General features: G+C 46.7%; 1 protein-coding gene and 1 long non-coding RNA gene across 2 annotated transcripts; one reads left to right on the top strand and one right to left on the bottom strand.

Moving 5' to 3' along the window:
- Positions 1-22,383: 22,383 nt before the first annotated feature.
- Positions 22,384-23,057, bottom strand: LOC135383095 (uncharacterized). Its single transcript, XR_010419657.1, has 3 exons — positions 22,872-23,057; positions 22,672-22,785; positions 22,384-22,597 (listed from the first exon to the last, which is right to left on the bottom strand). It is a non-coding gene; the product is annotated as an uncharacterized LOC135383095 (long non-coding RNA).
- An 18,570-nt stretch (positions 23,058-41,627) lies between these two features.
- On the top strand, positions 41,628-56,299 carry LOC135383094 (uncharacterized). The gene is made up of 5 exons (XM_064612720.1): positions 41,628-41,882; positions 41,947-42,150; positions 50,878-51,066; positions 54,346-54,484; positions 54,540-56,299. The coding sequence occupies exons 1-5, from the start codon at positions 41,678-41,680 to the stop codon at positions 55,951-55,953; spliced, it is 2,151 nt and encodes a 716-aa protein (XP_064468790.1). The 5' UTR covers positions 41,628-41,677; the 3' UTR covers positions 55,954-56,299.
- Positions 56,300-58,347: the final 2,048 nt, after the last annotated feature.

Below are 58,347 nucleotides of genomic sequence, written 5' to 3'. Positions count from 1 at the left end.
AAGGCACATCATTTCAGCTGTTCCTGTAGACGATGTAAACTATGTATCGGATATGCTTTCGTAAGTGCCATGCATTGCCGTTGTTTTGTGCTTTTACCTCTCTTTGGAGGTATTATGAGCGATAGGGAGATCGCAAGACGCAATGCAGTGAGACTGTTACTAACCGCCCTCTGTGCAAACGGTATGTTACATATTTTAATGACTCCTTACATATTGACATGCTGTTGTAGCAATGTGTTTTGAGATGGTCTTCCTTGCAGGTTCAAGTTCGTACGAAGCGGCAAGCAATGGATCGAGTCGTCGCGAGCTAGTGTGGTACTATGGACATTACTGTCTAGTTATTGTCTAGCCCTTGATAAGCGCCTGTACCATTATTGTCTTGTCCATTATTGTTTTGCTTGTCCCGGGTCCCTCAGTCTCGTTGTCTTGGACATCCTACAAGTTTATAAGAAGGCGGCCGTTGCAGGGCACACTCGCATTGCAGTGGATCCCTGGACATGTGGGCATCAGCGGTAATGAAGAAGCAGACAGATCCGCCTTCAGCGCCCATCAGCACGCATCTTTTTCTCCGATAATGTCGTCTCCGAGCGACCAAAGGCACCTCCTTTAGTCACTCACCTGTCCCAAGATGCAGGCTCAATGGCAACACGACATAGCCCACTCCCTCGTCTCTCTCAAAATTCCTCCGCGACTACCGCGCCCCTTTACTGCACTCTTCCACTGCATGAGACTCAGCGTTGCCTTTACACCTGCCTTTAAGCACCGTGTCGGCTCCATCCTCGTCTTCCCTCTGCCCCACTTGTGGAGTGCACGGCGACCTCTGCCACGTCATCCTGGCTTGTGGGTAATATCACCACGAGCGTGCACTGATGGAGGTTTCTATGCAACGTATTGACAAACGGCTGTTCAACCTCGCGAAGATCCTCGGACCGTAGTCGAACGCTGCCCACCAGATGCAAGGCCTTCGTCTTCTTGAGGAGTACTTGTGTTCCACCGGTCTGGTGACGGATCTCTGAAAATGCTACCCTTCATCATCCCCCTATCCGTTCCCAATGTGCAATAGGGCAGTGTACCGCCTCAGCGACGGTGAATCGCCCACCCCATCATCATCCAATGTATGCGTGTGTGTGTTGTCGCAGTGCTGCGCAAACGTAAAATGCATACGGTAGTCACTTTTGCAGTGCTGTAATAGCTTTACTTCAAATAAAGTTTTGTCAAAATGTGCTTCATGTGTGAGCTACTGCGTGTCACGTTCACACGCACAGCACACATTTCTGAAACAGTACACATACACACAAAAAATCTTTAGGTGCGGTCTATGTATAGGCTAATGAATGTGTAATCCTAGACAAAATATAGCTATTACAGGGCTACAAGCCGCCTCAGTTTAGTATATAAAACTCTAAAGTTAGGCTAGGGCAAGAGATTGGATGTCTAGGGTTGGACGTCTAGGTGGCGTAACGTTAGCTATGCTAGAGGAAGGATAGAGGAACTCCCCTAGACGTTAAGGCTATCGGGAGACGTCTACTAGACATGCCGCTTGTCTCAATTTAGACGTTCATTAGACATTTACTATCCCACCTTTCGCTACATGGGATGGTAAGATTTCCCTCTCCTTTCCTCCGGAGATGCTTCTCATTCACTGAGCAAGAGTAACATTGCATAACCAGGCGCAACCGCGGCCCACTCGTCGCCTGTGCCTTGGCCTTCACAGCCTGTTTCGTCATTTTTGGTATCCTTACTCGCCGAGCCCGCCCATTCGCCCGCCATCTTGGTCTTTTGTTCGACGCTTCTGTACTGCACTTCTGACTTTGCATAATGCCTGGCACAAACTGGATTGAGCTCGATGACGCAATAATGGCTTGCCTCATCTCGAAGTTACTTCAGACTGAGCTCACACGTCGCAACCTGGACACCACTGGCTCCAAAGACGAACTCGTTCAGTGCCTCACCACGTGTCTTTGAAGAAGAACGTAACGCCATGCCCGCCTCAGAGCAAGGCCCTCCACAGGCCTCCATAGATCCTGCTACCTTACGGCAACTTACTGCGTCGATCAACAACCTCTGTGTGCTTTTGCAGCAATCCACAGTTGTTGCACCGCTTCACCTGAAAACGAGTACTACTTCGTCATATTTATCGGTACCAAGCTCGTTATGCACTCAAGTGAAGCACAACGAGACCTCTCATGCGTCAATCGTGGAACACATAGAACATTTTACCCACTGCAGCCTTCGCAGCCCACGCAACCCATCTTACTGCCCCTTCGCCTCCTGTATTGCAGCCGCACCAAGTTCAGCACGCACCGCCCATTCACGTCACTACATACAATGACAGATGTGGCATCCAGCCGACCCCTCTTTGAGGAATGTAATAAACAAAATGTTCGCCTCTGGATTGAAGATATCCAAAGAAACCAGAAGCTCGCTTCATGGTCCCTTCAAACCAGACGCCTCGTCGCCGCCTAAACTTCGAGGAACTGCCAAAAACTGACATCTGACACCTGAAGGAACTACCCCACATGGGAAAAATGGAGCTAAGCGTTCCTCGACACTTTTGCGGATGACTTGTCCCTGATTCAATGGCAGCAGCAGGTTATTGCCAAAGTACAATCCAGATTCCAGACACTTCGTGAGTATGCATAGGCTAAACTACGCACCATTGACAAATGCCCGCAACTATATCAGACGCCTACAAGGTTGAATACCTCTTACGAGGCATATTGTACCAGTCTACAGCCGCAAGCATTGCAGCGCAACGTCCTTCATCTGCCGCCACTTTCCTTGAGATCTGCACAGATCTGGACCGCACATTCCAGCATTCACAAACGCCATCTTCACCCAGGTATTGCCCCATTCCAGAAGACCACCATCGCAGTCAAGGTCCTTCCAACACACGTTCTATGCCCCATATTGGTAGAACAACCAAGCCCAAACTTGCAACTTCGACAGAGGGCCGTGGAAACCCGAACTTTCAGACTCCCCATCGTGCCAGCACCCTGCAATATCGCCCTCGCATAGTAGACTTGCCTGCAGACCAGCGAGAAGCGAAGTACCAAGCTATTTCGGCACAGTGTGGCGCCCCAGCCTTTCGAAGCGGTCAAGACATCTCACTAGCTACTTGTTACGAACGTGAAGGACTCGGACACTTAGCATCCAAGTGCCCCACACGCGCCAAACAGCCGCACTCCTTTCAAGCTCCATCGCAAGTTACCAGGCCTGAGTAGTCACATTCAGTTGCTCTGCCCACATGGGCGCTCAGCTGTCACACAGCCAACAGTCCGAAGTAGAGTCAGTTTTGGAAGAGCATCACCTTTTCTTTACCCATCATGAAGATGACATAGGTCACTACACAGTTCCCCAGCACCGCGTTGATCTCCTGCCACGTACTATACTTATAGCTGTAGTCCTTAGCAACATGCCCCAGATGACAGAAAAGTTCTCGATAAGCAGACAAAGAAATAACTCGCACAGTCTGAGCAGTACTTGTATGATCTTCAACGTCAAGACCCCTGAACGCCTCAGCTTCCTCGAGCAAGCCTCTGAAGACTAATCACAAGCCCCTTTTACTGTTGCCAATGGGCTTCTTTACCACCATACCCTTTCAGGACAATTGACCTTAAGAGGGGATACTCAAGCTTTGACACACTCTTCTAAAAAAACTAGAAGACTTATGCAGAAATTTGCCTGGAGCGGCAAAGCAAAAATCTTTCTAGAACATTTTAACATCAGGATCTTCCGCATCCGATTATCTGTTCTCCCGATATATTATAAAACATGAAGGCAGGTAACGCGCTACTTGATTGATGTATTTTGCGCCTCCCTGTGGCGCCACATCACGGGCTAAAGGGGTAAAAAGAATCCCTCCGCCACGCAGCATCGTAAATCTAACACCCTATATCCTAGATTGCCTTTCCTGACAGGTTCTCTTCCCACTGTTGAAGTCCTTGAAACAGCTCTTTTTGGGAGATTAGGTAAGGGAACGACAAAAGCGTCTGCTGTTTGGGATAGTTGGAGATAGTGTGTGTGTCGCATTCTGCCAATCGGTTCTCTGTCTTGGTTTTTTCCGACCTGATCGGTATGACAATGCACGTTTTCCGGCAGGCAGGCCTGCAGCCATGTCGTGTCATCCTTGCATAATGTAAAAACCCCGAGACTAGGGAACACGAAGGGACAGAAACAAACATCCTTGAAAGAACTGATGTTCTGAGGCTGGAACAACATAGAAGGGACAAATACATACAAAGCCTCAACTGAGAGGCTTTGAAGAGCCCTGGACCGGCAATCCAGATGATGTGGGTTCGAGTCCTACAGCTAGCTAACCTTTTCAGCAGTCTTGGGTAGTAACTAAGTTTCTTTTAACTTGTAACTGTAACTAGTTACAGTAACTAGTTACATTTCCAGAGAAGTAGCTTTTAACTGTAACTAGTTACTATTTATGTGAAAGTAACTGCAAAATGTAACTAGTTACTCGAATAAATGTCGTTCCTTTTTATTTCTTTACTCTACCTTCCCCTACTTCCCCCTAACAGTGTCTTCCTTCCTTTTCTCGGTAATCGGTATGTGCCCCCTGCCTTGGGACCTTGACCAAGCAGGGAATTCCAGCTTTGCGAACAGAAATTAGTTGAAGTTAGTGACTCTCAACGGACGGAGTGAGTCATATGTGAGTAATAGTGTCACTGCCCTAGTATGCCTTCTGTGGATATGGACAAGGGAATGATTATGCACAAATAGAAACTTTCCGGTCAGCTCACTTGTGCTCCGACCAGTGCAATGGCTAATCCTGCTGCGGCTGCTGCTACCGTAAGGTTCCGTGGCCGCTCTATGAAGCAACCTTCGAGTTCTTATCATGGAAGGACGAGAATAATAAAGTGCAAGCTATGGAATAAGACGTACTCGGCAAACAGGACGTCAACTTCAAACCTGAAAAAGCATCTTGAGGCGTGTTCCTTGTTCTAGTGTATGTCTCTCTCTCTCTACACGCTAAGAAACGCGTACGTGCCACCGTGCTCTTCTTTTTCACAGCGATGCGCCAGGTCGCATGCACATGTCGTATTTTTCCGTGTGGGATAACCGCGTATTAACTTATACTGCTTCTGGTTAAGTGCAAGACAACTTTTATTGCACTTCAGTAAATATAAATAAATGTATGTTTTTAACAATTGTATCACCCTCTCATGGTCATTTTTATAAAAAGTAACTGTAATGTAACTAAGTTACTTTATCTCAGTAACTGTAACTAGTTACTCGACCAAGAAAGTAACTATAACTGTAACTTAGTTACAATTTTTGGCAGATAAACTGTAACTGTAACTCAGTTACTTTTTAGAAGTAACTTTACTTCATCTTTCATCGTAAACAGCCTTGTTTGTTTTCTGTGCACAGTGGCCGCTAATTTTTCGGTGAAGGGACCATGGATCCATGGAAGCTTCGGGCGTATAGGCGACGCGCAGAGCGCAAAGCTCGTAGATCTGGCATCCTCGAGGATATTCAAGAGGCCCGTCGTGCCGCAAAGCTTGTCTCCAAGGCCTTAGCGGCGCTGGATCGGCAGCGATGGAGGAAATTTTGTGCAACGCTGACGCCGTTTGTCAGTCCTGTAAAAGTGTGGCGTGTGCTGCGGTCCCTCAAGGATGCACCTCCCTCGCGTAACCCATTGGGCGCCCTTGCTTTGGCGCAGCACAAAAGCGAAAAAGACGTTGCTCTCTCCTTTTGCCACCTTATAACAGCTGGGTCACAAGCAATGTCGACTACGGCGTTCCGGTGCTACGCATCTTCTATAACTGCGCAAGTTGCCGATGCCGCTCCAGTCAGTGATCCCGCTATGGATATGGACTTCTCGCTGGCTGAACTTATGAACGCCCTTCATCTCTCTCGAGCCCGGTCTTCTCCTGGTCCGGACGACATATCATATCTGGCGCTCCGTAACTTGGATGAGCAGTCACGGGGGTGTCTTCTGTCAGCTTTGAATGCATCCTGGAGGGAAGGTAAATTGCCCGAAGCCTGGAAACGCGCACGCGTCGTCCCCTTGCTGAAACCAGGCAAGATCCCTTCACAATTGTCCTCATTTAGGCCGGTAAGCCTAACCAGTTGTGTCGGGAAGCTGTTGGAGCGCATGATACTTCACAGACTTCAATGGTGGCTCGAAAAGAGATCTTTTTTTCCCAAAGAAATGTCGGGTTTCCGTCAGTACCGCTCAGCGCTGGATTCCATCATCGACTTAGTGTCCGCAGCACAGGAAGCAATGGTCCGCAAAAGGATAATGGTGGCTGTATTCCTCGATGTGAAACGGGCGTATGATACCGTCAGTCGCATTTTCATCCTATACATGCTTACTTGTGCTTCTTTGCCATTAAGGGCCATGCGTTGGATCACGGATTTCCTTCGCGATAGGTCCCTGTTTATCCGCACAACTGAGGGAGATACTGCGCCTGTTCCATCAGACTACGGGGTGCCACAGGGAAGTGTGCTTAGCCCGCTTCTCTTCAACGTAGTTATGGCCGGTCTTAAGGACTGCATAGGGAGGAAAGTATATTTCTCTCTTTATGCTGACGACATCTGCATCTGGACTACCGGAAAATCTCGCCCCGCCATTCAGCGGCGACTGCAGTCAACCCTTAACTCCATACACCAATACCTGTTGACGGCAGGCTTAGATATCTCGTGGGAGAAGACAGACGTCATCGCCTTCACGCGAAGGAACATGCTTCCATATCGTCTTTCTGTGGCTGGACAGCAGCTCCAGTACTCCACCTCATGTAAGTTCTTGGGTGTAACGCTGGACTCCCGACTCTCGTGGAGAAGACATATAGCGGGCCTAGAGGCGAAACTCTCCAAAGGGATCGCCCTAATGCGACACATTGCTGGCCTTAGGTGGGGCTGCGATGCGCGATCTCTTTTGGCCATTCATCGAGCCTTGGTGCGTGGTCCGCTCCTATACAGCCTTCCAGTATTACACGGGATTTCGCCATCCTCCGAGTCCAAGCTTCAGTGTCTTTTGGCACGTAGCCTTCGTGTGTGCCTGGGCGTGCCAAGAACAACGGATACTTGTTTAGTCATGGCAGAAGCGAGAGAGACTCCGCTTGCTATCCAGCGCTTTAATGAGACGAGCCGTCACTATCTCCGTTTGTTGGCTCATCACCGGCACCACCCTTTACTGCTGAAGCTTTCCCGTCGCAGGAATAACAAGTTCAGGCCCTGCATTCAACAGCTAAAGCCTCACCTGCCACGTTTTCAAGTTGAACCCCAGGCGCGTCCAACACCACCTTGGACCCTCCCTCTGCCATCTGCTTCACTATCCGTTCCCGGGCTGCAGAGAAAGGATGATGTCGCTGCAGGTGTGTCCAAGGCGCTCACACTGGATATGATGAGCGAGCTGTATGCAGGCTTTACTCCTGTTTTTACGGATGGCTCGTCCACAAAATCCAGCTCTGCATGCGCCTATATTATTCCGTCCGAAGACATGACTGGTATCTTCCGTCTCTCGCATCTGACGTCGTCAACATGTGCTGAGCTACATGCTTTGCTCTTTGCCATGCGCAAGATCCTGCAGTGTTCATCTCGGCCATGGGTCTTCTACACAGACTCGAAAGCTGCTATCCAATGCCTCGCAACAATGGGCATTCGAGGTCCTCTCGCGTCCATTGTTGCTGACGTGCTTGAAACTTACAAGGAGCTGCTAGACCTGGGCCACTGCGTAGTATTACAGTGGGTACCTGGTCATGTCGGCGTACCCGGCAATGAAGAGGCCGACCGGGCGGCCCTGCGGGGTCATCATATAGCTTCAGCCCACTCTATCATCTTGCCCAAAGGTGATCGTCAGGCCCTCGTCCGTGCTCTCTCTGCAGACAAGACAAGATCACAGTGGCTGCATGACATTACACCCTACTCTCTGCTCCACGCAGTGGATCCTTCTCTTTCACTGTCGCTTCCTCATCGCCTTCCGCGACACTACGCATCCCTGCTTCACCGCATGCGGCTGAATGTTGCATTTACACCAGTTATGAGGCAGCGTCTTGGCCGTGCGCCCTCGGACCTTTGTGCAGCATGCAGTGTGCGTGCAGACCTGCACCACCTACTTATGGACTGCCCGGACTACCAGCGGGAGCGTGCGATATTGCAGCACGAACTGCATGCGATCGATCATCGCCCCTTTACCATAGGCAAGGTGCTGGGCCCATGGTCCAGTCCAGCTCATACACGCCAAGGTCTGCGTCACCTCTGGGACTTCTTGTCATCAACAGGCCTCTCCACCCTGCTTTGATTACCGGACCCCTTATCATAATCATCATCATCTCTCATCACGTACAAGTGGCACTGGGGCAGCGCCCAGCCTGCTGGCCGGCATCAGCCCCATCTCATCATCGTATCTCTATTTGTGTGTGTGTGTGTCCTACGTTTATATGGTGCTGTCTGTGTAGGCATAGAAGTTTTTAAATGCACTGAACATGAAAATCGGCACAGCTTTTGTTATTAGGTGGTCAGGTAAGAGGTTTAGGAAAAAATGATCCCGAAAAACAAAAAATGCAACCGGAAAAATTATCAACTGGAAGAAATGTCCACAGAAAACAAAAATGTCCCCTGAGGGACATCCACTTTTGACACGCGTGGGCTTTTTCACCTTGGACGTCGACTTTTTACTACAGTGTGAATAAACACAGGAGGGGGTGGGATATGAAGATGTATTAAAGAAAAAAAAACGAAAAAAAGAAAGGTCAACCGAAGCGAGTAGTCGTATATTCTATTCGAATTCTGAATCAAATATGCAATTCAAGGTTCCGGGACATTTGATCGAATGTAGTTTGGTCGAAAGCCGTTTGATCGAACGAGGGACATTTGGTCGAAAGCCATTTGATCGAACGCCGTTTGATCGAAACGGCAGCGGCCGTGTGATCGATTTTTTATTGGTTCACTTGAAGTGTTGATGAAACAAAAAACTAGGGCACTGTTGTTTGTAATGTTTGTGTGTTCTTGTAGTGGGGGCATGAAGATGACAAAGCCAGAAGTCAATCCACGGAAAAGTCAGTTTTAATGAACCTCAGACTAAAATTAATCCGTAGCGTAGGCAATGTTTGATCTAAGCTGCGACGTCAGAAGGAAAAACGCGCCCAGCACACTTTATCATCACTCCTTCATGCGTTCCCAAACCATTTTATCCTATACCCTAGTGCTGTACATGGAGGAGAATGACAACCTCTAGCATGGAAAGCGACGGACGACACAGAACGTCTAGGTAAATTGTAGCAAGATAAGATAAGTCGATAAGGAAATTCAAAGATTACGTCCGTTTCATGCCGAATAATTATTTCGCATATGGTGGATACCATGTGTATGGGTATAGGAGAAAATGGAAAAAAATGTTATTCAACTATTCTGGTGACCGTTTCATGCTCGACGCGTAAGCCATAAAGCAATTTATCGTTTCTTTTAGATGTCCGTTTCTCGCTGTTCACTCAACTCCAGAACAAAGGAGATATGTCAAACCACTTACCTATTTTCAATCGTGGCATCTGACGGTTTCGGTAAGTCTCGATTCAATTCCATTAGTGCCCCTGCAAATTAATTTTTATCGGAATGAAGTTTACCAGGGTGCAGGCAATCGCTTATCGGACAAGAGCTCACAGAACGATATCGCTCACACTTTTACCAACTGCGATTCTCTTTACTGCCTGGCTTTTTTTTTGGAAGCCTATAAAAAGACCAAAAAACATAACGCCGAACTATCATAAGGCCGAACTGTCAGAAGGCCGAAAAATCATAAGGCCGAAAGTAAAAAGGCCGCAAATCAGAACACCTAACCGAACGTCAAAATAAAAAGGCCAAAGAGACAGAAGACCTAGTGTGAGCACCCCAGTGAATGACCACTGAAGGGGAGTTGTTCTTTTAATAAAAAAAAAAAAAAATTGTGACGGTTGTATTACAAATCATATAATTTTAATGCATAGCATTTGGTTAGACTGGATCCAGGACAATTGCTCACCGGACAATTGCTCACCACAGAACCGCTGAAGCTGGACAATTACTCACCGCCTCTTTCACCGCACTTATATGTAATTTTATTTCGCGTTTTTATCTGATGTGCTTTTATTTATCGTTTATGGTGCCATATACTTGACTCTTTTTATGTTAGCTTGAACTTGGGTGGACCTCGAAATAAAGTGATCGAAATCCCCATTGCAAAATAAACTACTGTAAATAAATGTTATCTGTCTATACAATACACAGTCGCACAAATGCACAAACTGCCAACAGCGGACATAGCGGTGCAAACACTGAACTTCGACCAACCTAATAATAAACTAACCACCGTGCTGTTCAGTCGTCTCCGCCCTGCTAAGCCTAACGGGCGCTAAAATATGGCTTTCGTTCGCTAAACTGACTTGGACGGATATAGAAAATTCGTGAATTTTAGTTGTTAAATAATGATGTGATTTTAAATCTTCCCCGTCTTGTGTCTTGGAAGGTCCTGGTGACGCAGGCATGAGCGTACCGAGAGGGGGACAAGGTCACTTGTGAAAATTGCGCACTCTTTATTCATAGGTCATGATGTTTTCTCAGAGTCATCAGTGCGATTGCCACTCTGCGCCTTCTTGAATATTCGCATTCTCCACGTCGCCAATTGCTCTAAAAACGCACTGTTTCTCACAATCTAAGACGTTTTCAACTTGATTGTTCGATTTCCGGCGCCTTCTTCAATATTCGCATTCTCCACGTCGCCAATCGCTCTAAAAACGCACTGTTTCTCACGATCTAAGACGTTTTCAGCTTGATTTTTCGATTTCCGGCGCCTTCTTGAATATTCGCATTCTCCACGCCGCCAATCGCTCTAAAACGCACTGTTCCTCACGATCTAAGACGTTTTCAGCTTGATTTTGCGATTTCCGGCGCCTTCTTGAATATTCGCATTCTCCACGCCGCCAATCGCTCTAAAACGCACTGTTTCTCACGATCTAAGACGTTTTCAGCTTGATTTTTCGATTTCCGGCGCCTTCTTCAATATTCGCATTCTCCACGTCGCCAATCGCTCTAAAAACGCACTGTTTCTCACGATCTAAGACGTTTTCAGCTTGATTTTTCGATTTCCGGCGCCTTCTTGAATATTCGCATTCTCCACGCCGCCAATCGCTCTAAAACGCACTGTTTCTCACGATCTAAGACGTTTTCAGCTTGATTTTTCGATTTCCGGCGCCTTCTTGAATATTCGCATTCTCCACGCCGCCAATCGCTCTAAAAACGCACTGTTTCTCACGATCTAAGACGTTTTCAGCTTGATTTTTCGATTTCCGGCGCCTTCTTCAATATTCGCATTCTCCACGTCGCCAATCGCTCTAAAAACGCACTGTTTCTCACGATCTAAGACGTTTTCAGCTTGATTTTTCGATTTCCGGCGCCTTCTTGAATATTCGCATTCTCCACGCCGCCAATCGCTCTAAAACGCACTGTTCCTCACGATCTAAGACGTTTTCAGCTTGATTTTTCGATTTCCGGCGCCTTCTTGAATATTCGCATTCTCCACGCCGCCAATCGCTCTAAAACGCACTGTTCCTCACGATGTAAGACGTTTTCAGCTTGATTTTGCGATTTCCGGCACCTTCTTGAATATTCGCATTCTCCACGCCGCCAATCGCTCTAAAACGCACTGTTTCTCACGATCTAAGACGTTTTCAGCTTGATTTTTTGATTTCCGGCGCCTTCTTCAATATTCGCATTCTCCACGTCGCCAATCGCTCTAAAAACGCAGTGTTTCTCACGATCTAAGGCGTTTTCAGCTTGATTTTTCGATTTCCGGCGCCTTCTTGAATATTCGCATTCTCCACGCCGCCAATCGCTCTAAAACGCACTGTTTCTCACGATCTAAGACGTTTTCAGCTTGATTTTTTGATTTCCGGCGCCTTCTTCAATATTCGCATTCTCCACGTCGCCAATCGCTCTAAAAACGCACTGTTTCTCACGATCTAAGACGTTTTCAGCTTGATTTTTCGATTTCCGGCGCCTTCTTGAATATTCGCATTCTCCACGCCGCCAATCGCTCTAAAACGCACTGTTTCTCACGATCTAAGACGTTTTCAGCTTGATTTTTCGATTTCCGGCGCCTTCTTGAATATTCGCATTCTCCACGCCGCCAATCGCTCTAAAAACGCACTGTTTCTCACGATCTAAGACGTTTTCAGCTTGATTTTTCGATTTCCGGCGCCTTCTTCAATATTCGCATTCTCCACGTCGCCAATCGCTCTAAAAACGCACTGTTTCTCACGATCTAAGACGTTTTCAGCTTGATTTTTCGATTTCCGGCGCCTTCTTGAATATTCGCATTCTCCACGCCGCCAATCGCTCTAAAACGCACTGTTCCTCACGATCTAAGACGTTTTCAGCTTGATTTTTCGATTTCCGGCGCCTTCTTGAATATTCGCATTCTCCACGCCGCCAATCGCTCTAAAACGCACTGTTCCTCACGATGTAAGACGTTTTCAGCTTGATTTTGCGATTTCCGGCACCTTCTTGAATATTCGCATTCTCCACGCCGCCAATCGCTCTAAAACGCACTGTTTCTCACGATCTAAGACGTTTTCAGCTTGATTTTTTGATTTCCGGCGCCTTCTTCAATATTCGCATTCTCCACGTCGCCAATCGCTCTAAAAACGCAGTGTTTCTCACGATCTAAGGCGTTTTCAGCTTGATTTTTCGATTTCCGGCGCCTTCTTGAATATTCGCATTCTCCACGCCGCCAATCGCTCTAAAACGCACTGTTCCTCACGATCTAAGACGTTTTCAGCTTGATTTTGCGATTTCCGGCGCCTTCTTGAATATTCGCATTCTCCACGTCGCCAATCGCTCTAAAACGCACTGTTTCTCACGATCTAAGACGTTTTCAGCTTGATTTTTCGATTTCCGGCGCCTTCTTCAATATTCGCATTCTCCACGTCGCCAATCGCTCTAAAAACGCACTGTTTCTCACGATCTAAGACGTTTTCAGCTTGATTTTTCGATTTCCGGCGCCTTCTTGAATATTCGCATTCTCCACGCCGCCAATCGCTCTAAAACGCACTGTTCCTCACGATCTAAGACGTTTTCAGCTTGATTTTTCGATTTCCGGCGCAATCTTGAATATTCGCATTCTCCACGCCGCCAATCGCTCTAAAACGCACTGTTCCTCACGATCTAAGACGTTTTCAGCTTGATTTTGCGATTTCCGGCGCCTTCTTGAATATTCGCATTCTCCACGTCGCAATGAACCTATGAACCTGTGACCTGTGAACCAATATGAACCTGTGAACACCCTCACAGACCGTAGCGTCCGTCTTCAGGGAAGGAGTTGACGTGGTCGCACGCTTTGCCTCCTGGAAGCACTTTGCTGCCCCCCCCCCCTTGGGAAATAATCCCCTAGGAACGCCCCATAGACGCAGGTCCTGACAAACACGCTTCAGGTGTGCCTTCAAGTGGAAGACCTCTCGCCTCACCCTCTTCACTGGTGGATTTCCTAGATATATTTCAAGCAACTTACACAGCTAAAAAAGAAGTTCAGCTAACATAAAAAAAAGTCAAGCTTCATAAACGCGAAATAAAATAACAATATAAGTGTGGTGAACGAGGCGGTGAGAAATTGTCCCGCCTCAGCAGTTTTTGGTGAGCAATTGTCCGGTGCGCAAGTGGTCCGGTGAGCAACTGTCCGGTGAGCAGATAAAAAAGAAAACCAAAAGTAACAATCTATAACCTACGAAAAGACCACGAAAAGAAAGCGCCTAGTATAGGTGAATGCCAGTGAATGACTTGTATCACCCACTACTTTTCCTTTTTGTTTTCCCACAAGTTATCGAAAGTACGTTATTAACGCGAAGTTCGGTGAAATTAATTATTTGCTGTAGTAATTCCCAACAAGTTTATCCTAGAGAGAAACTGTTGTTCTGAGGCTGGAACAACATAGAAGGGACAGATACAGACAAAGCCTCAAACTGCCTAAGAAATCAACGATGAAAGATGAAAGTCACTGAAAAGGTTAGCCAGCTGTAGGGATCGAACCCACATCTTCTGGATTACCGGTAATCCAGAAGATGTGGGTTCGATCCGTACAACTGGCTAACCTTTTCAGTAGGAAGGGAGTTGCCTCAGGACAGAAGCCGCCGATATTTCGAACAGAGACTGTTCTTCTTCTGGGCACCGTCCTCATCATTGGCATGGTATTTAAAGGGACGGTCTCGTACACCCTGGCCCATCCACAAAGCGTACCATTCGATTCCTCATTGCTGAAAACGTAATACTGTGAATTCGCTCGTCCAGAATCGTCACGGTTATTAAATAAACGAATTAAGTTGATAAGAACAGCGCCAGCACATTGCGATTTCTGTTGGCAACAGCGATATCCGCTACGATGGCAGACCGCTTATTGGATGAACAAATCGTCTGCTCTCGCGCCTTTTTGCAGCGGTGAGAGCAGACGACTTCCAAAAGGTGCTCGAGGATCACGGCGAGTGGCAATAAATTTGCTGCATGTGGGCTGGTCAAACGAAAGACGCGTATTGTAAAATGTGGCCGAACAACAATGTCAATACGTCTCGCATCTTCATTTCAAGCGGGAGTTTACGTGGATGACTCCACCTAATAAAGGCAGTTGACGCTTATTTACTAACTTGTCTCGTATCGTTCGGTATTTTGAGCACTTCTAGTTCGTCTTACCTGCGAAAAGAATATTCCGTATGGAAGTGGTGGAAACGTAACCCGGGTGTATAACAACTCTTTTGTCGACGACAATGTGACGAAAGTGGATATAGAAAAGCACCTGTTGGGAGTCACATACTCGAAGCATCTTCAACAAAAGGTCTGATTGTCACACGCGTGCGTGTACTCCGCACGTTTCATTCACGATGCATATGAGGTAAGAGACGTTCTGCGAGCACGATATGTACGGGACGGCGCCGGACGCAGCTCAAACTAAAAGATGTCGACCGTCACGCAGTCAACTGTTAGCGGCAACGGTGTCCAAAGAACTGGATACGCGCAGTATTGAAATGTAGGTATTACTTTGTTGATAATGGCCAAAAGTGATGTGTACAGAAATTGTCGGCACCGCACGAAACGGCAGTCCCGCGTACCTCGGTAGTATTGCGAGAAGGAAGTGCTTGATCCAGCAGGCTACATCAGTTTGTTTTGCATATAGCCTCTCTAAGGTATTATCGCCAGTATATCGCCAAACTATGCTCAATAATATTGTCTTGTACCCCTTCAGTAGCTGACATTAACTGATGAGAGTGGCACTCCTTCCTGTGCCAGAATCAACACCTATTAATGGGTCACAAATATAACAACTCCAATTCCCAGGCTTCACAGCTCTATTTAATTTTTCCCAGCACATTGCTGATGTGAGAAAAGTATTGCATAATATAAATATGTAAGTTATATCCACAAGTCAGTGTTGTGATTATATGATGTTCAAGCAGCAAAAGACAAGACAACCTTGTTGACAGGACAGGACGACAGGTTGCTCAGAGCTTGCTGCTTGAACATCATTATGACTACCCGATACCAACAACCCAATTTTAACACAATTGGTCAGTGCTGTGGACGTACATTACAATAAGGGACAATAAAAGATGACTACATAAACACTCAACTTCCGCAACCTTTATATTCAACGTGCTGGACATGTTAGTCTGCAACCCCTGATATCGAATCAAAATGTGAGCCAGTATGGGCTCATGAACACACCGGTGCAACATGAGCAAAAACAAGACTGACGACATGTCGACAAGTTGCAAACCGCTGTTCCATCTTACAAATTTGTCATGCACGTCTAGGTATTTTTCATATTTTTTTAAACATTTACACATCTTTCATATTCAACGTGCTGGACATCCTAGTGTGCAACCCCTGACACAATCAAAATCTGAGCCAGTATGGGCTCATGAACACACCGGTGTAACATCAGCCACAATAAGCCAGACGACATGTAAACATGTTGCAAACCGCTGTTCCATCTTACAAATTTGTCATGGACATCTAGGTATTTTTGAAAGTTTTTAAACATTTCCACGTCTTTTATATTCAACGTGCTGGACCTCTTAGTGTGCAACCCCTGACACAATCAAAATCTGAGCCATTATGGGCTCATGAACACACCGGTGTAGCATGAGCAAAAATAAAACTGACGAATGTAAACATGTTGCAAACCGCTGTTCCATCTTACAAATTTGTCATGGACGTCTAGGTATTTTTGATATTTTTGAAAGTTTTTAAACATTTCCACATCTTTTATATTCAACATGCTGGACATCTTAGTGTGCAACCCCCGACACAATCAAAATCTGAGCCAGTATAGGCTCATGAACACACCGGTGTAGCATGAGCAAAAATAAGACTGACGACATGTAAACATGTTGCAAACCGCTGTTCCATCTTACAAATTTGTCATGGACGTCTAGGTATTTTTGAAAGTTTTTAAACCTTTCCAAATCTTTTATATTCAACGTGCTGGACATCTTAGTGTGCAACCCCTGACACAATCAAAATCTGCCATTATAGGCTCATGAACACACCGGTGTAGCATGAGCAAAAATAAGACTGACGACATGTAAACATGTTGCAAACCGCTGTTCCATCTTACAAATTTGTCATGGACGTCTATGTATTTTTGATATTTTTGAAAGTTTTTAAACATTTCCACATCTTTTATATTCAACGTGCTGGACATCTTAGTGTGCAACCCCTGACACAATCAAAATCTGAGCCAGTATGGGCTCATGAACACACCGGTGTAACATGAGCAACAATAAGCCAGACGACATGTAAACATGTTGCAAACCGCTGTTCCATCTTACAAATTTGTCATGGACGTCTAGGTATATTTGATATTTTTGAAAGTTTTTAAACATTTCCACATCTTTTATATTCAACGTGCTGGACATCTTAGAGTGCAACCCCGACACAATCAAAATCTGAGCCAGTATGGGCTCATGAACACACCGGTGTAGCATGAGCAAAAATAAGACTGACGACATGTCGACAAGTTGCAAACCGCTGTCCCATCTTACAAATTTGTCATGCACGTCTAGGTATTTTTCATACTTTTTAAACATTTCCACATCTTTTATATTCAACGTGCTGGACATCTTAGTGCGCAACTCCTGACACAATCAAAATCTGAGCCAGTATGGGCTCATGAACACACCGGTGTAACATGAGCAACAATAAGCCAGACGACATGTAAACATGTTGCAAACCGCTGTTCCATCTTACAAATTTGTCATGGACGTCTAGGTATATTTGATATTTTTGAAAGTTTTTAAACATTTCCACATCTTTTATATTCAACGTGCTGGACATCTTAGAGTGCAACCCCGACACAATCAAAATCTGAGCCAGTATGGGCTCATGAACACACCGGTGTAGCATGAGCAAAAATAAGACTGACGACATGTCGACAAGTTGCAAACCGCTGTCCCATCTTACAAATTTGTCATGCACGTCTAGGTATTTTTCATACTTTTTAAACATTTCCACATCTTTTATATTCAACGTGCTGGACATCTTAGTGTGCAACCCCTGACACAATCAAAATCTGAGCCAGTATGGTGTCGCGGTTAGGAATGCTCTATTGGGAACTAGTCTGCTCCGAACCCTACTGGCTCCACACGACACAGGCAGGAAATCCTAAGCATCCACAGCCGGAAGGGGAGCCGAAGCTCCACACAACACATGCGGGAAAAACTTAGCCTCCACAGCCGGAAGGGGAGTTTACCTCTTTCGCGACTTCCACAGCCGAGGGAAGATACAAGTCCTCACACAAGGCGGGAAGCGGTGCTAGAGAGGCAGAGTGACAAGAGGCCGAGACAGTTTCCAGAGATCCAACAAATGACCCCCGGCAGTGGCCCAGGACGCTGCTTATATAGGTCCAGAGCATGGTCCGGTACCACTGCGGAGGCTACACTTTATTCAACTAAATATATACAAAACAAACACTTGGGGAGTGAGTGCGCGCCGCAAGGTGGTTTCGCGTTACAGTTACGAAAGGAGGAGAAAGTCGTTGGCGGGAAAGGCGAAAGTTGAACAAAGAGTTAGGCAATAATATTGGCAAACAGTTATATAGTAAGCCATGATAGTGGAATTGTCTGAATATGTGGTTATTGGAATTGTACTTTTAAAAAGGTGCTCAAAAATACCACACAAGTATAAGTATAAATTTAGTATGGCGCGACATCTTCCCCGTACAAAGAAAGAGTGTCCCCACTCTTAGCAGATTGAGTACAAATCAATATTCTACACTGTAAGCATTCTTCACAGGTAATAATAACAATAAAGCGACAGGTACACTTCAAGCACGACAATATAACTCACGTCCCATACTCAATAATACAAAAAGTCTGGGCGCTCAGTGCGTCGCGCGTGACGTCGAGGTCGGCAATCTGCGTTCCCAATTGGGCGCGCTTGCGGAAGGCTAGTCACATGTCGGGAATCCGCTTCGTCGTCCGACGCGTCGTTAGCGCTGAAGAACTCGTCATCCACCGATTCATCCTCACTGCCGCTTACATTGCCGTGGTTGGAACCTTCGTTTTCCTCCGGACCTTCATTGCCTTCTGATTCTTCCCGTAATTCCCACGTCGGGTAATACGGCTTCAGACGAGAAACATTAACAATGTCAGTTCTCCTACCGGTTCTGTTCTCAATTTCCCAGTCGTTCTCGGCTGTTTGCCGGACGAGGCGGAATGGACCATGATAGCAATGAAGGAGCTTTGTTGTCCGTTTCTTTGACCTCGGCGGTGACCAAACATAGACGAAGTCTCCAGGCTGGAAGTTTTGGCCCCGTCTACGTTGGTCGTAGCGCTCCTTGTTCTTCTCTTGTGCGTTTCTCTCTCTTTCAGCGACGATTTCCCGTGCAAGCTGGAGCCGCTGTTGTATGATTTCCGGATCTTGAGAGGAAGGCTCATTGTAACGGTTCTGCAGGGCCACGTCAATAGGAAATGCAGGCTCGTATCCGTGCAGGAGGAAGAATGGCGTGTGCCCTGTCGTCTCCTGCTGTGACGAGTTATAGGCGAACAACACATAGGGAAGAAACTCATCCCAGTCCTGATGGTTGGACGACACATACATGCTTATCATATCGACAAGCGTCTTGTTGAATCTTTCACAGAGTCCATTTGTTTGCGGATGGTAGGCCGTCGTGGTCGCGTGATTTGTCTTCAGCAGCGCGAGTATTCCTTTCATCATCGTAGCCACGAAGTGCTGCCCACGGTCCGTGATTAATTTATCCGGGGCGCCATGTCTCAGCACGATGTTCTCGATGAACCCTTTTGCCGCCTCAGATGCAGTGGCTGCCGGCGTAGCAACGGCTTCCGCAAACTTAGAGTGGTAATCCGTCATCACAAGGATGTAACGGTTACCGTTCCTAGACTTCGTAAAGGGGCCCAGGAAATCCATTCCAACCTGCTGAAAGGGGCGTGAAACAGGAGGAATGGGTTGTAAGAACCCCGCTGGCTTGAGAGGAGGAGCCTTCCGTGTCTGGCAGTCCTTGCATCCCATGACGTACTTCGTAACGTCGGAAAACATCTTCGGCCAGAAAAATCTGCTTCGTACCTTTTCCCAGGTGCGCTTGATACCCAAATGCGCTGTTGTTATATCATCATGGCAAGCTCGAAGTATTTCGGGACGTAGGCACCCTGGAACAACGAGCACGAACCTTGTTTCTTCTTCATTCTTTGCTCTACGGTATAGTACACCGTCGATCATCCGGAATGCCCTGGCTGTTCTTTTTACCCTCCGATCAACCGGGTCATCCGGGTCTTCCAAATGTCGAATTATTCTGGCCAAGAATGGATCTCCTCTCTGCTGCTCCGCAATGTTCCCTGCTCCTTCAAGAATTCAATATCACGCTACGCCATCGAGCAGGTCGAAAGAATAACAACGCCGATGCCTTATCCCGCCTTCCTTATGATCCAGCACCGGAAAGTGATGAATCTGTCCTACCGCTTCTGGTCACAGATCAAGGGAACTGGCAGGTCTCGCTGAGCTGAGCTCAGTTGTTCCTCTCGCATTCTTTTATGGCATTGTCGGTAAATGTGACCCCGTCTGTGACAATAGTCACACACGGGCCTGCCATCGTCGCTTCGCCCTCTTCCTGCCGGGGGCCACCGCGCTTGGGTGCGACGAAGATGGACCTCCATGGCAGCCAGTCGCTTTTCGAGGGAGCGCAGGGATGCCCCAAGGTCATCTTGTGGTTGCGGGCGTTGATGGTTTGAGCCGCTTGGTGCGGATTCCACGAAGGCGCTGTGGAGCAGTGTGGGATGGGGAACGGTGGCTGGTGGTGGCGACGACCCTGCGTTGACTGTCGCTTGAGCGAGGCCGAGCTGCTGCAACCCCTGTGGAAAATGCGTCGCTGAGAGAGACATGATGTTTGCTTGGCTGATGCGTTGCAAAGTGTGCAGAAAATCGGCGCACGTCGATGGATTGACGAGGAGCATTTGCTGCATATCTTCTGGGCGCAGTCCCCCTTCATGAGGTGCCGCAGTTTGCACGCCTCAGTCATTCGTGGGTCCACCCGAGCACAGAGCTGAAGCACGTCGTAGAAATACTGCTCCGGTGTCTCCAGTGGACGGTGTGTGCGGCCGCACAGGTGTAAGTGGAATAATTCCGTCGTTTGCCGCCCACCGAAGTTCTGCGTGAGTTCGTGTTTCCACTGTTCCCAGGTGAGCTGTGCTCCCGTTAGCATCTTGGTGGTATACCACTTCCGTGCGTCGCCGTCGAGTGCGAGGTATAGGCACTTAACTTTTGCTTCGTGATCCCACCCGTTGATCCCCGCAACGTGTTCGTACCAGGTCAGCCACTCGGATACGCTCTCATCGGGACCTCCTTTAAAGGTGGGTGCTCCCACGGCCGGTCGTGCTGATGGGGTTGCCATTATATTGGGCGCGTGTTTACTTTTCTTGCTGGGCATGAGTTTTGATTAGTTCTTCTGCGAGTTCGAATAGGCGGTTGAAATGATGATCTATTTTGTTCCGGCGTTCTTCTTCGGATGTTTTGGATGGGAGACGAATCGGTTGTGCGGGTTTTGGGCGTGTTGCTTGCAAAAGGCGGCGACGGCGGTTACGTTTTTGACTCGCCGTTAAAGCGTGAACACTGACCGCGTTTTGGGGAGTCGCTCTCATGGTAGATTAGGGATAATTGCCCCGCACCTCCACCACTTTTGTCGCGGTTAGGAATGCTCTATTGGGAACTAGTCTGCTCCGAACCCTACTGGCTCCACACGACACAGGCGGGAAATCCTAAGCATCCACAGCCGGAAGGGGAGCCGAAGCTCCACACAACACATGCGGGAAAAACTTAGCCTCCACAGCCGGAAGGGGAGTTTACCTCTTTCGCGACTTCCACAGCCGAGGGAAGATACAAGTCCTCACACAAGGCGGGAAGCGGTGCTAGAGAGGCAGAGTGACAAGAGGCCGAGACAGTTTCCAGAGATCCAACAAATGACCCCCGGCAGTGGCCCAGGACGCTGCTTATATAGGTCCAGAGCATGGTCCGGTACCACAGCGGAGGCTACACTTTATTCAACTAAATATATACAAAACAAACACTTGGGGAGTGAGTGCGCGCCGGAAGGTGGTTTCGCGTTACAGTTACGAAAGGAGGAGAAAGTCGTTGGCGGGAAAGGCGAAAGTTGAACAAAGAGTTAGGCAATAATATTGGCAAACAGTTATATAGTAAGTCATGATAGTGGAATTGTCTGAATATGTGGTTATTGGAATTGTACTTTTAAAAAGGTGCTCAAAAATACCACACAAGTATAAGTATAAATTTAGTATGGCGCGACAATGGGCTCATGAACACACCGGTGTAACATGAGCAACAATAAGCCAGACGACATGTAAACATGTTGCAAACCGCTGTTCCATCCTACAAATTTGTCATGGACGTCTAGGTATTTTTGATATTTTTGAAAGTTTTTAAACATTTCCACATCTTTTATATTCAACGTGCTGGACATCTTAGTGTGCAACCCCTGACACAATCAAAATCTGAGCCAGTATGGGCTCATGAACACACCGGTGTAGCATGAGCAAAAATAAGACTGACGACATGTAAACATGTTGCAAACCGCTGTTCCATCTAACAAATATGTCATGGACGTCTAGGTATTTTTGATATTTTTGAAAGTTTTTAAACATTTCCAAATCTTTTATATTCAACGTGCTGGACATCTTAGTGTGCAACCCCTGACACAATCAAAATCTGAGCCAGTATGGGCTCATGAACACACCACCATAACATTAGCAAAAATAAGGCTGTTCCATCTTGCACATTCGTAATTCACGTCTAGGTATTTTTGATACGAAATATTATAATCATCAATGATGATAAGGGCTTATTCGATGCAGTCTTTGATGCCGATATGTTGGATGGTCCTGAAAAGGGCTTTTTTTTTTCATAGGCCAGGGGTAATTGAAGACGTTGACATAGATCAGCTTATCCTTGATTTTGTCATTTGCTCCAGGTGTAATGACATGAATGGAAAGCCTTCACTTATCACGTTGACAACCTCCTGCCGCTTGCGGGAATGGATAGAGAGAGCAGCTTTCTTCAGCAGTCTATCCAAGTTCTGATACATATGACGAAATGCCCAAATCTGAAATTTTGCATAACGTACTATGAAACACACATTTTTATATGCAAATAAAAAGCTGCGCAACAAAAACAAACCTTACAACACCTTTCAGGAGAATACAACACCATGTGTACGTGACGGATCGAAACAGGTTCCGGATTGTGCGCACAACACATGCTGGTATTGGCGAGCAGTGGCTACACACACACCTGCAATGTTTGTACAATTTAAAATGGTGTCACGATCAGGCGGAACATATATACGCTAAAAGTGCGCTTTTATGGATGAGTCTTACCCGTCAATCGATTCCGGATCATCCACTACTTTCACTGGCTAACCACGTTGTTGTGGCAAAGGGTCAGTAGCTAAAGGTTCGTCGACGTCCCCGGTTCTTCAATCGATCGGCGCCGATGAGCTCATCTTCACCGCTTAGTGACAGGGACCCGTCACTATCGCTAAATTTGCTATCAGACATTACGACGTCGCGCGTGACAACTTCCAAGCGCGAAGCGCATACACCTCCGACTGTATTGTGCATTGCGCTTCGGTCTCCCAATGGGCGACCTGCCACCATAAATACCATAACCACGTCACATGTGACGTTGCATGAGAGGGAGTTGAATCCAGCTGCGACTTCCGTCGTCTGCTGTCACGGCATATTCCTTCAAATTTCTCGAAAACCACTTCGTTGTTCTGGTTGAAACTTCGCGACTGTGTTTGTGTAGCACTCTTGAATATAATTTCAGCTAAGTTTCGGAATCGCTCGATCTGTACGAGACCGTCCCTTTAAAGGGTTAGGTGTGACGTGTTTAAAGATTCATGCGAATTGTGGGTCAACATCCCGGAGGGAAGAAAGGTTCCGTACGGGCTTCTACGGCCGGAGTGAATGGCTGCTTTGTTAGAGTGTGGAGGGGATTATGTGAACGTAGTGATCTAGGCTACAGACCGGTTACAGAAAATGGAAGGTTCACGAACACGTGGACGAAACGGGACAACAGGCAAGAATTGGCAAGCATAGCGAAAGATAACGAGGTTAGTGGTTACGTGGGGAAAATTCCAGAACCAGCAAAGGTTTTCTTTAGATATTTGTAATACAAAGTTGTGGCAGGCAATAATGAAAGTAGAAAGCAGTGGCCATGCAGAACAGATGATAATGGAGGTAGAAGGGAAAAGCATATTTTATTTGTGAAGAGTTTCTAGGGTGCCTTGTGATTTGTTGATACCGGACGGGTGAAGAGCGTTGAACTTGTATATGAGATAAGACTCCCTATCACGTCTGTCACGTGTGGATCTAAACCCGGTTTCTAGAATATATAGTTTAATGTTGTCAAAATTGTGACCAGGAACGTTAAAGTGTTCGGCGACTGCTTTGGGGAGTTTGTTGGACGTGTCGGTTCTGTGTCAGGTAAGGCGGTTGTTCATTTGTTGGCCGGTTTCACCAATGTATTGCATAGAGCAGTCGCCGCATTCAATGCAGTATATGACATTGGAGCTTGTGCATGTGAATGCGTGGTTAACGGGATGGGTGTAATTGCTCGCAGTGCTTTTGATGGAGTTAGCGTGTTGAACGTGCTTGCATGTTTTGCAGCGCGGGAGCTTGCAGGGTCGTGTTCCCGTGTACGGGGTGCTCGTTTTGCTGATTTTGGCAGTGACCAAGGAGTCTGCCAGGTTTTTTGCGCGTCGGTATATCACCTGTATGGGATTTGTGAATATATTTCTAAGTCGGTCACTGCTTTGGAGGAGGGGCTCGTGCTTCTGTAGAATGGCTTTGATGTTTGGAAGTGCGTTGGAATATCTTGTGATGAAGCTTATTTGGCACGTGTCAGGATTTTTTCGGTTTTCCAGAACCTCGTCTCGATCGAGTGTGAGTGGCTTGCGACGGAATTCGGTTAGGAGGGAGTCTGGATAGTCCCTTTGGGCAAGTGTACTGCAGAGTTCGTCAAGCTTCTCAGCGTAATCTGTGTCGTTTGAACAAATTCTGCCTAGTCTTACACTCTGCCCATTAGGAATTCCAACCTTACAGTGACGCGGGTGGTGACTTTTGAAGTGAAGGTATTGTTGTTTGTCAGTTGGCTTTTTGTACAGGGTTGTGATGAGGTTGCCGTTGTCTAGCGATATTGTAGTGTCGAGGAAGTTAATTAAGTGAGTCGACTGTTGTGATGTGAACTTTATGTAGATCACTACGTTCACATGATCCCCTCCACACTCTAACAAAGCAGCCATTCACTCCGGCCAGAGAAGCCCGTACGGAACCTTTCTTCCCTCCGGGCTGTTGACCCACAATTCGCATGAACCTTTAAAAACGTCACACCTAACCCTTTAAATACCATGCCAATGATGAGGACGGTGCCCAGAAGAAGAACAGTCTCTGTTCGAAATATCGGCGGCTTCTGTCCTGAGGCAACTCCCTTCCTACATTTTACGGTTCGCTGGATTTCTACCCATCTACGTTCGCTACTGACGATCCGATGGCCTCAGGAGGTAAGCAACCCGTCCTCTCTTTCTCACATGTCGCATTCCTAGGGGATAGCTGTTACAAGTACATACACGAACACATCCCACACGGAGAACACGGACCTCACATACACTTTTCAAGCGGCGCAAGAATACGAGACATCATGACACATGTAACCGCCGCCCCACCGAACATCACGCACTTCATACTCCACGTAGGGACCAACGACATCGCAAGGTCGACAGCACAACATGTCATCCAGGAATTCGAAGCACTAGTTTCCTTCATCACAAACAACAGACCAGGCGCTGAAATAGTACTGACAACGATACTTCCCCGAAGACAGAACAAACACCGAGCATACATTACCAGGACACATGGCTACACGAGTTCGACAGGAAGGCGCACGCTGTTAAAAACCACCTCATCCACATGCGTCAGGTACACACCAACGTTATGGTTATCACACATGCAGCTTTCGAATACCACGCTGAAGCACATCTCGCTCGGGACGGCATCCACCCAAACCACGCAGGCGTACGAGCTATGGCACACAACATCAAACACCTAATGGTCCATAGATGCCGTCCTGCACTGACAAACGCTCAAACACAACATCCTCAACCAGCTTACACTCTACGTGCCAGCACCCCAAACACGCCAGAACACACGATGGCATCAAAGGGGACCACAACGACCACTGCACCCACGCATACACACGCGGCAAACGACAACACTCCAAACACAACCCGCACACACACAAAGTTCACGCAAACTGTGACACGGAAAACCACAAACACGCAAACACAGACAGATGACATCGAGGAACACAGCGAGTCTCCACAGCCACTGACCCCACAGCCACCGACCCCACAGACACGACGCACGCGCACATCATGCAGAAAACACCGTTGACTATCTAATCACCAGTCTACCATGCAGTCAACGAACTTTCTACGAACGCGAAAACTCATGGAGAAACGTAGTCGATACCTACATCATCTACGGATCTACACCCACCACCTGGCTCACAACACAGTACCTAAAGGCCTCACCCCGAAAACAGTTCCTGCATTAGGAAAACTGACACCTGAACTAGAGCTAGAGTGGGCATCAGTCCTTAACAACACAGCCCGTACGTTTCTAGAAATATTAAAGAAACAGTGCCACGCGCAACTCGCTACTATGCAGGCCCATATGAACAATATCGGTCTCACCGACGCGGAGGCAAACACTCTCGAACTACACATTCAACAACTCAACCGCGAGCTAGCTAACAAGGAACACTCAAAACTCGGAAAACCTAATTCCAACAACGACACGGATACCGGACCCACTAACACGACACATGCAGGAGCCGAACAAATCATTTCCAGCACCACAACCACAACTCCCCGCAACATCGCTGAGCCACCCCGAGAAAACGGTGACGCAAGCACCGTAATAGATATATCACGCTCACTAACCAGCGACGAACTACAAGTCCTCTCTAAGGGGTTAACATTCTGCCCTACACTCAATTATGTTAATGAATACGAAATCCACAAAGATATATCAGACTTTGCGAGACGGCTACGCCTTAGAGAATTCTTCGCTCATACAACACAAGAAAACAACAACGACCTCCGACTACCATCAACCTGGACACCAAATCACGGCCGAGAACCCGCATTAGACCTGTACATTAAACAAGTAAGCAACGACATCCTTCGCGGTATTTCCCAAAGCTCGCGTTGTCACAACCTCACTAAAACACAGCGTGACATCATCAAAGCGCTAGCTGACAGAGATGATATCATTATCAAGCCCGCAGATAAGGGTGGGAGTATGGTCATCTTGCCCACAGATAAATATATTTCTGAAGCCCATAGGCAACTCAACAATACGCAACACTACCTCAAACTGGACCATGACCCAACAAAGGAGTACACGGCGCTAATAACCCATACCATACAGGACCTCCACGAACGAAAGCTCATCACACGTGATGACCTCAGATATCTCACCCCATCAAACACAGGCGCAGGTCGTTTCTATTTACTGCCCAAAATCCACAAGGTACACGCCAACGAGCTCTATACGGCTGACATCCCCGGCAGGCCAATTGTATCTAATAACAACACACCAACAGAAAGACTCTCGAAATTCCTGGACCACTATTTAAACCATATTCCGACAACACGGCCATCGCATGTACAAGACACGCCCCACCTCCTCAGAATAATCAGAGATATAAACAACACTCGTACATTTGGTAGGGACACAATACTAGCCACGCTGGATGTGACATCACTGTATACTAACATCCCACACAACGACGGAATCACAGCCCTCTGCAATACCCTTTCTACAACAAACACCAGAAAAGACACGGAAACCATACTCGCTCTAATGGACTTGGTCCTTAAGGCTACGGTCTCACGGTAGCCATCTTGAATTTACTTACGGACTTGCTACGGCGGGGCGCCACCGTCGCGGTTTCCGTGGATGACCCCGTTAGGGAGAACCGCGCGCGATTCTCCCGACTGGACCCTTTGACCTTGAGTCTCTTCTGTATGCCACCGTACCCGGTGTTTATACGTGTATAGAAGGGAGCATTGTCTCGTAAAAGCCTTTTGAAACTGTCGTGCAAGACGGCGAGTTGATTTTTGGTGCTTTCGTGGTTTGAGTAGCACGGGGGTAGCTGCCGCGCGCGTAGCGTGTGACGAAGTCTGTGCAAAATATAATATTTTTGAGATATAAAAAAATATATATCTCAAACGCAAAATGGTCAAACAACCGTCATAAAAAATGGACGCAAATACTAAATAATTGCAGTCAGCTGTGAAGAGTCTGTTCACGTGCCGATCGGTAGCAGTTTTATCTCAATACAGCTTACAGAAACAGGATTTCTTGAAATGAATTATGAAATTACCACTTCTGTTGAAACTAGAAGTTCAACTCACAGTACGCACACAAAATGATAAGAATCAAAGGAATGGCATAACCGAAGTAAAATAGGCTATGTAACCTGTCCGTATTCCGCATAGTAGCGGCCGTGACTAGTAGGTGAAGATAACTTTTTTTTTTTTTTCTATTTGGCTGCGATTCGTGTTATCGCTTTGTGAGATGACGAGAGGTGTGATGTGTAAAGAGGGAAATAAAATGCGGGGGGAAAGCAACAAAATTGACAGGCGAAAATATATTTCAATATATCTAGCGGTATCACATCTCGGGAGGCCCATGACTGTACAGTTTGTCAATTTAGTAGACGCATCAATTCGATTTGGAATTCGAACATTGAATTCCATATTTGATTAGGAAATGGAATAGGATATACGATTACTCACTTCGGTGCTCAAAAACCCAAACATTCACACCGTCCTATGTATGGTGCTGCCTGCGGTATCATCTCATATGGCCCAAGTGTGCATAAGGCCCAAGTGACCAGAACGCCCAAATGTTCATAAAACCCGAAAAAAATTTGGGCCTTTTGAGCATTTGGGTCAAATGAGAAGGGCAGGGTAAGGTGTCCAGAAGGCCAAAATATTCATATGGCCCGAAAACCAGGAAGGAAGACTAGGAGTGACATAGATACTGTATTTTCTTTGCACATATGCGCAATTAAATGCTGAATGCGACAGAGGAGAAAAAGGTAACTGAACTAAAAATATTAATAAAAGTACTGAAATGAAGAAACAAATTTTCAGGCAAATAAGATATAAATGTGACAAAAAGTAAAATACAAATAAATATTGAATCCTTACAGCGTTCAATATTTCGCTCGGTACAGATTGGTAAGCTCTGTGCCTAATATATTTATTGAACAACTGATTCGTTTGCCGCATTAAAAGCTTTTGAACTTTCGCTTGAATACTGCTATGACGCACAATATGTAGCGCTTTTTCTGCGAAGGTACCCAAGCCGGGCACGGCAGTAGCGTTATGGTGGCTAGATGAAAGTAGCGTAGCCAGAAAAAAAATATTTCTGGAGGGGTTCAGGAGGAAATTTGCATAGAAGAGAAGGGTTTACTCCTCGTTTCTCTCTTCCAGATGCACTACCAAAGGTACGATTTCGGGAGGGGTCTGAACGTCGCAAACCACGCCTACGCATGGGACCGTTTTTTCCGCTCTAACCCATCGGTGCATTTTTTTCAGAGACCATTTGTACCGTCACCAAATTTTCCGGGGCCATTTTTTCGGGGCCGTTCGACCAAATGGCGCTCTATCAAATAGGCGGACACCTTCGAATTGATTCTGTAACTGAACTCTTTGGAGACTACATTTCACAAGGCGGAAGAAGCGCATTGTTTGTGTTCACGTGAGATGCGCGCTGCAGAAGGAGCATATTCCACTGAGTGACCGAGTTCAATCCTCCAAAATGGGCACTGCTTGATGAACATAATAAATCTCAGTCCCGAGCAAAATACCAAGCCGTAGCGATTCTCGGCAAAGTGTGGAATTCCTGCGCAGTCACACCTGAAAAGCAATTTTACAGAAAAATATTTCTCGCATATAACTCGCACTGATAAAAGTACCGCATTTTTCTGTGTACAAGCTCCGTTATATATAAAAAAAAGTTCTCTGAAGAAGTCCTGCGCAGGATGATGACGCGCATATGATGACATTAGATGACGCGCGGGACTTCTTCAGAGAACTTCTTTCAATGTATAACGGCGCTTATACACTGAAAAATACGGTCGAAAAAATACACTGTTAGTCTTCCTTTCTGGTTTTCGGGCCATATGACCATTTGGGCCTTCTGGGCGTTAGGGCCTTCTGGACACATTATCCTGTCCTGCTCATTTGACCCAAATGCGCAAAAGGTCCAATTTTTTTTCGGGTCTTATGAACATTTGGACGTTTTGGTCACTTGGGCCTTATGCACACTCGGGCCATATGAGATATAACCGCTGCCTGCAGCGTCCATGCCATGTGACGTACACTGTGCAAAAAATGAATTCCTCTCAAATGCAAGATGACGAAACAATCATAATAAAAAAGACATTGTAGTCAACAGCTTTTTGCTGTGAAGTTGCTTGTTTATGTGTTTTCACCTTTATTTCTATTATTTCAGCTTGAAATAATTTATAAAATTACCCTATGGAACCGAGCAGTCACGGAAATGGCATACTGGCATACACTGCGCACGGAAACTGACCAGCATCAATGCCCGTAATACGGAAATGGCATAAACGAAGCAAAAATAGGGAAATTGCGCGTTTTACTCTGAGACCCGTCTGTATTCCGCACGGCAGCCGCGGTGACAGTACCACAATGGGCAGTGCTGTAGTCGCTAATCGCTATACATGATTTTCATTAGCTGAGGAGCGGATGTGCTACGTTTCTAACCACTAGCGGAAAAGTAATTTCCGCCACAAAGCTTGGCAGCGGATTCGATGCTGCTATCAGCTACTTTGTCGCTATTTCAGTGGGAAAAATGGAAAGAAGTATACCGTATCTCAGGGCGTTCCACTTGGACAAGGCGGAGCCGTGTCTTTAGCCCCACAATCCAACATGATCGGGTGATATGGTGACATTTTTCAATTTCTGCGCCAACCTATTCTGTCTAGAATCCTGGTTTCAGGGCTGGTATCGACGATTTTCGTGCTCATTGCTCCTGATTATAGCAACATGTAGTCAAAATGGGTACGTGTTCGCCACAACGCGAATACATAATTAGTAATTAGGAAGAGTGATATATCACACTATCGTTTAGAAATGAGTAGCGCCGCTTGTAATTGTGCTACTTTTTAGAGGAGTAGCGGGTAGCAGTTGTCCGCCACCTAAATTTGGTACTGGGCGCAGTGATTGCTTTATGTGATGGTAAGACGTGTGTCCTTTCTCAGAGTCAAGTCGCTGATTTCGCTACTTTAGTTCAGTCTTTTCCGCCGCGTTAGTTTGCAGTGAAGTGATTGAAGTGATCGTCCTTCTTGCGAGCGAACAGAGGATCCTTCATGTAAACTACAGAGTTCAGTTCAAGAAATTGGTTGAGTGATCCCGCCATTCCAGTGCGAATATATTTGCTTTGAGTGTATTTCTCGATGCTGTTTGATCATCCTTGCTCCGGCGTGACCTGGTTATATCGTACACAACGACGTCGCGACGGGCACTGTTCTGATCACGTGGGCGGTAACGACGAAAGTAACGCGTTCCATCTTTATCTGGTAACGTACCACATTTCGAGTCCAGTTATTCGTAAAGGTAGAAAATTTCTCACACAATACAGGAATAATTTCAACAGAAAAGTAAGGGGGCCTAAAATAGGACTGAGAAAATACCTATCAAACCTGCACCCCGCGGGGGACGTAATTGTCAGGGTAGAACAACAACAACACACACCAAAAATAATAATAGTAAACGCTCTTCTTTGCTATCTAAATTTAGCTCGAACAGTAATCCGGAAGCACGAACAGAAACACGAAATATGCAGGAAAGATGACAGCAACGAAATATGTTGCTTTTGCGAGAGAGTGATTTTCTAGGTAGTCTGATTACAATCCTGGGTGATCGAATACACGACGAAATGGTGCGCATAACGTGACAAAGGCCGAACTTCGACCAAGAGCATCTGCTCCACCATTCCAGTGTGAATGCTCAGTGGTGTTTGCTTGCAGTGTGTGGGTAACTGGCTGATCTAAGCCAAACTGGCTCCATGCGGTTGGTCCGGCGCTCTTAACTCCTGACTTCAACACATATGAATAAAGAAATCACATGAGGACAACGTGCCCACACGTGCCAATGTGCAGCCCTGCAGTACTACAAAAGGACGATTGGCGACCAGCATAATGGAGAATAATGCAACTCCTCTGCACGAAATTCAGCCAAACGGACACAATATAACCGTACGATCAACAAAAATACACGCGGCAGGAACCTGCGTATACGGAATCACGCACGGGGCCAACGTTTCGTAAGTCAGGGAGGTCAGAGAACAGAGAACCGCTACGTGATCACGTGATCAGCACATAGGAACCCGTGCCATCTCTCGGCAACCTCTTGCAACGCGAAGCTGCCGCTGGTTTCAAACGCGTACGGCAGGTGGCGCTTGTCACCATATTTTCTGCATTTCTGTGTGCGATTTTGAACCACGCTAGTTTATTTATTATTCTTTCATTTGCGATAAAACTTTGGACATCACTCCTGCTGATAATTACCTGCCCGCTGATCATATTTTCAGCCGAGAATAAGTACAGAATAGCTTTTTATGGCAAGTGTAAAAGTAGCGTTTTTTTCTTAAATTTGATAGGCAATAATCAATTAATGACGCTTTACGCGAGAAAAAAAGTTCTTGACTATCCTTTGTATACTGTGCAACGTCACTTTGAAAAAAGATTGACAGCGCTATCTCTTTTCGTGTTCGCATCATCCTTGATTGAAAAACACCAAAAATGGAAGATATGGTCATCCTTCTCGCTTTATAACGCCACAGCTGATCATCACATAAAAAAACGAGTTCTTGGCTTAGCTTGCCCAAAGAACAAGCTTTCCAACGGTACCAACATAATTCACGTAAGTTGCCGAGAAGCCGTGTAACCTTTGAGTGAAAATGACACTTTTCGGGTGATGAGTGGGACCGTAGCCTTAAACTGAACTACTTCGAGTTCAATGGCGAATACTACCTACAAGTACACGGTACAAGTATGGGCACACCTGTTGCACCCAAATACGCAAATACCTTCATGGGGTTCTTAGAAAACGAAGATCTCAGCGCCCTCTCATTAAAACCCACGGTGTACCTTCGACACATCGATGATATACTGACAATATGGGAACACGGGGAACATGAATCTCAAAAGTTCATAGATCTACTGAACACCGCGCATAGCAACATAAAGTTCACATCACAACAGTCAACTCACTTAATTAACTTCCTCGACACTACAATATCGCTAGACAACGGCAACCTCATCACAACCCTGTACCAAAAGCCAACTGACAAACAACAATACCTTCACTTCAAGAGTCACCACTGGCGTCACTGTAAGGTTGGAATTCCTAATGGGCAGAGTGTAAGACTACGCAGAATTTGTTCAAACGACACAGATTACGCTGAGAAGCTTGACGAACTCTGCAGTACACTTGCCCAAAGAGACTATCCAGATTCCCTCCTAACCGAATTCCGTCGCAAGGCACTCACACTCGATCGAGACGAGGTTCTGGAAAACCGAAAAAATCCTGACGCGTGCCAAATAAGCTTCATCACAAGATATTCCAACGCACTTCCAAACATCAAAGCCATTCTACAGAAGCACGAGCCCCTCCTCCAAAGCAGTGACCGACTTAGCAATATATTCACAAATCCCATACAGGTGATATACCGACGCGCAAAAAACCTGGCAGACTCCTTGGTCACTGCCAAAATCAGCAAAACGAGCACCCCGTACACGGGAACACGACCCTGCAAGCTCCCGCGCTGCAAAACATGCAAGCACGTTCAACACGCTAACTCCATCAAAAGCACTGCGAGCAATTACACCCACCCCGTTAACCACGCATTCACATGCACAAGCTCCAATGTCATATACTGTATTGAATGCGGCGACTGCTCTATGCAATACATTGGTGAAACCGGCCAACAAATGAACAACCGCCTTACCGGACACAGAACCGACACGTCCAACAAACTTCCCAAAGCAGTCGCCGAACACTTTAACGTTCCTGGTCACAATTTTGACAACATTAAACTATATATTCTAGAAACCGGGTTTAGATCCACACGTGACAGACGTGATAGGGAGTCTTATCTCATATACAAGTTCAACGCTCTTCACCCGTCCGGTATCAACAAATCATAAGGCACTCTAGAAACACTTCACAAATAAAATATGCTTTTCCCTTCTACCTCCATTATCATCTGTTCTGCATGGCCACTGCTTTCTACTTTCATTATTGCCTGCCACAACTTTGTATTACAAATATTAAAAAAAAACCCTTTGCTGGTTCTGGAATTTTCCCCACGTAACCACTAACCTCCTTACCTTTCGCTATGCTTGCCAATTCTTGCCTGTTGTCCCCTTTCGTCCACGTGTTCGTGAACCTTCCATTTTTCTGTAAGCGGTCTGTAGCCTAGATCACTACGTTCACATAATCCCCTCCACACTCTAACAAAGCAGCCATTCACTCCGGCCGTAGAAGCCCGTACGGAACCTTTCTTCCCTCCGGGCTGTTGACCCACAATTCGCATGAACCTTTAAACACGTCACACCTAACCCTTTAAATACCATGCCAATGATGAGGACGGTGCCCAGAAGAAGAACAGTCTCTGTTCGAAATATCGGCGGCTTCTGTCCTGAGGCAACTCCCTTCCTACATTCTACCGGTTCGCTGGATTTCTACTAACCTTTTCAGTGACTTTCATCTTTCATCACAAGTTTATTGTACTTAATACTATATGTAGAGCAAATTTTTTTAGCGCAGTTGGAATAACAGTTCTCTATCTTGGATTCCTTATTTTTCGGCCTTTCGATAATTCGGTTTTCTGACTTTTCGGCCTTATGATTGTTCGATATTTTTATCTTTCGGCCATTGGAGTCTCGGTCTTTTGATAATTCGGCTTTGTGAGTTTCGGCCTTATGATTGCCACCCCTTTTTTTCTGAGGGGGAGGGGGGGATCCATATATTCTAGGACCATTTATTCCGACACCCATATGCCAGACATCAAATAGGGAGGAGGTGTGACATTGTAGTAGAAGTTGTAAACAAAAATGTTTTGTCGCCTATTTGTGTCCTCCTGCCTGATTATGACCGTTTCCAATAAAGGAGAAGTAATAAATGGTATGAGACTCGTAAACATCAAGCGTAGGCTCGTTTGTGAACGTGTTTTGTAGATTGGAGAAATTTTATATGGTTAATATAATCAATCAATCAATCAATCAATGCACCACACTTTTTCTCTGAATACACAGCAGTTGGCTTTGCGAAAGCCCTCTGTCTGCAAAATGTTTTACTGTTAGAATTCTCAGCCAAAGAAACATCAGCTGGTCAATATAATTATATAGAAATGAGCGCGGCGAACGAAACGTAACACTGTGTCGGAAGACTCCGACATGGAAAGCTAAGATAACATCAACCCCAAAAGTCAGTAGATGCAGTCCACAAAGAGACAATGAAGAAGAATTCGCTTTGGTCGGACCTGCCTTTTTTCCTTTAGCTCAGTTGACATTGGCAACCCACACATGACGGGAGATTCCTGCACCTCAATAGTCAAGGAGGTCAACATTGTTTATGGAACTACACAATCCCGCGGAGGAGTAACTTGTAACAGGGGTATTGGTTAGAGCTTTCACCTTGCTGAGACCCGGATGTTTGTGTGCATCCCCTCTGCATTCCCCTCTTAATATCCCCAGCCTCAATGCGTCCTGCCATTCTTCACGCCATGCATGACTCAGCGGGACACTTCGCTATTCTATGAAAAAAGCTTAAGTTTGTTACTGGTGACCCAACATGCAACTCCCAGTGCATGACTAAGATTTGCCATGTCAGTGGCCACATCACTTGATGACTATGAACTCTTATGACTTTTTCAGCCTAACAGACTTCGCAATTTATGCGGTATAATCAATCAATTTTAAGCAATTTGTAATTGTTGTGTCGCATGTACCATTTGGTCAGTTTGCCGTACCAAGTCGACTTGATCTTTTAGAGTTGGATGGAATGTGAGCGTATGTAGTCCCGCCACCCACCGCTCCTATACGGCGGCGCCTCTGTTGTAACTATAACCTCCTCGCCCACCGTCAGAGAGACTTGGCGACTCGACTCTGTAGCGTTCGTATGCACTGTCGTTCCAGTTAATAAATGTGGTATTATATTATTAGCCCGGCCTCTTCATTCTTCTTCATCACCCTCATCATCACCCCTCCACCTCCTCACACAGGTAACGGCACGACAATCGACTTTGAGGTTGATTGTGACATTGACACTCTGAAACGCACCGATTCTGCAAAGCATATCAGCCAATAGTATTACTCTGGCACAGGTCTTAATGGCCGCTGTAAGAAAAAAAAAGTTTTAGTACTGTGCCGTGGCATCCACGGGTCCCACGCCGGAAGCTGGTTTATGGCCCCCTAAAATGACATGCAGGCGTGAGGTGGACGGCTGCTGTGTTCAAACTCATTGAGGGACAAACTGTAGGCTCGCGGTTCCTTCACGTTCACATCATTCGAGGTGGTTATGTGTGCTACTTAAGGTACTCATGGTGCGACCAAAAAAGTTTTCCTTCACGTCAAGCCCCACAGTGTCTTATCATCCCCAGCATTACATCATAACTCACTGCGGTTACGCCCCTACATTTGACCGATATCTGCAAACATTTACACGCAAATTAAAATTATCCCCGCATTTTCTTAACAGTTCAACAATTTGTATCCCATTACTCCTCATTGCATCAACAGGAAGGCTGCAAATGGTTCAGATGCGAATGTTTTTTGCTGGGGTTTTCTGAGTCACTCGTATGGGGTGGCCATTGTCATTGGCACCCTTCCCAGGAGCACTGCGCTCTCAGAAAAAAGGGTGGAGCAGTTACACCTTTTAGGAGGTAATAGCCGTCATATATGTTGTGCCTAAAAGCTTGCAAGGTTCTACCTGCAACCTACGAATGATAGGGTTACCGCTTCTGATACGGTGAGCTAGGGGGGCGTACGCCTTTTTGTAGCAATTTGGATATACTATAATTGATTTCACCACCCTTTTACACCCTTTATCAGAGACTATGCTGACCTAGTTGGTAACTATCGAAGTTACAACCTTTTCACACCCATTTTTCTTAGAGTGTTGCATTAATTGTTGGTGACAAAAAATTTTCAATTGTGCACTTGTCTCTTGATAGCATGTGGGTGCGGGTGGGAGGCGCATGTACTGAGTTGGGAGGGAGTCGGTGCCGACGTGTGCGTCGCGGGGGAGGGGCCTAATCTAGATCACGCTGAACACCTGTTTTGTTTGGGAATCGACCTGTTCGAGCTTCGGCCACATCATACACTACGCCCATCAGTAGGTATTTCACAATATTTTACCGAATATATCCCTACAGTGTCCTATAGACTTCATGTACGCGAATAGGAAGAGACTTCTGCTCAACCAGCAGCCAATAATGGAGAAAATAAAGAAGTAGTAGGACTGTGGAAGGTCAGGAAACTATGCAATAAACAGTTGGAAGGCCGTACCTAGTTGTTCACTTCAAATGTGAATGCACATATTCTTCCGTATTATTGTTATTATTCAGTTGAGCGGCAGCAGTCCTAGAGAGTAACTTTTTGTAAGCGGGAAATTACATAAGTGGGAAAGTCATGTAGCTCGTGTAATAATAGGGGTCTGACCTAATCACTCCACTGTAAAAAATAACAAAAAAGTGGCCAACGAAATGACCACAAATAAACACAAAATGACCTGAAGCCATAAAGTCATATGGCTGCACCAAGCATCAAACAGCTCCACTGCTCACAGGCAGTTAAGCTATTCCCCTCAGGGAAGGGAGTCATCTGACTCCAGAAGGGGGTGGGGTTATGTATATGTCAGGATTTGACTGCTTTCAGGTGATAATGGAGTCTTAAAATACCTGCTCACATGCAAGCTCTCACAAGACCACGCTGTGCTGTTCTTTTGTGCACTAAGAGGTAGAGGTAGAGGTGAATTGGGAGTAGATTTACATGTAAAGTGAGTCGGCATATTTGTGTGTGGCAACATGGACGTAGAGGTGGATGTAGCCACAACCCGACAGAGAGACAAAATTGATGCATTGATGCTTGACGAGGAAGTTTGCTGAAGCAGTACGGTACCGTCAAATAAGACAAACACATTTTTTTTTTTACTGTACTCTGGTGTGAATTACAATGCTTGCCCTGTGAGGCAATGAACTACATCTATTTGAGTGCCACAACTCATTTAACTGCTGTCGTCCTGATCGGAATGGTAAAGCAGGCGGTAGAAGCTGCGTGCAAACACGTCGCACCCACTTAAAAACAAATATCTTTCTGGGGAACTTGCACGTGCTCAACATGCTTCCATAGTCGCGAAATGAAAGAGTAGGACGTTTCCTACTTCACTGTCGAATATTTCACCCCTTCCCCCAAATGCTGTTTGCTTGTGCCTTTGCGCGGAGTGGGAGTCCGTTTTCCATTAGCTTCGTTACTATTGTTGATGAAGCGCAAGAGATGTGAACAGAACAGGCTTTAATGAACGATGCGCGCGTGAGACCCCTTCTTCCTGAACACTCCGGCACGCACTCTGAGAAAAAAATGGTGTCGTCACAACTCCTTTAGGGGAGTAAGCGGCTTGTCCCGTAGAACACTCTCTTTTGGAGTAAAACTTACACCCTGCAAAAGGAAGTTCCACTTTACTCCATTTCCCAAGAGTAACCATGACAACAGTTACAGGTATCATGCTGACACCACGAAACATATTTATGCCAGTGCCTTTGCAGCTGCTTGGAATCATCTCTGAAATTTCTGATCTCGGAATATCAGTGTATCCACTTATAAGCAATTCATCGTAGTACATATCAATGAGGATGGGAAAAGTTGTGCGTGAAAAAGAAGGGAAGTGTTATGATAGTGTACAAAAGGTAGGGGGTGTCATACCTCTATCTGACAAATTCAGTAGTCCCATGGTATTACTCACTAGAAAGAAAAAAAAAAGAAATCCAAGCTTCCGTCAGTAACTTCCATTGGGAAGCACTCTCGAACGCGGTAAACTCCGGAATAAGTATTCGACGGAAGGTCACATTTCACGATGTGCTCTCACGTAACGGTGAGAACTTCACCAACAGAGTCTTAGTGCAAAACCATGGAATATATAACAAAAATGACGCAATACATGGATGGCTGCACTGTAGTACACAAGTTTATAACTCGAAAATCACCGTACGAGAAGCGGGGTGATGTCACACATCACTTGTCCATTAAAATTTGGCCGGCAAGAGGGAGTACCTATTTGCAATGACGGAGTTACATGGTGAGTGCCGTAAGAAAGAGGGAGTAAGTAAGTGACAGGGGGAGTGGAAATGGAGTAAATGTGGGAAGTTACTCCCCCGTTACTCCTTTTCTTCTGAGAGTGCAGGTCGATGATAAACGACTCGTGCAGGGACACCCGACAGCGAGACTGACGTCTAGGTCGTAACAAGATTGTTAGCGTCCACGATTGACGCCGGTGCCCGTGCATGTATCGTTTCGCTGCATCGGGCCCCACTTATCCCCGCCAGAATCCCATGTGGCTTTTAAGTGTTCTTTGCTTTCTTCCGCTGTGTCTACATGTGGCGCTGCCCAAGGTTGCCCAAATTTGTCGTCGTGCTTCGCAACTTGACGTTGTTTCAGGGCTTCTTCCTGTCCTGCGTCCAGAGGGGTGTGAAGCAAGTGATGACTAACATGTTGCACCAAAGGCTGCGCTGACGCGCCCGTGACCCTAGTGGCTCTATGCTGTGGAGTTTCTGTTAGAGGAGGCACAGAAGGTTTATCGTCAGGCCCCGTTGTAGGTATGACAATTTTACCTAGCTGCTTGAGTGGTTACCGGAACGACACCATGCAAAGTAGAGTCGCTAAGTGTTTCGAAACTCCTGCTGACGTTCCATGTTGCTTCCTCCCGTTTACGTTGCAATGCTTCCGTAGTACTATGGCCTTCCCTGGTCAAGCTCTGTGTCTCGACAAGTGACGCTGTCAGTCCAAGGTTCTTCCTCTGTTCGACATTCGTAAGTGACATCTCACTGTGAATCATGTCTTCAAATGGAGAAAGTGTGATTTCAGGTACAGCTGCGAATTCTGATTCAACTGCAGATTCCACGCTGGCCTCAACTGCATCCGCGAATGGAGCGGCTGGAGGTTTCCCCGCAGTTGTCTCCGCAGTCACCCTGGTCTCTGCTGGGCTCATGCCTCCTGGTGCATGTTTCTCGTCAAGTCCACTTAATTGGACTTCGTGCAGAGGTACGCCTGATGACTTTGCTGCCAGCTCTATTGCTTCTTGGCCTGCGATTTGGCCGTTAAGTTCTACGTCAAGTGGGACGGCTGATGGCAGCGAGTTCGGATTCCCATACTTGTTCTTCAACTCCTTGACCGCGGTGGCGTGCGTGGCATTTGTGAGCTGAAGACCCTTTATGAACGTTTCGGCCTCCCCGACAAACACGGTTACCAAGTACGTCATCTTCTCTGCGATGGTCAAAGACATATTGCTGTGGGCCTTAACAACTATCATTCGGGGCAGTTCACACGAGGAAGTGCATGGAGTCGTTTTTGGCATCTTGCACCGCATCGCTTGTTCATCCCTCTTCCCGCTTCTATGTAGAATATTGCATAGGCATCGCCTGTGTATCTTGATATTTCACGTGTTCCCTTGCACTCGCTGCACTGTATCTCTGTCGCTACGCACACATTCAACGTCCTCACTGCTCTTCCTTTGAACACCGTACCACCACCACCATCCTGTCCATTGGCTGTCCACCATCCTGTCCAATGTTGGCCATAACTAGCAAACATAGTCACGTCGAAGCGTAGTTTTGAGGCCGCCTCTGTGAGGCCGACAACGGCGAGCTTTTTCAGTATAGTACCACCACCACCACCTGGTCATCCCTGCCCTGGCCTCCCATGGTGGTTGTAGGCCAGAGGGAAAGAAGTTGGAAATAAGACAACGAATAATGCTCCCCCTGCTGCTTCTTTGATGAAGAAGAGCGATTGGCCTTGCTTTCAGGAGGGTTTCTCCTGCCTTTGAAAAGATTCTCTTGCTGTCGGGCTCCCTATCCGTCATTTCAGCTTTGGCGTCGCCATCAGGTTTGCTGCCGTCCTCAGACTCATTGTTGTCCATTTTGGTACATCTTGCCCCGCATCACATTCGCGATGTCATCATCACGTGAATTCCTGACCACCATGGACCCACCTTTAACGAAACCTGACACCCTCGCTAAAATGTCCCTGTCTTCCTCTAAAAACTCTAAAACTCTAAAAACTTCCTCTCCTCCCAGTTGTTGGGCGTACTTCTGTTGCCAGGTACAGATGGCTCACACGCCTGTCTCGAGTTGCCCTTCCACGACCGCCCTATGAGCATCTTTCCTTCTCGTGGACCCCAAACCTCTGCAGCTCCAGGCAGCACGAAGTCTGGGTGACCCGAGCTCGATGACAGGTGTTGGACGCTCTTTTTCCCCTGTTTGTTCCCATTGTGGCTAGGATGAAACAACTGAACACTCTTGGCTCATCTGTTCTAATTTTAGCCAACTCCGCGAGAGGTATATCTGGACCCCTTTACGTATGTTAGGAGCCCCACTTCCGTTAGCGTTAGTGCTGTCTCTCGGAGCATCCCATACTGCGCTCTGTAATAGGTCTGTTGTAGCAGGTCTCGTGTCGTAAATTGTGCACTCTAACCGCTTCTAGGCACTTTCTCCCTCCTCTCATTCATTTCCACGTACGTACGTTCCTATACATACATACATACCTACTTGTTCATGCATAGTCGTCGTATGTCATATACGTCATTAGTACGCGCGCCTAACCTGGCCTTACATCCCATCACTACCACACAGAATAGTTACGCCCTTTTGTACTGGCCAATCTCCCTTAGCGGCTCACGGCCATCGTTTGATTGGAAGAAGAAGAAGAAGAAGAAGAGGAAGAGATATGATGCACGAACCATCACATGTGCATGCTTCGAATGCTGAGGTAGAAGAGGAATAAGAATCGCTGACGTCGACTTGCAATGCCTGTCACCAAACTATTCTGTTTCATTGCACCGTGCATCTTCATTACACTACAGTTCAGTGATAACCTGAAGTCAGTGTTTCAGCAACTTGGCATTCTCATCGTAGCCACGGTGGGTGCTTGGATTTGCGCGCTCTACATAAAGCAGGAAACTAGCAAATTGAGTAAAGTGTCACCCGATCGGCGGGCCGTACTTGTCGCAGGTGAGCGGGAATTGGGCGAGTTCGGGAGTATGAGGGCTGTGACGCTTTTGCACATATTTTTCAGGATGCGACAGTGAGTCAGGTTACATTGCGACCTCAGAGCTCGCAAAGTACGGGTACATGGTCTTTGGAGGAGCCAGAATTATTTCAACGGACCTCTGCGATAACTTACGAAGACGTTCCGTGGACGTCATGGAGCTCAATGTTGACACAGACGAAGCCGTCGGAAAGCTGGTCGGGGACATTTCACATAAACTCTCTCAGAGAGGTAGGCAATGTTTGGCTATCCGTACACAGGGAAATACTTTGTAGTCAAGATGTCTCTTAGATTTGGCAGAACTAGGTCTGGAAGGTTCCGAAGAAAATGTGGTGAGCGTGCGGCGGCGGTTCAGATTGCAACTGCGGATTCGAAACGAAGGAACGAGTGCAGGTGCAGGGGCCAGGCGTCTGTAGTTCGCGCTGTGGCGACCGTTATGATCTTTGTGCTTGTTCTACAGCGATAGCTTAAAGTGGAGGCATAAAGGGGGGGGGGGGAGGATTCTGGAGTCTGCGGAAGTGTCTGAAGCATTCAGTAAAGCGCTTCCGCTCGCACCTCACCGGGGCTCCTCAGGCTCAATTTTGCACTCCCGTTTTTTTTAAGGGCGTCTGGCCATTAATGGGGCCTGCATATGCTTGAGGCTTCACCCACTTTTGAGATATCCAGCCAATCACAGGTCGAAACACAATTCCCTATTATTGCAGGCCATCCACATCACTTCTATTTTCTGGATGCCACCATTTCGGAAAAACTCAGTTGATTTGTATTGAAACGGATATCACTGGTGACAGACCAAAACTACGGATTTTCCGCCCACCTTTTTCAACGGAATCTGCATGGAGAGAGGAATGTTGGGAAGACTCGGAACCGCAGAAATGGTTGCTGGCACAATGCTCTGCCGCTCTCCTGGCCAATCACTTCTGCCATAGGACCGCTTCGTCCTAGCAGGCGGCTGGCGGTATGAACTTTTAAATCACGTAACGCAAGGAGTTTGAATCAAAAATGCGCAAAGATAAATGAAATTCAATGACATAATGCAAAATCTTACCTGGTGCGTCTTTCTTGCTATTTACTTGGGGTCGCGATATTAACTAGGCTTAACGTTAGCGACAAAACATCTCATTTTTGCGTTAATAATGATGGCGGAGCGAAAGTTGAAGCTGATTTTCCAGATGCGAACATGAGGATATACCGGGTGTCTCAGTTAAATCCCCGGGCTAAATAATTCGCGAATGGGTGCACCAATTGAATAACTTTCTTTTTTACAAGTATCTGTCTGATACCACCTACAAGCCGCGCACCGCGTGAACGAGTGCGAGGGACTCATTATTTACATAAAAATTCAAATGAGTTTTGTGAAAAACATGACTTATAAAGCAGGGCGCCGTCGGCATTAAAATGGGTACTACCCCTTTTGAGACCTTCGGTGGACACCTTTTAAAGAAAAATCTGCCATCGAAACAGGTCACTTGTTCCAGTAACTAATTGGTTGCGGTTTATAAATTTTTGTAGCGGCTGGTCGCGGTGAAGCGCAAAAGGACGCTCGTCCAGTCCCTTATCCACCAATGAATTGCGTGTTCTTGAGCTTACTTCGCTATGGGGAGTGCTGAAGAAAAAATGGAAAGCATGTGATATCAAGGCACTACCCAAGCAGCACAATGTACTGAAAGTCGAGTGCAATAGGGGTGGACGGTATGTGCCTTATCGATGTTCTTTAGTTTCTCGAGTCTGTTCAAGGCCTTCCACCTACCCGTCCACCCCTATTGCACTCGACTTTCAGTACATTTTGCTGCTTGGGTATGTGATTAACTGTGTTTCCTCCATGCGATCATGACTGAGAAAGGGCGCATATCAGTCAGATAAACAGGGTGGGGACTGGCATAGCCTGTCTGACGCTGTTACGTTTTCTTCAGCACTCCCCATAGCGAAGTAAGCTCAAAACACTTAATTCATTGGTGGATAAGGGAGTGGAAGAGCGTCCTTTTGCGCTTCACCGCCACCAGCCGCGACAAAAATATGTAAACCGAAATGAATTAATTACTGCAACAAATGACCCGCTTCGGTGGCAGATTTTGCTCTAAAAGCTGTCCACTGAGGGCCCCAAAAGGGTTACCCATTTTAATGCCAACGGCCTTTTTTTTTTAATGCCTGCTTTAGAAGTTATGTTTCTCACGAAACTCATTTGAATTTTTATTTAAATAATGAGCGCCTCCCACACATTCACACGGTGCGCAGCCTGTAGGAGGTATTGCACAAATACTTGTAAAAAAGGAAGTTATTCGATTGGTGCACCCATTCGCGAATTATTTAGCCCGGGGCAGGGTGTCGGAGCGAACCGAAAACCAGAACCGAAAACCGCAAAAAAAAAAAAAAAACGCTATTTTGATGCGAACCGGAACGGAATCGAAGCCGTATACCTTTTTTTCGCTCAGACTTTGCCGGTTTGGACTACAAATAGGCGAATGAAACTGACGTCGCGTGTTCTGAAGTCATGTCATGGATACTTTACGAGGGTTTAAAAAAAAATACGAGGGTTACGGTTATGGAATGTATGGAATGTATGTCGGTATACTATGACCCTTAGGCTCCTTTTGTAACATTCTATCGTTCGCGCACATAGACTTAGAGGTACATGTGACCGGTTGTGACTCTACCAATGTGCCGTAGTGTTCGTTTTAATTTCATCCGCCCAAACCCTTCTCTCTGGTTACGTTCCCCTTAAGAGGAAACACACTCAGCTAAACAGCGACCCAAGCAGGTTGCGTAACGGCTTCTCTATTGGTAATGTCGCGCAACGCGTCCCTTGTTTGAGAGAAGCGAAGTTGAATACATTTATGTATCCGCGAGGGCAAGCACGGGCGAAGTGGCGCCTCTTTTGTGGACAGGACACGAAGAAAGAAAAAAACGGAATCGTCGAGCGTGTTTGTGAGCGCTCGATTTGCGTCGTACTCGTGCGGTGGTGCTTGCTGGTTAGGAAGCAGCAACAGACATTCGGATGGGACGCGATCGCACCAATCCAGCAAGAAAGTACTTTACGTATGACATCACGACAAACAAGTCCGTCTGTATCATGCGCTTCAAGAAAGGACAAAGCCTATTTGAACAGTTTCCTACAGGAACCAGGAGCTACCAATTTCTCAGCTGCCTATTAATATTAAATGCTATGTACGTGGAATAAACGGGTTTACATTTTGCAACATCGATTTTTTTTCTGGGAATGAATATGCCCACCAGAAGCGGAACCGGTTAAAACCGGTATGAACCGTTATTGTTTTGCTCCGGAGCAGAACCGGTACCGGACCGTGTATGATAGAACCGGAACGAAAACCGGAACGAAAAACGTTTCGGTTCGACACCCTGGCCCAGGTATTTAACTGAGACACCCTGTATACTCACAGCATGAAATTAAAGTAGTCTGTGAAAATTTCTTGTCACGAAATCTCCGCTACGCCGTTCCAAGCACCATCCGACATTTTGGTGTCATGGCCGTCCCCATGGAAAACGGCAACCAATGAAAGGCGCCCAAGTTTGATTGACAGGTCGAGCCTCTTTTTTAGGCTCCTCGTAATGACCATACTCCACTTTTAATACACGGCACTGACGTTGGGATAAGCCTGCGCTAAAGTGAGTCCGCCCGCGCCTCACAGAGGACGCCACAGTTTCACGTTGTAATGTCGATTGCGTATGCGAAGAGTCCGTCGCTCTCCGCGTGTGCTCTGACTATACTGTCTCGCTCTGGCTAGAAACCAAAATAGACAAGCCACGTTGCTCACCGAGTTGTGCGGTTGTTGCGCGTCGTGCCGTTGTGCGACGAGTTGTCCGACTGAGTGTCGTGCAGTCTTTTCGTGTGTTTCGTCATCCGTGTGTGTGGCTTTTCTGTGCTCCTCACACCTCTCCAACTTGTAATTCCTGTTCCTATACACACAATTCTTATTGTGACAAAAAAAGTTACCTTAACTGCGCAAATTTCGGAATTGCATTCGTAAAAACAATGATAATAAAGCTGAAATAAAAAAAGAATGGAACGCGTGTCATAAAAGAATCCGCGCATAATGTGCGCGGCGAAGAGAGTCACATCCCATGGCGGCAGCGCTATCCATGGCGCTCTTCATCCACCCACCCGCAGCACATGACCATGCATGCATTTTCTTGTCTCTTAACGGACGCAACTGTAATGTCTCAGGGGGGCCCGACAGCCATAGCTGTTGGTGAAAGAGCGCGAAGGATTCGCGTTAATTCTGCATTAATTTGTTCTTTTTTTATACCGTTTATGTGTGTTATGCAACGTTCGGTTTACTAGTCACTGGTTATTGGAATAAGTGCCCATTATGGTTCTGTACTTGCAAGCAGCTATGAAGCTGCTGGATTCCGACAGCGACGACATGTTCAACGTCGTGTGTATTCTACTTGATTGCGTGTTGGTACGGGATAGTCGTAAGAGTGTTCCTTGCTACCACGATACATTTTGCACATATACCACGAACACGAGTTCCTCCTCCTTTCCTGCTTGCACCTTCATCGTTACATGCTTTTCAATTACAAATTTTTAGCTTCGACCGCTACAAGGCATCCTATACTCCTCTGCACTGGCTGTAGTAAATACAAGCGTGAAACACTCCACATATAGACGAAACGAAACATCCGTCCGGTTAAGTCTATAGCCGCATTATCGCTGCCCACCTCGCACTTATATCCGCTGTCTTGTTGCACAACGGAAACGTCAACGACCCAAACACAGTCGCAAGAGACCACGAGGTCCCTTTCTATGCCGTCGCCAAGAGTCCGTGTCCTTTGCTTCACGCGCACTCGTGATGCAGTGCCTATCGAGCAAGGTCAGGTCGGAGGTGAACTGGTCCAGAACTAGACATGCACTTTTGCTAAACGAATAGGAGAGTGTAGAGGGCGCACGCGGCACTGAAAAAACGAAGAGGAAAGTGCTGTACTGCTCAAACTAGTGCAGCGAGTGCAGCCAAATCGAAGACCTAAGGAAACTGTAATGTGTAGATTTAGTTGTGTAAAGGACGGCGAACTGGAATAGTCTGTTTCCTGCTTGACATACTTCACAACAACGGAGAGTACCGAAAGCGTCGAATACGTTAAACGACAGTACGTCTCTGCGCATGAGAGAAAGAAAAGAGAAAGATCGAGGAAGCACATAGCAGAGTCTCCACTCAGAAAGCAGGGCATAAGGCGGCATTCGAAGACTGGCCAAAACACTATGGTAAAAACGACGAAGGAGCGTGGACTTCACGTGCAGTTGTTGCGGTACCTTATTTGAGGGCGATCCAATGAGACCGTTCTACGTGCACGAGCGGAAAGGGAAAAGCTGAGGGGCTGTAAGAAAGGCTGACCTACTACAGAGCGTATAGACACGCATCTTACCATTTTTACGTTGGAACATATACTGCTCATGATTTAATCATCGGGCGTGATCACCCTGGTTGCCTATGGGTCCCATCCTTTTGCCGCCGTTTTCAAATCAACGTGACCGGCACTAACAAGACGCAAACTGCAGTTGCGAAGTAAATTGTGTTTAACACAATGGAAATTGATGTTCTGAGGCTGGAACACAGAAGAACGGACAACACAACACACAAGCCTCAAGTGCCTAATACTGTAGGACCTTGCGAGAACACAATGTTCAGCTTTAAATTCAATAGAAACGAGAGCCTCGACAAGGCCAGATGGTTCTCGAAAGGATCGTAACCTTGCCCTTGGCTGCCTCATTGGCGCAGATGCCTGCTGCAATGTCAGAGCCGTAGGAGCTTCTGTACTGGAAGCCTGTTTCCTACCCGCCTACTAGGCACTTTGCTGTAAATCTCGATCCGTATAATCGTCTTGTATACTGATCCAGCATGACTCGGGGAACAGCCCCTTGAACTCTTTCCTTAGCGCGCTAACCAGTAATCAATGCAGAGCCGTGCCGATGCTAGCCCCTCCCCCCCCCCCGCCCCCACGCCACAAGAAGCTATGAAATAAAAAAAAATAAATAAACAGCTCATCTGAAGTTCCGAACTCAAAAATCCTCTCTGCTCGCGTTCTACTGGCGGCGAGCGCGACCTACAGGGGGCGCTCTAAAAGTCACGTGATCCGCCGGTAGTGTGGAAACAACGGTATGCGTGTCTGCGGTAGTGACCGCGTTTGGTCGTGTTTATACGGTATTGCGCTGTTTTTAATTGCAAGTCGTCATCAGCTACACTTGGAATGAACTTCCAGAACTAGCCGAAACATGAAAAGTTTACAATATTATGATTATCTTGATAATCAAGCTGCGAAACGGAAAGCAAGCGCCAGAAAAATTGGTGCATAGGAGGCATGTTCGGAGCATTTCGCCGAAACGTACGTCGGAATGAAATAAAAGGGCAAGGTATACTACTTGGTGGACAGAAAACTGCAACAATATGGTGCTCTTGGTTTCCCATCCAGATCCGAAACGTTGTTTTCAGGAACGAAATATTGTGCCGTCGAGAAATCTAGCCACGAATGCTCGACAAGCCTCCATCAAAAAGCAGGCCTGAGAAAATCGTCATTGCGCTGCACTGTCAGATATGTTTTTGGGCGATTTGGTTTATTGTGCTATAGATCTTCCTAGTGCTTTGCTGTTGTCGCAGGATACAGATTAGGTCTCACACCTGAAGTAAACTTATCACATCAGTCACATATATCCCCAAAGTCATAATAAAGGTGTAGGCTGCTGCCTGCTGCACTGCTGTACGGTGTACTGCTGTATGGTTTCCACTGTAGAGTAGTTCATAGACTTGGACATCACACTGTATAATATAACAATAATAATATTAATGAAACAAACAAACACGAATACATACAAGTTCCTGCTGGCGTCCGGAACGAAACTACTACGCACACACAAGATAGCAAAACATATGGTCACTGTATGCGTTCAATGTATGCAATATGCAGCTCCTTGAGGACTGTCACGGTAGAGTTAAAGTGAGCGATCAAGCTTGCACCTCACACAATTGCAGACCTGTCGTTATATGTTTAAATGAAAAAGGATGAAAACTGTTAACACCTACATTCGAAAGTTTATCTGTATTGAATAACTCTGTACTAGCTGCTAATGTCCACGATCCTCAAATGTTTTGTTACACGTTGCACTCATTCTATGACGCCCCGCTTTTTATCTTTCAATTCAGTTCCAACTTTACGGTGCCCATGAGCAACCGGATTGGTCTGAGTAATTCTGCACTACACCAAATAATTGTAATCAAACATAATACACTGACCGTAACCAAGCACGACAAACAAATAATTGTGACACGGCGCTCAAGGCCGATAAGAAGGCTGTTGTTACACACAAAAATATCCGCATCTGTAAGCTGGTGTGGGCATCGATAGGGAAACTGGAAGGCAAAGTCCGTCCGTAACAGCACTTCATCACACGCGCACCTTCCTAGCGCGCATAAATTTTAACAGGAACATACTCATTACGAATTTATTGTTCATTTGACTCTGTCTAGCCACGCTTCAGGACAGGCAACATTTATGGGGCTGCCCCTCCGCTGAACACCATTATCAAACTCAACTAAACGTGCGTTGGCAAGCTGGCGAACAGCGTTGCATCCACACTACGCAGTTCGCTCCGCCGCCGTGGGAGGGGCGCCACCGTTCGCGCTCGTCCTCAATTGTCCAGCCTAGCTCACGTGACATGCCCTCCGACGCCCCCTCTGGCGAAGGCGCCAGGGAGGCTGCCTCTTATTAAAGGTGCACTAAAATAAGAAACAACTTGAACGACAACAGGTTTATTACAAGATGATGACTATGGAATTTCATCGCCAGGGGCGATACTCTACCCCATTGCTGGTGGTGATGCGGGGGAGTGAAATAATGAGCCCCTTCACAATAAGGATCGAATTCCTATGGTACCCAGAAAGGTGAAGAGAGCTTTGTCGCATGCCTCGACATATCTCTTGTCAAGATGCCGCATTAGTTCATCGAATGCGCCTTGATGTGGCCTTCACAGCAGTGGCGTTACCGCTTGCGCAAGTTGACTCTCCCCACTGCGGTCACTGCGGTGCTGTGGAAGATCCAGAGCACATTCCTCTCCATTGCCCACACTACCAACCTCCCGAACCGTACTCTCCGGATCCCTTAACGCGCTAGACTCTCGCCCCCTCTCTCTCACAAAATTGCTTGGTCCCTGGCCACATCCAGCCCACCAACGCTCTGCCCTCAGAAACAACTTGTTCTCAAATGAAAGTCCGCGTTTTAATTGGTGTAAAGCAAGCAAAATTAGTTCACACAGCTTTACCGTTAAGAAGAAAAACAAAATGAAAACAAAGCCGCCTTAGCAGAAACCACTGGAATCCTCAGGAAGCAAAGATTGGCGGCATCCAATCAGACAGCAGGACAAGTGTGCGCATGCCTATCGTGTGTGTGTGGATTTCGAACGGGTCCTGTCGTAGTGCTCTGTACATGAGCGGCATGACGCGCATTGCTGCATTTTTTCAATACCAATTTATTGAATTGTAGCCCACAACAGTAATCACTGAGAGAAAGAGTCCGGTGTAATTCTGATTGTAGCTTCTTATGCGAATCAAAGCTTTGAATTACGACAACAAGTGTGAAATTAACATAGCGTGTAACGTAATTTGGAGTGAACTCGTGTGGGCATTTTGGTACATGGGAAGTTTCTTTTTCTGAAGCTTATATCATCCAATAGAGAATTCAACTTAAACTGGAAACTTAACTTATGACAACGTAGCGACATATTCCGAAGTGATGCTGTCAGTCACAAAAAAAGAAAAAAAAAGATAAGAAACAGAAAAAAGTTCGCCTTTCCCGCGGTAAGGAAAGTTCTCTTAACGTGGTATATCTTTTCTTGCACCCAAATAACGACATTATTGTCCCTTTATCCACGTTGTATATGTTTTTAGGCTGTGATAAAGCGAGAGAATTACACCTGTACTCGTTTAAAAGTGAGGATGACCTGTGGTACAGATGTGAAGCTCCATGCTGTCGTCTGCAACCTGGCCGACGCGGTCCTCGGGGAAACGGAGTGGGTGGCTTCGACTAGCGTAAGCTCTGCCATGGAATTAAGTGTTGTGGGAACCATGCGTCTCATCAGAGCCTTCTTACCCTTGCTGCGGGATTCCAATGGGAGGATCGTCATCTGTTCAGGACTTTCTGGTAAAAGCTTTCACCATACATATGCGTTCCATATTGTGTGCTGCGTGGTAACGTTTTACTGCACGTTAAAATGCCGTCAGGTGCGCAAAACTGATCAACCCTGGCCGACCTCTGTGCTCTGGCGTTACTCATAGCCACGGCTGTCTCACGACAAAAATCTCGATTACTTTATCCATCACATGCATCTACACCACATATGGTAAGGTGGGGCAAGATGAGAAGAAAATATGCAATTGAAGATAAAATTTTTATTTTTCATGTTTCGCAAAACAACTAGCCAAAGGCACATTCTCAGGGGTAGAGCTTCTGATTTGTATATGCAGAACGGCTGTAGCCGGTCTAAAATAAGCACAGATTGTCTCATCTTGCCCCAACCCTCGGAGCAAAGCGAGAGATCGCGTAGAGGCAAGATGAGACATGCTGTGGCATGAACTATACAAATTAGTTTTTGCAATTCAAGCAGACAAATTAAAGCCCGTGGGCCCCTACACAACCACCTTGAGATCGCCGCCCGATGACGTGCAATAAAAACACACAGAACCCAGTACTATTTTGCTCCACCGTCCTTTGCAAACAAGGCACCGCCAGTCTGTGTCCCTAGTCGCGTGCGACTAAGGACACATCAGGCTGGCGGAATATCCTAAGAAACAAAGATTTGCTGGAAAATTCGAGGGAGTATGCAAAGAAAAAAAGGAAAGAAGAATCTCTGAGGAACAAGCCACATAACAGTTGACTTATCAGCATCAACATTACATTAAATTATCGCGTCTTACTCCGTGCATATCATCGAATGCATTGATTTTTCTGTTCGCTACAGGATAACAAAGAGTGCCCATATGTTGCATGTATCTAGATGAATGAATAAAGAAATAGGATGTGAACTTACCCTGACAGAATAAGCCTGCGAAACGCTGCTGCACAGATGACTAGAAAAATGACTACAGAAAATTGCGCCTCTTTTGCGGGTCTTCAGAAGTAACCGATTTTTTTTTCTTCAACGCCAATCCGGACATTACCCCCGTGCAATAAAGCCGACATGCAGAGCCACCTATGAGTAGTATAAGTTTCAAGCGCATGGAGCAACGCGTCTCTTGAGACAGGCGGCGTCCAGCAAAAAATGTCACATCTTGCCCCACCTTACCCCACCTTACCCCAAGGGTAAGGTGGGGTAAGGGTAACGTGTGCAATAAATTTGTTTCTGGGGTTACCTTACCCTTGGGGCAAGGTAATACATCCCCCCCCCCGAAAAAACATTTCTGGCGGCCGGAATTCCCTATAGACGGGAACCGATCCGAACCAGCACTTCCCAAATTTGGAAAATCGTTTTTGTGAATCCTGCTTCGTTTCCAACTGGGATATTTTGTAAGCGTGTTCTGGTTGTGTCAGTGATTGTAGACATAACACAAGCTTGAAATCGATTTGGTTACAAAGACTCCTTTTAAAAAGACTACGAAATTTTCCGAATACTTCAGAAAACTTTAGCTGGAACTTTTGCTCGTACAACAGTTTTTTTTTTTTGTCGGATTGAAGTACGCCGTTTTTCAACCACGCGCGGTTGAACTTGCCTTCAGGTACCTCCTCCACGTTCGTCCTGTCGCTTCTGGTTCACTACACGCGTGATCCTGCGAGCCTCATTGGTTGAGTTTGCGCACGGCTCCCAGAAACAAACATCGGGCAATCAGTCGGACGAAAAATCATGCGGTGAGGGGCGACGTCGCTGATGTCGGTAATCGGCCACGGCCAGAGTTGTGCCCGTTACCAAAAAAATAGGAACTAAATACCGTTACCCGTTACTTCAGAAAAAAGTAACTAAATACGTTACTCGTTACCAACATAAAAAAGTAACGAGTTCTCGTTACTCACAGGTAACGAGTTACTTTTACGTTACCGCCAACAAACATGCCGTCACTTGCCTTCAACTCATTATTAATGAGAAATTGCACTTTACAAGAAGCTGATACCCGAAATTTACATAAGTGATCTTCGTTCTCTTTCGTGTGAAGACATCTGCAGCCGAAGTGGGGGTGATCGGAGATTATGAAAACACAAGAAAAGACACCGGTTTTGTGACACCGATCACCAACGGTTCCCAAAAACAGACGAGGGGCTGCGTCATAATTTAGGGCGCTCAGAAGCTTAGCAAGGACAAGAAAAGGCTAGAAGTCGAAACGCGTTTTTTGTAGCCATAGCACAATTGGTCCCCATTCTTGGGAAGGAGTGATGGTCGGAGATTACGGAAACAAGAGAAAAGACAAGGGGCTTCGTTTAAGACTGTTCAGCATGTCAACAACACATCCAGCGAGTGAGTCACACGTGGTCGTGGGTCACGCAGGTACACGCACTGCGCCACACGGAGTGCTGAAATGTTCTCCCCCGCGCTGAAGAAAAGGAACGAGTAACGTCAGTAACGAGTTACCAAATTTTTTAACTGATTCCGTTACTATTGCCACTTTTTAAAAAGTAACTGAATTGTTACTTCGCTACCAAAAAAAGTAACCGTTACCAAGTAACGGGTTACTTGTAACGAGTTAGGCACAACTCTGGCCACGGCAGAGAGAGGGTGGAGCTCGCCGTAGCGCGTCGCAAGGTATCAGCTTCGTTTAAACCTCTTGAGAAAAGCGTTCACTTGCTGAAAAGTAAAACTTCGGTAGTGTGCTCAGCAACATCTTTTTTGCAAAAGAAAAACGAGAGAAAAAAAAACTCTGTTTCACAGCCGCTTTTTCCGGGCGCAACACTCTCCAGCCTCTATAAGCTTTCAACTGAATTTCCTGTTGCTCATCAGATTTTTGCTGAAATACATGTCTTGCATGGTTGACTTTACTGGATGTCTAGAGCAGACCTCGAGAGCTTTTCTATACGGCGCTCCAAATGTTAAAAAAATAACTCGAACGAGAATTGTAATCGCATTAAGCACCGGAAAAATATATCTATCGATGCATCATATATCTATCGATAAACCATATACCCCCCTCCCCCCCGCGCGATTCTTTTTTTTTTTTCAGCTACGACTACAGGACAAGAGTCGCTAGGATTTCTAGCTAGCGTTAAGTGTAGCGTTTATGACGTTCCCGGTCCTGTAGCTCAGGGACCAACTTGAGCGTTGTTTATTTTTCTTGTCCTCGCCCTTCATTCTCATTTCGCCCCTAAATTTCTTGTTCCTCTCACAACGTAGCCACATGACAGGTGCACAATGCAACAGGCCAGTAATATAATCCACTTGTTGTCCAGCATTGCTGAAGAAAGAAGGGTTGAGGACGCCATTTATGTTTTCTTCCAAAGGTAGAGTTGGTGTTCCCGGAGCCGTCCTTTATAGTGTCGTCAATGCAGCACTCATTTGTCTGGCCGACTGTCTGCGCCGCGAAATGATCAAGTTTCGAGTTCAGGTGACTGTCGTCGAACCGCTCTGGTTGAACTATAGGTACGTTGAACACTCCTACAAATCGCGCATTCTAGGATGCAACAATTTATTTCAGAACTCCCGTGCCTTTGCTGGACAACCTGAAGTCGAAGCTAAACGAGGTCATCAACAACCTCAGCTTCCAAGTCTATGATCAATACAGGGAATACATTCATCACTTTAAAGACCTCTGGAACCGTCGCATCCTCAGGTGGTATTCTGGACCAGCCGACAGAATCTCAGTCGCCCTTTGTGACGCCGTCAACGACACCGATGTCGAATCGCGTTACGTCACTGCGTTGCCATTGGAGCGGTGTACATTTCTTCTGCTTGAACATCTCCCGCCTGCAGTAGCAGACATTGTGTTATGCTTCCTGTACCAGCCTCACGTTCAGATTCCCGGATTGGACGACTCGGATCAAAACGGAGCTGGCGTGACGTCTCCGCTCATACGCACGCCTAGTCGCATACAAATGCTAGTGAGTCAATTGATTTCTCCGGCAGCAGGGCAAGATCAAGATACCCCAATATCTACTCCAGCCGTTGAGGCACAAATCATGAGGGAACGTGCTCTCGGTGCAAGATATCACATTCCAGAACGATATGACCTCGAAGGGGGGTCAGCTTCTTCGAGTCCCTGGGTGTCGATGCAGAGTGAAGAGTGGAAACCATGCAGAATATCAGGCAGCGCCAGTGCGTTGACGTCGCCAACACCACCACCTCTTAAGCTATCAGAACCTGAGATTTCTTCACCACTGTCTCTCATGAGAGCATCAGATCAAAAGACGCTGAAAAAAGATTTCAAACTTCATCCTGCGTTACGAAGCTCCATGCGTGCTTCCCGTAACTCTTTATCTCCTAAGCCGGCTCCTTCTGACACGGAACCTGAATTACCGTTTCAAAGATCAACGGCACAAGCCGAAGAGAAGTCACAATTTGAATCTCCGAAGGCGCAACCTGAGTTATCCTCATGGCCTTCGAAGGACGTGCGTGTTAAGTCGCTTGAATCACACAAGCCACACGCGACAGCACCTTTGGAATACAAACGGCGCGAGTCATACGCATTCGAAGCGTCTCCAGACAGTACGAATGTGTCTTCCCCAGATGATGGGTGCATCTCACCGATGAAACAGCTGGTGCCCTGCGCTGATACAATCAGCGGTCAGAATATCATTGTCGAGGCGAATGCCGAAGGACGTGCGTCGTCTGTCAGTCCTCTGCGTTCTGATCCTCCTCGTCCCAAAGAAGTGCTTAAGGCTGCGAAAGAAGATAATTTTTCAAAACACAATCCACATTTGGAAGAACCGTCCCAGAGAGTCCCCATATCACCGGAGGATGATCAGCCAAGCAGCCCAGTGAAGAGAACAAGTTTGTTGTCGAATAACACTGTAGCAGACGCGCTGTCTGAACAGGGGAACTCAAAGAAAGACCCGGGCAACCCTGCTGTTGTGGATGACACCCAGCAATATGTTGACATGTTCGGACTGTGACGATTGAAGTCCCTTCAACAGTGCAAAGAACGAAAGTACTTCTAGGAGAGGGCGATGTAGTTGCAGTAGGGGGGGGGGGGGAGGTCAGGCAGGAAGAATATGTGGCAGGTAGCCGAATAGTACCAATAATTGTTTTCATGTAAGCGAGTGTAACGTCGAAATTATGACACGAAGCAAAAAGCAAGTTCTCACTCGCAAAAGCAAGTTCTCGCTCATGGGGGTGAGTAGTGTTGGAAATGACGATTGGTAATGTTTTTGAATGAGTGTGAAAAGGTTACATTATGCTTTCTACAAACAACTGTACGTGCAGTTAATTGTGACCAAGTGGCAAGAAAGACTAATAATAGAGGAATCGTTTTCAATGTACCACAATCGTACACCCAGGCAAATACTTCTTGACAAACCTGAATGGCATAGAAATCTTACGGAGAGAGGCTAGAAGCGTATACGAAGAGGGGAGTCAAGTCCTGTAGATCACATAAACAAAATACAGAAACCGGCACTGAAGATTTTTGTTTAAGTTTAATTTGTACAAGCTTTCGCGTGGAGGTCCACGCTTCCTGGTACCTGAGGAAGCGTGGACCTCCACGCGAAAGCTTGTACAAATTAAACTTAAACAAAAATCTTCAGTGTCGGTTTCTGTATTTTGGAGAGAGGCTAGAAAGAAAGACGGGGAGGAGGATTGGATGAGAGCAAAGGGGGTTTTCCCTCTCTCAGTGTATGCGCTCGGAGGCAGCTATATTGAATCAGCCGAGGAAACGTCGCGTACTTCTAGCTTGTGAAAGCAGCCACAGTTCGGAAAACTGTTGCAACATTTGCTCGGTTGCTCCTCTGCTTCCGTTGGCTACGTATTTTTGTCAGTGTCCGCCCCTATCCAGGCTTGTATAGTCAAGGCTGGTTGGTCTGGTTGAGGCAGCGGCGGAGACGGCGTCCCCATGTGGCGTCCGTGTCGTGTCTTTGTCTCTTCGTGTGTGTGTGTGTGTGTGTGTTTTCATTTATCTCATGGTTTCATGGATTCGGGCTGTGTGTTACTGTTCCAAAAACTTTTTTGGCGTTGTTTGCTGTATGCTTACTGGATTCCTTTTTTGCATGCGCCACAGCAACAGTAGTTGATTCAATATGGCGCTCCCCTCGCCCGTCCGTCCCAGTTTCGGAGGTTTCCTTCTAGCATACTCCTTACGATTTCTATGCTGAATGGTAAGTGCGAAGGTCGTATGGTGTCATCCGCGTCTAGTATGTCTTGCACCGGGTCTGCAACGAAGCCCTACAGGTAAAAATAAGCGAACCGTGGGCATCAACCCTGCAAACTTTCTGACATTTACCGGGTATCCGCACGAGCGACTTTTTCGTGCGAGATCTGGTCTGAGGCGCGAGGGCGACAGGAGCAGCGTCATTGTATCTTGGGCGCTCGTGAGCAACGTCGTCTTCACGTGCACTCGCCTGCCGCCGAGAGATTCTGTGCGCGCTCCACAGAATTTCTCATAGCGAATTCGGGTGGTCATTTCGTGGCAATACTGCCTAGCGCTCAGAAATTGCTATGTCGGAGGCCGAGCCGGATCACGTGACCGTTGCCACCCGAACATGAGTGCTAGGAATCTAGCGGTTTTAGTTACTTGGACTACGCTATGGACATAGCGGTCGCTGGTCTTCTACTTCTGTCGTCTGCTAAACCACGTGATTTCAACCTGCGGGCCAATGAGGGCACTCGCCACCGTTGCAGTGCGGATGTGACGACACCGGATGCAGTTGAGCAATCCGCTGCTCAATCGTTTTGAGACAGGGCAAAAAAACTGCTAGCTGGCAAATTGCGAGCGCTCGGAAAGCACCACGCGAACATCCGAGATTGCTTCGTTTTGACCAAGCGAACATGACTGCTCGGGAAAGTTACTACGAAATGACCACCCGAATTCGCCATCAGAAGAGAGACCGCGTCTGCTACCTGCGCTGCGTTCAGCACCGTCCTCTGTCAAGTTTTGGAGAAACTCCTTCACCGTCACTTCAGACGTCCATCGGATGCGCTTGGAATCTTCTTGGAATTCTTCCGCGGTATCTCATTGACGCGTGCTTTCCTCCTCGGTCTCGTTTGCCGACATCTCGCCAGATAAAGTCGCTCGTGCGGATACCCGGTTAGCCGCAGCCGGTGTGGGTAGGTAGTACTCTAGGTCAACTCGAGGGGGGGGGGGGGTAAAGCTGCAGACCCTGTAGAGCTCCAGTTAGCCAGGAGACGTTGCACATTTGTTGCACGAGTTCTGTATCAAGCCACAATCCACTGGTGTTCCTCGCCCGTTCAGCGTCATCCAGTGCCCGATTAACTCGGTGGGCGTTGGCGCTTCAAAAGTACGAGTTACCTATCACACACATCCGAGGTGAAACTAATGTAGTGGCGGATACACT

Source organism: Ornithodoros turicata, chromosome 2, assembly GCF_037126465.1.
Source record: "Ornithodoros turicata isolate Travis chromosome 2, ASM3712646v1, whole genome shotgun sequence".
NCBI classification, from domain to species: Eukaryota; Metazoa; Arthropoda; class Arachnida; order Ixodida; family Argasidae; genus Ornithodoros; species Ornithodoros turicata.
Note: the sequence above shows the minus strand (reverse complement) of the source record. Positions and strands in the feature narration are given on the sequence as shown.

What these genes read in the sequence shown, in the direction of transcription:
- LOC135383094 (XM_064612720.1), top strand. Translation starts at nt 41,678, where the DNA reads ATGCCTGTCACCAAACTATTCTGTTTCATTGCACCGTGCATCTTCATT. An exon ending in CATCTGTTCAGGACTTTCTG is followed by an intron (nt 51,067 to 54,345) that starts GTAAAAGCTTTC and finishes TTTCTTCCAAAG; the next exon opens with GTAGAGTTGGTGTTCCCGGA. An exon ending in CCGCTCTGGTTGAACTATAG is followed by an intron (nt 54,485 to 54,539) that starts GTACGTTGAACA and finishes AATTTATTTCAG; the next exon opens with AACTCCCGTGCCTTTGCTGG.